We start from the raw sequence: 72,089 nt of genomic DNA, 5'->3' as shown, positions 1-72,089 counted from the left end.
TTCTTCATTAACTTTTCTACAGCCCAGGTATTCACTAAGAAGTTGGTAAGATCTACCAACTTGCACATCATATATATATATATATATATATATATATCTATATATATATAGTATAGTATGTATGGTATGTATGTATGTATCTGGTAAAAAAGTGACCAGTAGATTCCACATACATATGTATTATATATCTAAATTGTTTTTTTTATTGACCTATGGTTGATAGGCGGATGTGATGAGTGATGACATTCTTTGAAACGATAGATATCATCATTTTGACTCCCATGGAAACGGCGAGGTTTTAAAATGTTGACGCATCAATAGGGTGGCACGATGTCGAAGGTTGCTGCCTCAGCAGGAGAGGCCGCAGTTTGTGTTCGGGCATGAGCGGAAGCAAGGATCTGGTTTTGGGTAGATTCTCCTGGGTGTGACAATGAGTTGTATATGACGTCATCACGCATCTGTTCCAGTGCAATGAAGTTGTGACGAATCAGTGACATCATGTTAAGGGGAGTGGCTTGTGAGAAAGTTCGTGCTTGTGTGCGTATGAGCTATTCTCCTACATAATGGGCAGGTAAGATAACTAAGACGGAGAAGCACCCAAGTGGAGAATTTGTATTTAGTTAAGTGCTAGTGCTCACAGCTGAAATGTGTGGCTTTGTCTTTTTGTATTTTAAAACCTTTATTTCAAAGATGTCCTTTTATATATGACTTTTTGATTTATGTCATTTTGGTTTATTTGCAATTTATTCATGTGGGATTCCTTTCCTTTCTTTTTTCTAACAGACGTTTCTGGCAGGTCTGGTAACCTGGAAAACCGGAAGTCTGGAGTTTCCCTTAATGGAGTGGTGTTAATTATAGACAGTTTTATGTCTTTTCTAGTTGCCTATTTTTTTTTACTGATGTCCAATTATTGTAGAGAAAGGGGTGGACGGGTTTTGTCCAATCCTCAGGGTTATTTGGGTTTTCTGTTTGAATAACAGTGGTGCGTTGTTTGGAGTTTTTCTTCGATTTATTTAGTTAATCATTTTATTCTTAAATAAATGTATTTTTGTAGTTCACGAGTCTGATTTAGCTACCTTAGGTAATTGTGATATGTGAGTTAGTTGGATAAGAGAGAGAGAGAGAGAAAGTGGTTCAGTGCCTCGCTCTGGTCCACGTTACCAATAATATGGTCCTGAAAGGGGAAAGTTCAATGCCCCTTTAGGACTCATTAACATATATATATATATATATATACACTATCATCATATATATATATATAATAGATATATATATATATATATATATATATATATATATATATATGTGTGTGTGTGTGTGTGTGTGTGTGTGTGTGTGTGTACGTAATGGCACGTTTTGCATTAAAGATAGCATATTATTGCAAGAACATAATTCGTTTTGAAACAGAATAACCAACGAGGGCAACTCGTCATTTCATGGCTATATTTTCACATAAATTTCAAACGTTTTCGATAGACGTTATACAACTTCAATTACTAAAAAGTAAAGCTACATAAAAGTAACCAGCAAAGAATTTACATAAATCCCATCCTGTATACTTAGCTACGCGGCAGAGAATGTTTGCTGCTGTTTTTTTTTTTTTTTATTCTTTTGGAAAGTTTCTTAATAAAAGCAAAAAAAAAGAACATCAAAGTAAAAGCAATCGATCCTTTTGAAAAACTAGTAAAAAATGAAATTTTAGAAAATAAAGTATTATATTTAGAAAACTCTTAATTTTTTTCTTTTAGGATTCACAAAGATTTTCACAGATACTTTGTATATTTACATTGGTCATTACATTAAGCAAGTTGTGATATGCACTAAGAACAACAAGAAATGCAACTTTTCCGAAACTGAAACTTAGTCAATAATAAAACTGAGCAGGAAATCTAAAGGAAGAGATTGTCGTTACACACACTCTCTCTCTCTCTCTCTCTCTCTCTGGTCAAATTACATTATAATGTACAAGAGTATATTTGCATAGCTGAAGTAGTTACTCTAAAAATGAATAGCTTAAAATGTGGTTTATTTTGTATGAATAGTTCTCTCCTTAATTGATGGAGCCATCATCCAGAACCCGGGTAATTTAGCGTTAGTGAAGATTACTCAGGAAAGCCATCAATTGTCTATTTACGGCATCTTGCACAAATAATGCAGTTTACGTACCATATCCACCTGTAATCTGAAAAGAAATGTATATAAAATCTAAAAATTGACAACAGTGAATAAACTCAGCAAAGCATCTGCGTCTGATTAAGCACTTGTTATTAGCCGTTCGGCTCGATAACGGGGTAAAAGCCTGCAAAGAATTGGTGCCAGTGAGGATTGACCAAGACCTCAAAAAAGAAAAAGAAAAAAAAAAAAAAAAAAAAAAAAAAAAAAAAAAAAGTCCAACCCTTACTGACAAGTGCGTAGGTAGCAAAGATACTATAGAGTACATGTGTGGTAGGTAGACAAAGACCTGTGATGTCATAGGGAGGATTAGTTCCGCCATAAAATAGACATGCGTCGGTCAGATGTTACACCTTTTCAAAGATGAAGACAAGTAACATTCAATGGTTTTTAATAACTGGCTTTATTTTTAAGTGTTTTATTTATTATCTACGGCTTTACTACTAACGAAAGGCCTGAATATCAAGAAAAATGCAAAGCTAGTGTGAATCTCGCAGAAATTAATTTATATATCAGTTTTTGTCTGAGCCATAATTATTTCCGATGTATGTAACAACATAACTTATTTACTGCCAATGTAATCGTTTAATTAAAGTAGTTTTAAGCTTTTATTTGCTTGTATTACAATGTTACATTGATTTTTGTCATATTCTATAATTTCCATTTATCTCTCCTTTCTTGAACCAAATTTTCATTACTCTTCATGTAACAAAAAGGCTTATTACTTCTTCAGACAATGCCAACAAGATAACAGTGTCACCTGCTAAAGTTTTAACTGGAGATATCCCCTTCCTTGGAAAATGTATCTCCATGAGAAGAACTGAATGATTTTTACATGATTCACTTTTTCCCATTAATTCACTAGTTGGTTTCATTGTGCCTCTGCACTACTTACTGATGAATGAATTCAATCTAAATATTATCCCGTTTCTATAATTTGTCCAAGAAATGGATAGTGAGGAAATATGTCTGCCTTTTATCCTTCGAAATGTGCCAGCCATTCTTTTTCTACTTCTGCAAATCTGATTTCCTTCGGTTTCACTAACCTCAGACAGACTTTTTTCTCATCATCTGACAGTGATAACAATGTCGCAGATATAAGGATTATTGCGGTCTGGTATTTCACTTGTACGTAATTCTTGACGTGAAACAAGTCCTATATAAATTGCCGATGAACTTTTTAGTTGAATGTGTAGCACAATTTTCTTTTTCTGTATTGTACTCAGCGACTGCAAGAGAGATATCCCTGCACAATAAGTAGGCTTTTTTTCTTTTTTAACGGTACATTACCTCAGTTGGAGGAAGGATGCTGATAGGTGGCTCCATTTGTCGTAAGTCTGTCTGTAAGCCAATAAGTATGTTATATTGTTTTCCCTTAGACATTTAGTGTAACTTTGACAAGACTTAGATTACACAACCAGACGTTTCTGAAATTGCAACAGATTTTTAAACCCCAGTTTCCATTGAACCTCCGAAACAGTACTTTTTGCAGTACTCCGTTCTTCTAGGTTATATGTAACTCATACACATCCCTTCAGCTTTCTCTCTTCTCTCTCTCTCTCTCTCTCTCCTCTCCGACTTAACCCAGATTTGCATTGACAAATTTAAACCGATTGGAGAGATCTCATCCGACACTGCAACAATGTCTGTAATTTCAAGTTCCGTAAACCGTCTCGTATAGATTTAATTACACCGTTCTGCATCATCATATGTTTACCCATATATCTAGCTATGAAGCTGTCGATATATATATATATATATATATATATATATATATATATATATATATATATATATATATATATATATAAGTCCCGGTGGTGTAGTAGGTAAAGCTCACTGACGTTCCTGGGTTTGAAAGGATCCATAGGTTCGCGCCCTGGTCCAGGCAAATCTATTATCGAGAAAAAATTCCCCTTCGGTTAAGCATATATGAAAATATATTAATTCCGAGGTAGCGGATTAGATATTAAATTGGACATTGTAGCTCGATATATATATATATATATATATATCTATATCTATCTATATATATATATATATATGGTGTGTGTAATAAGTGTACTGTACTGCTTGTATATATGTAAAACAAGAGCGAGAGAGAAGGGATGACTTTCCTTCGACGTCCCTTAAAATAAGCGTCAGGTGTTTTGTCTGCGAAGTAGTACGAATGACAATTTGAAGTGTTGTTAACTAATCCATAACCACGAGAAAGCTTATAAGAAAATCTAGCCAGATCCCCTTAATAAAGGAGATATTATACTATATTTAGATAAAAATAAAAAAAGTAACCATTAATTTCTGAAGCTCTTTGCCATGAAAGATCATTCATTTTGTTGTGATTAAAAGTTAGTTCTATTTGTGTACTGGAAGTCTTCTCGTTTACAACATACACATATCAAATTAATCTAGTTTAAATCTGTTTATGAAGGTTTATAGCTGATTTGCAAAGTAATGGGATTTTTATATGTTATAGTTTTATGTTCAATTTGTCACATTCGTAAAACACACAAACACACACACACATACAGAAAGAGAGAGAGAGAGAGAGAGAGAGAGAGAGAGAGAGAGAGAGAGAGAGATTTTCTCCAAAAGTTGTAACTTCAACACAGTTAACCCGGTTTCCATTACCGTAACAGGTTACTTAGTATGTAGGACAATTTCCATCATACAGGTTTGTCGAGTAAGCTCCACACATCTTCGACAAAGATAGCCAATTAATGACATTATTCTTTGCGTGTGCGTGTATGTTCGTGGATTTACGTTTCCGTGTGTGTGGCGTGAAAGAGATCGAAAGACACTAATCAAAGGAATTAATCGAGGATTTCTGCCCTGGTCAGTAAATGACCAATGAATGATTTTTACTGAAGCGAACGAGTTATTTCGCCCATAGGTAGGTTACTGTTTCTTTGAACTGAAATCCAGAAAGAACCGGTTCTGTATAACCGATATATATATATATATATATATATATATATATATATATATATATATATATATATTGATATATATGTATGTATATATATATATATATATATATATATATATATATATATAAATATATGTATCTATATATATAAAATTGGATTTTTCTTTAGCATGTAATTGTCATAAAAGAACGCAGATAATCATATATGAACAGGCAGGTCTATATACACACATGCACACACATATGTATATATATCTATTATATATATATATATCATATATATATATATATAATCTATATATATATATATATATGTATATATATAATAAAGATTTATATATATATACATATGTGTGCGTGTGTATGTGTGTGTACACGTGTAGGGTATATTCATATGTGCTTATTTGTGTTCTTTGTTGATAATACGGTGACTAAGTAAAAAAAAGAAAAAAAAAACTCAATTTTCTCCTAGAAACTGGCACAGAAGGAAACATCGTAAGGAAAGTGACCTAGATGACGATGATTTAATATTCATGACCGCACTTTCTACGATAAATGAAAGACCTAATTATCTCCGTCACCAGCAGCCAAATTCATTCCGTATAGAGACGACTGTACCGATGACCATAAGGAAACCAGTCACTATCCCCTCCAACGAAAAGGCTGAAATTTCTTTGTCTTTTGCGTGGGTTATGGTGTTGCAGTGAGCAGGTAGTAAGTCCGGATTAGTGACCACACCTACAAAAACCTGTCCGGTTTCTACGTAAATCATACTAGGAGCGACTTCACTCCTTGATAGCTAGCTACCCCGCGTTAACGGTATATCATCCTTTCCTAAATAGAATGTAAATAGATTAACCCTAAACAACATTTTGGAGGCCAGCTTACATTAACAAAAATTGTATGTTCAATTACTCGTAGGTTAAGGACCCAGAGTAAAAGGCTACACGCATATTATTGTATTAGTTGTAATCTTAAAGGAGCTAACATCTTACAGAACTTAAAGACTGATATCCTTTGTCTATGATGGTGACTCCACCATAGATAAAACACCATTTCATAAATGGATTTAGAGGAATATATTCTTTTAACACACCACCATCTGTACATTTCCTTACTGATCCATATTTCACATCAATGAGTTTCATCCTTAGGACTCATGCAACAGTGCATTAAAACAACTTTTATCAGGGAATATATAATGTTCGTCTGTATAAGAAATACCATGCAAAATTAATACAAGTCATATAACATTCAGGATCTGACTGTAAACAGAGTTACATGCATAGTCTTCAGCGTTCTCTTCTGGACTGGGTGATGTCGGAGGTAGGCGGGGTTTGGGTGGGGAATGAAGGGGGCGGGTGTGTCGATGTTGCATGGAATGCAGATCAACATGCCAAATACTGTTTTGGTGGGAGAGGCTTCATTTTATCTCAACATCCTGATCTTGGTCTTAGCCATCCCTAGTGTGACAGATACTGTGTGCGGTATGTTGTGAAGCCTTAGAGGCCTCCAACAGCTCATCCACTTTTTTCAGGAGGTCTATGCTCTCTATATTGGTGAGAGCAGCTTGGATATTGGTAACTACATTCCACTTGCCAAATCTTCTTTCTTTGATTCCAAGGGGGGTATTCAGAAGGTGGAAGACCTTTTAGGAGAGGCAGGTGAGGGTGTAAATATTGGTAATGTAGAATTTTTACTTGATTCTCTCACTCTGAAGGCGTTAGTGTCTAGTTGCTCATCTGTAGACTTCCTGTGCATACCTTTTACCTTAGAGTTTTTTTTTGAAGGTTCATCTTAATAGTAGTAGGCATGGCTCTACTTAGACTGTTAGTAACCAGGGATTTTATATGAGAATTATTCTGATTCAATGATGATGACTTCAGCTTTTGAGGGAGAGAAAACCAGTGTAAACACTGTATTTATTCCATTAATGGCTTCTTATAGTGGTAGGCATGGCTGTACTGAGGCCCATTAATCACCATGGGTTTGTGCAGAAGTCATGCTACGTCTACTGAGCTAGTGAAGGTTGACTTTGAACTCTCAAGGAAGAGTGAAGCCAGAACTTAAGCACCATGACTTGTCTGTTAGTGATTTCATTTCTAGTGTTAGGGCATCATGCTGGTCTACAGGTTCTAGGTCTAGGAGGTCACTATACTCTGTTTTTTCCATCTGTCCATCCGACTGTTGTGTTTGCGCATGGTAACAGGGCGTCCCGGGCTTTAAATAACATCCTATTTCGAATATTAACGGTGTAATTCGCATACAGTAAATTATTAAAACACTTTTCAGTTGCAAATGTACACCAAGATATCCTTTTATTTACCTCAAACTTACACAGAGTAACTATTTAAAAGCCCAAGACGCAGTGTTACCATGCACGACCACCACAGGCGGATGGACAGATGAAAAAAAACAGAGTATAGTGTAAGGAAAGGGACACACAGGATTCTGAGTCAAGACTAACTTTGTTCTTCAAAGTTCACCTGTTTTGTCTCAGCATGCAAAGCAGAAATGTAGTGACATGCAGGTGACTGGTCATGCAGATGGAAAATTATTCCATGAAATATAAGTCACTTGATTGAGATGCCACATAGGCTTACTGCTGAATCTGGCTGCCAAACCTGGATTTGATAAGAAAGTTTCAGTACTTTTTAACACTAGTTACAAAGTACTTATATAGGGCCTTAAATCATTCTTTCAGCCAATTTAGCCATTTTGAACACATACAGCATTGCTAGATTTGTATTCAACTATCACCAAAAGGGCAGAATTTAGAATAAAACACCTAGGCATTTTTAAAATACAGTGAGTGAAACTTAAAGGCCTATTGTCACCAAATGTTTAAATAATCAAGAACTCTATCATATCTCTAGAGCAAGAGGGAAATTTGGTGATACATAACACTAGAAGAAAGTTGGTAAAAAGGGAAATGAGACACCAGAATTGCTTATCTTCAAAATCCCAGCAGAATTTTGAAGGGGGGTTTGGGGGGGCCCAACTTGGTAGACAGTTTTCTGCAAGTAGCTGATAATAGACTACTGATTAATGAAAAATGCAAACATTAGATATGTTCATGCATATAAAGTTAACACAACACAAATGTAGTTCATATATTTCTCTGATAAATTACATCAGGTTTATGAAAGGTATTTCATCACTATTCCTCTCAGTTGTGCAATGATGTGCAAGTCACATATTTTTGTTTGCACATGAAGTTATGAGCAGATAACTCTCTGAGATTAGACCCAAGGCCCATTGACATGAGACTTATGGTTCGTGCTGGATGAGGCATCAGGAATACACACATGTTGCCTGTGGACCCCTATGAGCTCTATGGGCACTGTGTGTCTGGCATTTGGGGTGCACTGTCTGGTCCCCCTTCTAGTGGAAGGGAATTGTGATCCAATTCTTGCTGAATATTTCTGGATAGCAACGCTTATTGTTTCTTTTTTAAAAGATGGGTATAGTTAACCGTTTTACGGATGACCTGGGTAACTGTGATCAATTCTTGTAAGTCTCCAAAATGAAGGAAATCAGAATCACAGCAGGATGCTGTCAGCTAAGACGCTGCCGCTGACTCCAATTTGGGGGGCGAAACTCCAAACTCCAATATCCTCCTTTCAGGTTAAAAATACTCCCTGCAAAGTTCCTTACCTTCGCAGTGCAGATCCTGGCCTCAGAGAAGCAGTACTCTAGTATTGCAGTCCCATACCTTTGCCAAGCATTCCTTTGGCAGCGCCATACCGTATAGGTCATGACGTGTAAGAGTACCCGCGGGCTGAGACTTGGTTCTAGTCCAGAGACCTTCGTATCTAGTCCCAGCTACACACCAACCTCGACTTAGGCTCAAAACCACACTCAACAGAGCCCAGACATGGCCACCGTTCGTGTCAACCTCCACCTATAGTCCCATGTTATACAAGAAGTCTGCACTTCCATAGTTCCACTCGAGTACGCCCCAGACCTCCCACTGCCCTAGCCTCACTCTTGAGAACCTCGCTCTGCTCCAGGACATGAAAAGGGCTATTTACGCTCTCTTGGGTCACCACCAGGCAAGTAGCACACGTCTACCATCACGAGTTGAGCTCCTGCCCAGCTCCTCCTACCTGCTGTCCTATTACATGGTTCCCAGTGGAAGAACCCAGTTTGTCCACGCCCTGTGGGGAAGCCCGGCAGCCAACATACATCCCTAAGGCCTTTACGACAGTCACTCTAAGGAGATAAGGTAAGAAAACAAGTTTGTTGCCAGTATTCACCACTTTATCTTACACTCTAATTTTCCTCACTGTCAGATTCCTAGTGTCCCAATTCCCAGAATTCCTTAAAATCCAATTTAATATATATATATATATATATATATATATATATATATATATATATATATATATATATATATATATATATATATATATATATTGCGTGCATGCGCGGGTATGTGTGTGTCCCTTTGGTACATTTAAATTTATATACTACGTTGGTCGTCTCCCACGTCTCTGGACAGGGAACCATGCTATTTCGCATTATAAGGGGGCTGACTGTGATTGGGTCACAGTAGACATGTAAAAGAAATCCTCTTGTGTAAGATTTGTATATGTATCTGTTGCCATTTTAAAAACTGTATTATCAGATTCGAAGCATGATTAGTACTAGATTTTTTTGTAAGCGGTTCCCTTACAAGGCTTCAGTAATTTTTTTGAAAAGTTCGTTGATTTCTATAGATGGTTTGTCTCTCGAAATTCCGGTTTCTACTCAGTCTAGAACTTATTTGAAAAGATCACAGGGATTAAAGTATAATAAAGTGCTAATGACGCAGATAATCAACATCGAGTACGAGTCTGTAATTTTGTATATTGGACACCGAGCTACTTTAAGAATATTTCGTTTCTTAAAAGTCATAATTTTCCTCGAGGCATCTAACAGCCTTTAATCAAGCGAATAATCTACATTACAAACAATATTATAGGCTTCTTTTCTGATGGGCATATTCCTATAATAATTTGAGTGAAAAGGCTTCCAATCATACAAACGGATTTGATGGGCAAATTTAACATTTTTTAGGTATGATGATAAGCTATTTACTATTAAGAAGTTAATTGGAGGAACAATTTATTTTATACATCTTTGGTTTCAGTAATATAGAGGAATTAACTAACACTAAGATCTAAAAATGCAAAAATAGATTTAGTATCATGCGATCTAAAGTTAGCAAAATTAAACGCAGAACTAACTACATTAAATACACGTTGTATATGAAATTAGATAAGAGTAGTAAATATGCTGGAGAAGTCTTATGATATACACACACACACATACACATATTCTATTCAAGGAAAAGAACTCCAGTACAAAAATAAACAACATCATCTTTATTCTCATTGGCAACGTTTTGGGATTACACTATCCCATCATCAGGCTGATAGAAATATATAAGCAATTATAATAACATAAAACTGTTAAACAATCTTAATTTTGATATATATATATAAACACATTAGAAATACAAAGATAATAGCATGCAAGAAGCATAACATATGGCAAAGATAATTTATTTACAGTAATAGAGAGGACTTAACAAAAAATCAAAGATTAAACCTGTTCATCCAAAATGAGCGGTTAGCGTAGTTGTAATGGCAATATTGACAGTCGAAAACAATATAAAGAAAAGGAAACTATAAAACAACTAAAATACCTGTAACATTTGAAGTTGGTACAATGCTATTTAAGGAACACCTGAATACTTCATGGTTACTGCTTATTCAGTGAATAGACATTATATTACCATCAAGCTCTGGTTTTAGCCTCCTAATGCAGAGATTCTGTAATGAGAAGGTCCAGTTTGTCTAATGCTTTATACAGGATTTTGAAGTCTTAGTGAGTGACAGTGCTCTCTAATAGCTGAGTGTGCTGGTTTTGTTGGTGGAAACCCTGTTTTGATGCTCCACCCCTGTGCTCAGACACTGTGTTTCAGCCAACGGATGCAATTACCAATATACCTAGTACTATATTACAGCCAGGACACGTCAACTGGTAAACAGCACTTGGGGATAAGCCAACAGGCAGTGGTTCGGTTCCTTCTCGCTTAGATGAGAGCCAGTTATAAATTTATTAGTAAAACCAAACCTAAACTGTCTCTGAGGGTATTTCTTAATATACTGAAATGTTCTTTCGTATTTCACAGCTAATGTTTCCCAAGTATGGAGTTTTATATGTCTAATGTCCTTTACTACATAAAAATTTACGACTGATGGGATGAAGTGCTTATTGAGAAAGGATCTAAGAACTTTTTGAAACAAAGTGATTGGAAATGAAATGAATTAGAACAAAATTCACACTAAATGCTGAATTTCCTGATTAAATCAGATGAAACTGGGACTGATATTGTACTATGATTGACAAGGGTCTTGATGCTCTTAATTTTGTAAAGAAGAGGTAAAAAGCTTTAAGAACTTAGGCCTATTCCAGTTTGCGTGGATTTTCTTCGAACTGAGTTCGAAACGTGTTATTATTTCTCTAAAAATGGCGAACTAATGGAATGGAAGTGTGCAGTCATTTTCAGTTCCACAGGTGAATTTCATGTTTGGATGCTGTGCATATCAATATTCAAGGAATCTCTGGATCTGATCGACTTCTTTAGAGATAAAAAAAAATTGCATCTACATACCTTCGACAGAATGATATTTTAAATTCTCTGGGACAGTTGATTAGCCATATAGTCTCCCAGGGGCACAGAAAGATGTGCTATAGCAGCGAGAGCAGGTGAACCCGTTGCTGCTGCATCGGTCTGCGAATATAATTTGTTTCCAAAACTAGCGGTAATTAACGGCAGTTTCGCTCAGGTTTAACGATGGTATGTCATCAACAAAGCTGGTTGAGTTTTCCCGTGAATATTTACTGACTGTCAGAGGTAAAGTAATTTCTGAGGGAAACTCTGGCACCTGGATTGTAATTAAATGGGCCTATAAAGGAAATGACTCATCGAAGGGCTGTTTAGATTGTAAAGTTATGGTAAACCATATAGGAGGTATCCGGGTTTTGATTCAGATGCATAGAGTTTAGCATATACACTATTGCCTATTTTATCCCTGATTTTAGCACTGGTAGAACGTTCTTGTTCCTGAATACAATTAATTTTCCAAAAGGAAGAAGGATTACTGACATTTTCAATATATATATATATATATATATATATATATATATATATTATATATATATATATAGTATATGTATTTTTGTATGTTGTGTATTATGTATTATATTATCTTATATGCAGTATAGTACACTCTCTGACCATACTGTAAATGTGTCTAATGCAAAGTTTCTTTTGGACTATTATGAAATTAATCGTAACTCACACTTTGTTTATATCCTTAATAGGCCAGTAAAAATTGACCGAAGACTCACCCAGGCATTTAGTATAACAAGCATTTTATACGTTCAGTGCGTTCCCGTGGATGACAAATATGTCCCCCACCCAAAAAAAAAAAAAAAATAATTCAACCAAAATCAACAATATGCAACCATATATTTTGGCAATATGGAAAATGGCCGCCACCCGAAATGAGAAAATAAATTTTTTCCGGACTAATATTTCAATTACTTTTTTTTTGCTCTAAATATTATAGTTTAAAGCATAAAGTTTATAATGATACCCATAAAATGGAGGTACTGTTTCAATTAAAGAAAAATGATACATTTTAAATGAAACATAAAAATAAATGCATTATTATTTGAAAAAATCAATATGTTTCCTCATTTCTAGCTATGGATCATCAACACCTGTAATATTAGCAATCTTAATATAGAATAGAACCCTTATTTATACAAAAATAATTAGAGAATATAGTTAGACTGTTTAAAGAAAATTGATACATTTGGAATAAAATGGAAATGAGTATACACCTTTTCATTTTCAATCAATATATGTTTCCTTATTGCTAGCTGCTGATCATCAACACCTGTAATATTAGCAATCATAATATAAAATACATAGAATAGAACCCTTATTTATTAAAAAGATAATAACCGAGAACATAATTAGACTTTTAAAGAAAACTGATACATTTAGAATAAAGTAGAAAAAATAAGTATATCATTTTTATTTTATATCAATTGTATATGTTTTGCCTTAATTATATTATATATGTTTTGCCTTAATCATAGATGCTGATTATCATCACCTGTAATATTAGCAATCCTAATATAGAATATATAGAATAGAACCCTTACTTATAGGAAAACAATAACAGAACATAATTAGACTGTTTAATGAAAATTTATAAATTTGAAATAAAATAGTTTCCCTTAATCATAGATGCTGATCATTAACACCTATTATAATCAACCCTAATATGGTATATAGAAGCATCATTCATACAAAAATAATAACAGAAAATAGTTGCTGTAAACAATACCGAAGGCCCGCTGCTACACATCGTCAAAATCCTCCTCCTCATCCTCCACAGTCATTGCATTCCCCACGAAATGCATAGAGTGAACTGTACAGGGAAGAGGCTTTTTAGAACAGCTACATGAAACACACACGTTTATTTTACAGCTACATTTGATGTTTATTAGTAGTTCTGGAGGAGCTGAAGGCTTAACTATCATTAATTGATCAATTGATCCATCTGCTTTTAGCCTGCACCCATAGTCCTCATATTTGAGGGCTGTTTTCAGGTCGCGCCAGGTACACACTTCAAAATGAACCCTCAGATAATAAAACTGGCACATCCTTTCAGATGGTGGCACCCTTTCTATTGGGACATATTTTGTGGGAGAAATAATGTAGAGGATTCTAAGCTCAGTAAGGGCTTCAGTGCCTGAAAACTACCTCCTTGGTACAGCAGTGATACATATTCAATCCTACATCTAAAATATCATCAGTGTTGGCATTACTATCTTCAAAACCAAGCACATCAGACCTCAGTTTTTGGGATGACATTAAGAGTTTCATGTGTTTTACCTTTCCCAACTCAAAAAAGGCTGACTGCTTGTTGCATCTATTAGAGAGAAACTTTGTTTTGTTAGATGGAATGAGAGAAGTGAGATTTGAGATCATATCCTGTGAAGATTTGTCTAGTTGACACCGCTTCTGTGCTTGATCTTTGGTTGTGCTAACTGTATAGCAATCAAATATAGCATAAACAGGTAGGCCAGGACTTTTCCTCCGCATTACTGGCCACACTTAACTCATAAGTCTATTTTTCCAGTTTTTGGCCAATACTGACTGAGTAGCAAAGCTTACTGATTTCACAGATAATACCAAGATCCATATGTGCGATAAATTGTGAGAGATGTGACTGGTGTATTTCTCATTCCTCCATCATCTATAAAGAGAGAAGGGACAAAGTTAAGTGTATCTTAGTTTAACCAGACCACTGAGCTGATTAACAGCTCTCCTAGGGCTGGCCCGAAGGATTGGATATTTTTACGTGGCTAGGAACCAATTAGTTACCTAGCAACAGCTTCTTGTGGGATCCGAACCATATTATATCGAGAAATGAATTTCTATCACCAGAAATAAATTCCTCTGATTCTGCGTTGGCCGAGGCCAGAATCGAACTTCGGACCACCAGATTAGTAGCCGAGAGCGAAAACCACTCGTCTAACGAAAAACGAAAGAGGGGACAACTGCTGACAGCCATAGAAGATTGCCTCTGTAGGCTGACCTTGGCTGTAGCATATAGCCAGAAGTCTCCTATATAACTCAGTGCATGATATGAACAAATTCTCACCTGCCACTTTCACAGTTTTCTGCATTACCTTAAAAGTTTTTTCTTTTCATGGTTATTTGAGAAAATGTCATTCCTGTTATTTGTTCTTGAATGACCTTCCCAATCTGCAGTGATGTTTCAACATTTCCCGTTCATCTGAAATAATTCCACTCGCAATATTTACCAACTGATGTTCATCCTCAACTCCGAAAGGGTTGTGTTTTCTTAGGAAGTCTAGAAATAATTGGAGGGGCCCATTATCACGTTCATCTCTCTGTCCTGCTCGGACCAGGTGCCAGTGATCTTACTGTTTTTCTGTACTGGACAATAATAAGAGCTGTACTTAACCATTTTGTCCCAACTGCGCAATGTTAATGAGACCACCATGTGTCTTTCTAGACCTCATCAAACTCATATCTGACCAAGTACCGCTCCAGAATAAATGGCTGTCCCTTCTAACTGTGAACTTCCCTTTGTGAAAAGGAATCAGAAGACAATTACATAACCCATCACAGTCCTGTAAATAAAGGCAGCAACACTTTGCATATTTAATGCGACCAGCTACCGCAAAGTAAGGTAACTTACTTTGAATACTGTGGTATGAAGACAAGCAACGGATATACTAACTACAGATATAAAAACTTTGCTATTTGTACATTATTGAAATAATAGTATGGTCTGACAGCTATAGTGGCCTTGAATAAGACTTTTAATAGTCACTGCCGATAAGTCACTCTCCTCACTGATTGAACTAATTATCTTTATATTTCTATTTTCATATAAAATTTCCAGAAAATCTAGTAATTCATATATTTTTTTCAATTAATATCACATTATTTAATGCCTAAGAATGAAAGGAAACTTTCGATAAAAACTGGGACTCTCCTTGAAAGTAAGTCTGCGACTGGGCTCCTTGGATCTACAGACACACAAACAGAAGGATGGCAGGACACACACACACACACACACAAATCTCCCCTCAGATAAGCTAATATGACTAATGCTAGTATAAAACTGAAGAAATTATTCAGATTTGTATAAAGAGGATTCCATGCGTCATGGAATCTTCTTACGGAGGGGCAGAAATTAATCAAAGGAAAAATCGTGTTCCATAAAGTTGATTGGGGTTGTGTTTTTTCTTTACCCTGACATATATTGCAATCATAAAAAACAAAAATTTGCTTGTTATACCAAATGCCAGGGTTTGGCCAAATTCACGTCAGTTTCTGCTACACTCGGCCTTCTCACAGTGCAATCCTTCCCTCTGACAACAGGACTCTCCTGACTTATATTGGATTGCGTGACTATTTCTTCAGCAGTAACAGCCTATATACTGCTTTCTGTGCCTTTTTGCAAATCACTCTTGCACACGCTCCCTTCACCGTCGCATGAAAATGAAGGGTTAATTAAACCCGTCAAACTTTTCTTGGTTTCTGGTGCTCCAACTTCTTGGGCGTCCTTCGAGGAAGCTTCGTGTGCCTGAACATCAATCTCCTTTCCTGGAGTTTGATTATTTTCCACTGTCGTATTGTCCCGTTGTACTGGACCGCTAAAAGTGCGAACGAAACTCCTAAGAGTGACAGCGGTCCCGTTTTTGAACACATCAACATGTTCATTGCCTTTGGAAAGGGTGGGTTCCAGATCCTTGCTGTCGTGTGATGAAGAACCGCAATGGACGGCACTGCAATGCAATCAGATATCATGTTATTCTTTTATGACTTGGATGGTTAGTTGGCAGCGGTCTTGTCATTCGTTTGAAAGACCCAGGTTCGATCCTGGTGTGAGTTACAAATTTATTTCTGTTCCACGCGTGATTGTGTGTTGATTATTTCTGTATATGCATATATATGTATAACGCATGATTAAATAAAGGCAATTGACAGGGAGGAAAAAGTGAAACAACGGAGTAGCTGCAAGACCTTTCGACACAAGGTCCTTTTTCTTTGTGGCATTTGCCTATATATATATATATATATATATATATATATATATATATATATATAATATATATATATATATATATATATATATATATATATATATGATTATAATTACTCTGACACGTGGTTTATATATCTCTCACAAGAGTGTAGACACTGACTGATTTTATCATTATTTCTAAGCCATTGTTGGATATATTTTGGATAAAATCACAAGATAATTGCTAAGTGGACAGTACAAACAAAGATATGAACTGCTGGCACCCACATCCGACAGGCGCCTGGATCATGCAGTACTCTGTTCACAAATCTGATTGCTTCATTTCCATACATATCTACTACCTTCTTTAAAATTTAAACGTTTTGAATATTTCTTTTTATATTAATGGATAAAGTCCACATACGACAGGCGCTTGGGCGTGGAGCCTTACACTCATTTGTGTGTTAGGTCAGGTGCTCTGTTTACAAATCTGATTACCGTTTTTCTGTGTACATCTAGTATCTTCTTTAAAATTTAAACATATACTTGCTAAGGTTTTCTTTTCAAAACTACAATTAGTGAAATTTCTTTCCAGTGCATCATTAGAATATACTGTCTTTTTTGCCCCTGCCCAGTTAAGTTCATGATTGCTTTTATTAACCTGTATAAATATTCCACTGTTCACCTGTGCATATCTTGCTCATTTTTTTATATTGTTCTCCATGCTTTTACAAAGCTGTTATAGTTTGACCATTGTAGGTTATCAAAGGAAATGCATGGAAATTGGTATACATATCCTTTTAATATTGTCGAGAGAGAGAGTTCTTTGTAAGTGCACGTTTTATTGTTTTAATTTTCTTAAGGCTACATTGACTAAAAATTCTCAAATAGAGAAGGATATCTTTCAGATTGATTTTATATGATAGTATACATGCAGCTTTTAATTGTGCTGTAATTTTTTTTTACAGTCTTTCTTGACACTTCTAATACAGATTGTTAATGCAGAGTCAGGATATTTCACATTTTTGCTTGTATTCTTAATGCCATCTGTTCTATCATAAATGAATACAGGAATAAATGCAAGAAACTGAAATATCCTGACTGTATTAGACAATGCGTTGTTAGTGGCAAAAAAGACTATTTAATTGAAACCAAAATGGAACTTTAAAACAAAAAAATTCATTCTTCTGCCTAATCATAAAATCTGGAAGATATTCCCCCATTTACATAAAAATTTAGGAGTTAATGTAGAGATTCAAAAACAATGAAATAAAGAAAAGTATTTATAAAGAACTCTCCAAGCAACATTAAAATAATAGTATATCAAACTCCATTTCAGTTTTGTGATAACTGAAAAACATTGGGAGAATAGGATGGTATAACAAGTTTGTAGGATATGAACAGTTGAACAGTGGAATTTTTTTATTTGTGATTGAAAATTATATATAATCAAGAGACAGGTACAAAAAGATAGTTTATGCCAATAATGCACTGGAAAGAATCCCCACTGAGACAAGTTTTATTAGAGAATACTTTTTTTTTTTTTTTTTTTTTTTTTTAAAATATGGATATCAGGCAAGGCTAGTATAAGATTGATCCTTGAATATCCAAATAAATTTGCAAAATGTTTAAACTTTAAGGAAGGTAGTAGATATGCCCAGAAAAAATAATCGGATTTTTACCCAAGGAGCTAATGAGAATACAACTCTAGCCCTGGCATCCGCCGGGTGTGGATTTTTGGTTTCCAACGCTTTGCCTGTGTGGGTGTTTGTACTGTCCCCCTAGGATATCTATTGTTAATTTCTACCACTCTGCATCAATCCGTCGTTAATTGCTTAGAAATAAAACCAAAACAAGTCTGGTCTTATACCCGGCATGTCTTTCATATAATATATATATAATATATATATATTTATATATATAATATATATATATATATATATATATATATATATATGTATATATATATATATATATATATATATATATATATATATATATATATATATATATATATATATATGGCAATATGTTTGAAAAACTAGATGGAAGTTTATCTATGATAATATTGAATAAAGTCAATAATTCACTACTTACACAAACATTACTATGATTAGGAGATTAAGGCTGGCAGCAATAAAGAATTGTGCTGATGGGAAGGAGTCTACTGTCCTGTAGTACACTGGTGAATAAATAGCATATCCTACCATCGGCATGAAGCTATTTATAGCAGACACGACAGCACTGATACGACCTGATGAGATGAAGAATGATGAATCTTACATTCACTTTATTGAAAAACCCCTAGTATCTGTATATCTTCTTAAGGTTGTTTCTTTTCAAACATGAATAAAATAATTCGTTTTCTTAATCTTAAGAGGATAAAATGAAATAAAATATTTGATTAATCTGAAACATCTGACAACAATGAATATATTCACACACCTTTTTCATTGCTGCCAACCAGCTTCGTAGGCATCGACCCGAAGGCAATGAGGCTGGCGTTGGAAATGAGACCTGCTATAGGTCCCAACCATAACAGAAAAGACAGCGATTTGTTCATTACAAGACCATAACAAACATATTCGTTAACTATTGATAAGGAACCTATGAACACTAATGTTGTGTCTTTGATGTCACATAGTCTTGTTAGTGGAGTAATCAAGAGCAGAGAACCTGAAAATAATAATAGTTTTGACAAACGCCACTTATATCTGAAGCCTCAGACAACAGACCTCATTTTGAACATTTTCATTTGTTGGCCTTATTCACTGGGACAGAGGAAATAATTTGTGATCGGGAGACAATAAGTACTAACTCTTACCCAGTGCAGTCAGAAGGCTTCTGTATGTAAACCAGTATCCATAGTCTGTCGCATTCCAGTGTAGCGCTTGTCTGACAAACATGTACATGAAGAATCCTGAAAATACACTACGTAGAATCACCATGTTTAGAAGGTAAGCGCTAAACAGATTATAATGAACAAAAGCTGATTAGAGTGTAGCTTGAATATTTTTTTTTTCAGAACAATGACAAGCAGAAATGCTAATTACCTCTACCAGCAAAATGGATCATATTAGAACCAATAATGATCAAGAGCACACGAGTGTGTCCTTCCCTCTTCCTGAGCGCTGTTTCAAAGGACTCTACAACTCTTCTCCAGTTGAAGAAATCCTTGACTATACGTGAAATGGTAGCTTGTTCCTTTGAATCCTCACTAATCCCACTATTAAGTGATCCTTTGTTCTGGAGTTCCACTGTAACGAAGGGTCTGTGACTTTCTTTGATAAAGAAAATTACATAGATCACAACTGAAACGTTTGCCAAGAGAACCAGTGACAATGCTATACTGTAGGTAGTGTGTTTGATGATGACGGCTCCAATAAGGGTACCTAGAGGACCACCCAAGTACCACATAGAATTGGCTATGCTGATACGTGACGTGCGGCTTTTCTCAGGACAGATGTCGCTAATGTAGCTGGTGGTCAAACTTAAAAGACCCACGTTACTTCCACCGAATGACTCTAAGAATGTCACTAGATAGATCATTTCCACAGGCCAAGAACTTTGCCAGTTGCTGAGCAGATACCCCGCAGCATACAACACTTGGCACACCAGAGTGAGCAAGAGAGGAATCTGGACAAATAAGTAACCGAAAGTCAGGAAAATGAAGGAATCCATTATATTTTACATAATACTTAGCATTCTGAATATATATTCATGGTTACTAAAGTTGATAGAAAATGGAACAGAATTATCAAAAGCTTGGTTACTAACCTTTCTCCCATATTTATCACTCCATGACCCCATGAAGAGCACAAATATAAGAGTAGTTACAGAAAGGATTATGCTGTTGTAAAAAGAAAATACAGTGAACTCCTTTTGGACCGACACATTCTCCTCTAGATGATCGTCCAAATTTTCACATACCTGATGGGAAATTAAATTGTTTATTTGTAAAGTGAAATTAAAAATGAAAGAGGATATGGTATTACAAAGACATAGTCACACTTATGACCACGAATTTATAACATCTTGATGTTTAGATCCTGTTACACTTACTTTGGCTGAAAAACCGAAGTTGACTGAACATATCTTAATCATCTGCACGTTTTCGGCAAAGAGCCGCATTGCCTGGGTACAAGCACCATTAATGAGCATGACAGGCTCAACTGAAATGCTTTTGAGTGCATTTAGAAGCCATGCCATCCTGTCCTCTGGTGAAGTGCCTTACTGCCAGCTGTGATCTGCTGGGTTTGAAAAGTTAAGATTGAATTATCTATGTATAACATATTTTTGCTACACTGTTCTCCTCACTCATTCTGTGTAAACTTCTCCCAAGGCGTATCGTCTGTGGAGTCTATGCAATCCATCATTTCTTTGTATTAATTAGCTTGTCCAAAGGCTCCAGGTTGTGCTAGAAGTGTTGGTGGTAGTATGAGCAATCCCACTGGTATCCTAATTTGGCTGGAAAAGTTGAAGAGCTTTATATGGCTGAAATAAAATAAAGCTATTGTTCTAAATTATGAACATCTCTAAGTCAAAATAACAAAATATTTATTTAAACCTATAAAACAGTTGCCACTCCATGATTCTTCCTCTACCTCTATGAAAGATCTCTGTGGCTCACAGCTTTCTTTTCCACAAACACTACTGCCGGCCATTTTCTTCGACAGATTACCAAGAAATTTGGAATGCCACAACCTTGACTCACCATCTCTGCAGCAACAGTCTCCTAGGAGAACAGCGCTCTACCCTCTCCCCCTTTCCCCTATCTCTTGGAGACTGCTCCACATGTTCAATTGCTATATCTCTCACTGTGCTTTCCCTCAACGGTGCCACCATTGAAGATGGATGAACCCAGGCTATCATGTAAAGTGCGAAGTTAATGGTCTGAGGCAGTCTTGCCTTCTTACATTTTCAGATTCTTTTATGTTTCATTGCTAAAAGCAATTTATGATCCTTAGTCACTCCCCAAGCATCATTCCCAGCCATTGTAGCATGTAACCTCCTACCCCTTTTGAGTGTGGTGATGCTGTAAGTGTCCTCCCATGGTGTTTTTAAATCATCAAGTGTCCCATAGTGATTAGTTTTGCTATAGTGCCGGGAAGTAACATTCATTTTGTGTAAGCCATTGTCCTACACCCCTGTGGTTAATCAGTAACGTAACTCCCACAAAATGGGTCGTGTTTAGTCCTCAAATATTTTCTGATCCCCTCTACGAGTTTGTAGCCAGTGTATTGATGCCATCATAGCATCTGTTTGGAGATGCCTACCATGTGCCTTGTTGTGGGAAGTGGATTCTTGTGAACGTGTGATCCAGGGATTCATCGTATCTCCACTGTTTTATTTCCACCGGAACCGTATATTCTGGTTCTCCACTCAAGTCTACAGCAGCGAGCCAATCTTGTCTCCTTTAGTTCCCTTAGAGCAATGAAATATATGTAAGCACGTGAAACCTCTGAGTTTACCTAACTTCCTTCACTCTGAAACAAGCCCTAAGCTGTAATCTTTAATTTTTTCCATTTGTGTTCTGGTTCTTTAATTCATCTTGGCCTTATATTACTGCAGCTCAGGAACCACAAACATAACACTATCCATTACTGAAATTGACAGACAATTGAAAAAGAAAGCATAATTAATTCACACAGTCTACAGTTAGCCATGGAAGCATTCATGAAAGGTTTGCTGCTTTGCCCATGAGTGCAAAAGTGAATTCTAAAGTGTGGGATAAAGTGTTGGTAAAAACTGGGAGTGCATTTAGCATAGATGACAAAGAAAAGGGTCCCTATCAGCAGAAACGTTTTATGGCAAAAGGCCTTATTGCTGTGTGAGCAATTTCAGCTAGTAAAAGATGCATACATTGATTTAAGCATTAAAATTACAGGAAAAGCTTCCTCTACTAATAAAGAGGTCACCAACATTTCCAACAGAGCTCAAAAATATAATCAATGGTGGAGACTACAATCTCAGGCAGGTTTTCAACTATGATGCAATTGGACTATTCTGGCAGAAAATACCTAGTTGCACCTATGTCCACCAAAATGCAAAGCAGATGCAAAGCTTTAAGGCATGGAAGGACAAGGTGATTCTGGTGCCATGTAGCATTGTGGCTGGCCACAGGCTGCAGCCTAGTCTTGTTTACCATGTGACAAACCCAAATACAAGAGGCATCTTGCTGTTTACTGGTACCAAAATAGCAAGGCATGGATCACTGCAATATTTTTTATTTAGTGGTTCCATGAATGTTTTACTTCTGAAGTAAAAAGCTATTTAGAGAATGAAGACTTTCCTTTTAAAGTTATTTTCGTAATAGATAATCACTGTTGAACACCCAGATGTGCAGGTCATGTTTCTGCCTCCTAACCCAACCATGCTTCTCCAGCCACTGGCTGAATGCATCATTCACTCTATCAAGGCTGTGTGCTCTTGGTAGGTCTTTGACATGATCCACTCGGCTATCAGTACCAACACTGATGTAAATTCATGGATTTATAGAAGACACTGACCATTGCAGATTCAATAATATTTATCTGGGTAGTAACGGGGGAATTGAAACCAGAAATGCTGAATGCTTGCGGGATGAATTTATGGAGCGAAGCTTTGAATGATTTCAAGGCCTCTTGGCTATTGACAGCAAGGTGCAGAGGATCATCAATTTCGCAAGCCAAGTTAGTGGTGAAGCAATGGGGAATATGATTAACAATAATGATGTCAAGCAGTTCGAAGAGGATATCATGCTAACAAATGACGAGCTGGAAGATCTAATGAAGTCCTCTACATCAAATGATGAAGACGAATGGGAAAGTGAAGCTGAATCTCAGCGGTGGACGCTGGAGAAGATGAGTAATTTGTCCAGCTTACTTCAAACAGTTAAAGATGCAGTGAAGGATTACAATTCTTTCATGGAATGGAGAATCAAAGTTATCCGTATGGTATCTAAGGTAATATTAATGGTACAAAATCTGTACAATTAACTCAAAATGCAAAGGAAACAACTGCCAATGATGATGTTCTTCCAAAGGAAGCATATGACAATCCTCAGCGTCAGACTTGATCATCTGATGTCATGCAACTGTCACAACATCCTCTTCCTTGAGATTTCCTCTGCTTCCTCCAGGGACTGAGGATGACCTTGAATACCCTTCTGCCATTTCGTCAGAAGATCAGACTCTCAAATTCGGTCTTTACAACAAGTCATCTTCATTTCATTTGCATAGGCACTGTACATTCGTCGTCGTCATCATCATAGTCAGAATACTTTATCATAAAGGAGGAAGCACTCACTGAGTACCCAGAGTTTCATTTGCTCTTATCTACAGCCTTTCTATATCACTAATGTGTGTATTAGGCTATCATGAGAGAGAGAGAGAGAGAGAGAGAGAGAGAGAGAGAGAGAGTAGCATTATAATACTAAATTAAGACTCCCCTACAGGCCTTTACCACACAGACACACGCACGCACTTTTCCTCTCTTACCTATAATTTCTCCCTTATTATTCTTTGTTTTTTGTTAAAAACCAATGAAAATGATAATACTAGATCACTTCTTCCAATCCAGGTTAAAGTGCATTTAATGCGCTGCACTATTCATCAAGGTATATAATAATCATAATTATTCCTTTACAACTAGTTTAAAAATCTTTTGTTATTAATACTATATTCTAAATATTATATTCATTATTTTTCCATTATTATTTGCGTTTTATGAAAAATAATGGTTATTACAAGAGGTATATTGTGGTTTATATATGCATAAAAAGCTTTTCTCGATGCTCAGCATGGTACAGTATTGTGGTTTCAGAGTTGCATGGGGGTCCAACTATACTTACATATATATATATATATATATATATATATATATATATATATATATATATATATATATATATATATATATAGTATATAAATACATACACACACACACACACATATATATAGGAATATTTATCAGCCCAGTTGGTAGAGGACTATCACAGAATTCGGAGTTAGATGTCGTCAGTGGGTAGCCTATCTGTTGACTATCACTTATCAATTCAGCTTCGGTAATATTTCCGAGGCAGAGCGAATCGAATAATAAAGAAAATTTCTGGCTTTATGTTTATATATATATATATATAATTATATAAATATATATCTATATATATATATTATAATATATATAGATATATATATATATATATATATAATATATATATATACATATATATATATATATATATATTAAAGGCACTGGTAGAGGGAAAAGTTAGATATGTATATTTAAATAGTGGGGTTGATATCCTTAGATAAAAAACAAATAGAAAATACGCCGTGTGCATAATCGAGGTCGTTGATGCATTCCAGAGACATGAGGTAACCATGGGAAAGATTAAGTAGCATGTGTGTATCCGTACGTCTGTTAGTGGGCGTACATTCGTACATCTGTGAGTCACAGAAAATGACTTATAATCTCTTGTATAAGAATTAAAGGTTTCTCCCTGATACTGTTTGATTGTGTGTGAAATACGCCACAGAAGAGGCGTTCGGAGGTCCGCCGGAAAAGGTAAAATTGAAGTGACATTAAGTTCAGTTCTCGAGAAAGGGGAGTGAGGTGCCACACACATTTTATTGACGAACTTTAATGTTTAATTGTCTGATAATTATCTTCTCATTTTCAGATGGATTTGAAGTCACCATATAGAAAAATGGGATTTCTCTAGACTTGTTTTGACTTTTGATAAACTTTGAATTCTTGGACAGAAAGAGATAAGATGGGGTGCTTACTTAAATATGATATTGGGAAGAATATGGTAGTTTAACGTTATTTTTGGAGACCAATCTTAACATATTTTATTCCATTTTCATGTTAGCTATTTTTTGGAAATAAAAAGTATATTTTTGTAATAGCGGGAGCTTGAATTAGCCTAGACCCTAGAGTTTGATATTTGATTTTCAGCTAGCTTCAGACGGTGGCACTCAAAGGGAAAGATGGAAGGTAGGTCACGTTACCAAGTTAGGAGTTCTCTCCAATTGTTTAAACTAGTGTCATTTTGACCTCGTAGGATATATATATTCTTATATGCTGTTGCTTCCGCAATGCATATCTTCCCCTCGGTGACTGTATGAAATGTAAAAGTGTTTGCAATGTTTTCAGATTCAGTATTATTTTTGCTTAGAGTTAGTATGTTCTAATAATGTCTGTTCAGAATTCACAAAAAATATAATTCAAATATAAGAATAATGTTGAATGTGAAAAGAGAGAAATTAGCATTTTCCGTTCGAAGCAGGAAATTGCTGTCATCACTTGAGGTCACGTGGTTCCAATTTTTTTTTTTTTGTAAACAATCACGTGATGCTGTCCGTCTCGAGCCATGTGAAGATTGTATCATGTTTCGTAAGACCGATCAAGAAGGATTCTGCCTGAAACGTTTCACGTACGTCACATACCTTTCTAGTAATAAGAGATTCTGTTGCATTGAAACTATTTGATATTACTGATAAATTAACTCTTATAGATCTCGATTTGTCAAAAGAGAATTGGTTATCTCGTAAACAGCTTAAATTTTGAAGTAGAAAGACTTGTAACGTCACTCAGGGAAATGACGAAACTTAATTTCATTTGAGAAAATTCTATAATCATATCTTTTATTTTAAGAGACTGTTATTGTCTTTAGTCATGTAATAATAAAAGTTATTCATAGTTGTAATCCCAATTTATCTCTATTTATTGTTTTGAAAGAGAATTATAACCATTTAGCAAAGAGACCTGGCCCCAAAACGTTTTGTTCTGTATTACAGGCATTTTAGACAAGGTCTGCTCCTACGTTACTATACAAGAGAGATTTTGTCATTCTCAGATTGAAACCATGTCGTAAGGATATAACATTCTCTCTCTCTCTCTCTCCCGTAAGAAGAAAATTTTGATTTTCACATTAATAAGAAAATTTTGTACTTTGTGGTTCGTCACTCGTAAATTCTAGATTTGGCGTTTCTAAGATTTATTTAATATTGCTTAGTGCTGATTTGTGGAATCTGAACAGACGTAGTAAAAGTGTGTAACAGGCGCCTCGTGTGTAAGTGTTTATTGGTGATTTCGAAAAAGGCCTTCTAAAATTGGTATACAAATCTAAGAGTTTTTTTAATAAGTTCAGTGCACTAAACTTAAACATAAAAAAGTACTTGAAATACTGAAATTACTTAGGTTATTCCAAGGGAAATTTTTACCATTTTTTCACATTTCGGTGTTGGTGAATTTTTTTTTTTTTTTTTTTTTGCATTTATCCATTTTTCTTATCAAAGTGATTTTCTTTTGCATTTATCCATTTTTCTTATTGACGTGTGTGTTTATTTTATATTTGTGTGATTTGTGCTTTCTTAGTGTTTTTGCAGTTATGATATTTTCCACATTTTTCTGTGTTTGTATTTACAGTCACAATTTGATTAAATTAATAGTTTTCGTTAATTAATTATTACAAATTTAATTGAGTTTAACACGTAAATTAATTTGAATTTACTTAGAATTCTTTTAAAGTGGTATTGTTGTTTAACACTTGTGAATTAATTTTCAAATTATAATTGTTACTTAACACTGAGTTTTGCTTGAGTAATTTAATATCTTGATTTTAAGGATTAATTAATTTTCTTGATATTTGTGATAAATTAATTTTGATTTAATTTTACTTATAAATTAATTCAAGAATTAATTAAACTTTGTGTTGTTTTCAAATAACAATAAATTTCCCTTAGATTGTGAATTTCACTTATAAAGTTTGAATTTAATAATAAATTTTTGTATTCAACATTTTTATGAGTGTTTTTTTTTTTACCAGTATATTTAATTTTGTTTAGGTAGAGATATAGAATGGTGATTGAGCTGTTTTCCTTCAGCTTTGTTGAAGTGAGTTAGAACCAGGGAAATACTTAAATTTTTTAGAACAAGGGAAATGCTTAGACTTTTGAAAGTTGTTGATATAGTCATGCCCTTTAATTGATTTAATTTCATATATGATTACCTCACACCTGTTTTAATGAACTTAGTCTGATTTATAAGCTTTTAAGGGATCACTGTTGCCTTTAGAGTATTCAGTTGTATTTCATCTGTGATGGAGGTTTGGTGTCTTGCTATTGTGAGGTAGATATTTTATGATTGGTAAGTGCAGTAACCAGTTACTTCGTCACAATATATATGTATGTATATGTATATGCATGTGTATATATATATATATATATATATATATAATATATATATATATAATAAATAACATACTATATGTATATAATATATATTATATATATGTATATATATGTATATGTATATATATATATATATATATATATATATATATATATATATATATATATATATACATGCATATACATATACATAAATATATATTGTGACGAAGTAACTGGTTACTGCACTTACCAATCATAAAATAGCTACCTCACAATAGCCAGACACCAAACCTCCATCACAGATGAAATACAACTGAATACTCTAAAGGCAACAGTGATTCCTTAAAAGCTTATAAATCAGACTAAGTTCATTAAAACAGGTGTGAGGTAATCTTATATGAAACTTAAATCAATTAAAGGGCATGACTATATCAACAACTTTCAAAAGTCTAAGCATTTCCCTTGTTCTAAAAAATTTAAGTATTTCCCTGGTTCTAACTCACTTCAACAAAGCTGAAGGAAAACAGCTCAATCACCATTCTATATCTCTACCTAAACAAAATTAAATATACTGGTAAAAAAAAAACACTCATAAAATGTTGAATACAAAAATTTATTAATAAATTCAAACTTTATATATATATATATATATATATATATATAGAATATATATATATATATATATATATATATATATATATATATATATATATATATATGTTTATATATATATATATATATATATATATATCTATATATATATATTATATTATATAGATATATATAATATATATATGTGTATATATATCTATATATATATATATATATATATATATATATATAAATATATATTTAAGGAATATATTATTTATATTATTATTAATATGTATATATTATATATACATATATTAATATTATTGCTACGGGAAAATCCCTTTTCCAAGCAAACTCTCCAGCCATTGTAATTTTAATTTAAAGAAAATAAGAGCATATGAGTTCTCAATTTTTTAGTAAAACTACGGGTACCATTCGCCCTTCCCATTAATGTTTTCCTTTTAAAACTCTTCTCTCTTTTCGAGTGACTGCTGACAGCTTTAATTACAGATACTAATCCAGGACCAATGAAAATCTTCGCCTGAGGCAAGTCAGTTGAGATGGAAGCTTCGGATCAATCACGTGGTGTCGCCGTATTGAATGAGGAATACCATGAAGGTACTCACGCATGCGAAAAGGAGATGGCCAGGGCAGCCCCTGAATCCTCATCCCCTGGAGAAGATTATAAAAGACCTCGGGTTGGCAGATCTGCTCTCAGAACCCTGTCAGACGTTTTCCAGGACACATATGTCTTCTCTTCTTGCTCTCTGGAACTGCCCATCTTAAACTCGTGGCTGTGTGGGCCTAGTATAAATTTGTGGTGCCATTTTATTGCTGGCCCCCCTGAAGTACGAGGAACACCTCTTCTGAACTGTAAAGTACTATGGTTTAAAGTTGTTAGTTAGTCACATCACTTTTATCCTAATACTGTTTTTCCTTTCATTTTACTTATGTGATATACTTGCAGTCAGAACTATAGTGCCCTTTTTATTTGTGCTGCTTCAGATTGCAAAGCATTCAAGTGAAGCGTAAGGCAAACTATTAAATTGTGAATTACCCGAATCTAATTCTATCCCAGGTACCCTCGTGGCAAAACCTCGATTCTTGTGCTCAATATTGGCTTTCCCTCATTACTTTCTTGCGATTCCCCTCGAAGCGGGCTTCCATTGCAGTTCCTTCAAGAAATTACCACATTACTCCTTTACAGTATAGTGAGGGACTAACATGTTTTGTTACATTAATCATCTAACACTAATTTTATTGTAAATATGATTAACTAAGTTATAGACCCAGAGTTCATCCTTAATTGATTTTAATACACTTTTTGCCTGATCTCTAGGCCAGAGAATATTAACCTTTGCGTTTCTTTTAAATCCATTGTGCATATCTTCAGTGTATCCCCGTGATTCTTAAAATCTCCCAGGCAGACGTATCAATATATATATTATTCTGATTTTAGCTCGTTCACTCCTAGGAAATGTAGTTAACACTGAAATATTTGGCCTTAAATGGAGGACGAGGGATCAGAACAAAAGAAAAAAACTACTCAGGCATAAGGCCGATATTACTGAGGAAGGAGGAATTTACATAAAAAATGTACTCTAGTTTTAAATGCACTGTATTTACATGAATTTAGAGGTCCAGGAGACTAAAATAGGGGGTCGCTTTGTCGATCCACCGGAACATGTGGCTGGAGGAATCCAGTCATGGTATTCAGAAATTTTGTGCAAACGGATTGAAAATGCAAGCTTGCTCCAAGAGTTTCCAACTTCTACCACAATCAGACATGGTGTTTGCCTACAAATAGATAGGACACTGGCATAAGGCAGGGGGCACACGAGGGCGAACGTTACACACTACTTTCTTTCAGTCAGAAGGCCACTCATGGGGGGGAATGAAATGACTGGGGATTTACACAAAGAGAACTATTTCGTTACTTGAATTTGCTAGGGGGATTTTCACTAGTATCACAAGGGGAGTAATCACAGAATGAGAAACTAAACAAGTTGCCTTGGAAAAAGGAAATGAAATACAGACAGGTAAAAACAATTCCCTAGCTGAACTGGAATTACTCTCACAGTACCTAGATTCCTAAGGGATTGGTAGTCTTCTCCTTGAAGTTTCCATGCACTATGGACTTTTAAAAAATACTTGGGACTTCCCAGAATAGAGGAGGGGGGAAGCAGAAAAAGAGGGAGAAGGCAGCGTCTGCAGGGCACTACTGAGGAGATCTGACCTATCTTAGGTCTGGTGTTCTTCTGAGAGCGAGCCACTGGCCTCTGATCCTATTAAATCCTTCGTCTCTGCAGGGGGTAATTCTGACAACCAATGGGAGAAGAGATAGCTTTTTCAAGAGAATGGATGCTCAAGTTCAGAGGGGCAACTTGCATATAGACAAAGATGCATGGAACTGGTAAAAAAAACCTTGCTTTCCTTGGTTCTGGCTTAGAATCTTAAACACCTCCCCATTCTAGAGGACATCTCAACCCTAGACGGGTTGGAATGGACGAGACAAACCAGAAACAAGGACCAATTGCAACATAGATTACTGAGCCCTCCATTCTCCCAAGAGTGGACTTATAATATAAGCAATATTCAAACTCTGCCGATGATGATGGGGCACTATGACGCATTCAGGTGTGTTAATGGCCCTACGGTTTCGTTAAGTAACTTTGTCTCATAACAAGACAACGCCTAACAGTATTAATTACATCCTGGCAAACATTAGTGCAACTTAGAAGGGGAAAATTACTGAAGTAATTCTTCGTAGAGATTAGATAAGATAACACAAAAAAGAAAAAAAGATGTAAATTTCACCAAAGACAAGGGCAATTTCACAAAATATAAAGACTAGGGAATAACACTACATCAAAAAAGCTAATCAACCAATGTATAAATGAGCCAAGCTTCGAAATTATCTCTAAAGCTATAGCAACGTCTGCTGGCTAAAATTTTCCCAAGTCAAATGGAATTCTAAGTGCCTAGAATAGGGCACGGTGCCAATTGTGGCACTTTTACGACAGTAGTTCATAAAGAAGTTCTAATTTACACAAGGGCAGAATAACTGGCAGGTTTGGCTCTGCCTAAGCAGAGCATACAATATACAATAAATGCGTAAAGGCGGTAAATAAGAGGAAAGGAAATCAAGGAAGAGAAGATACAGACAGTACAAAAGAGAAAACGAAAGTTACCAAAGGGTTAGAAGGAAGAGGTTACAAATGGGTAAGAAGGGAGTAGAAGTAGCAGAATCTGGCACTCTCCTCTGGATGGAGAAGGTCAGAATTCTCTATAAGAGGGTGGCACTGTGCCAGGCACTAGTGCAGAGAGGCTATTGGCTCTCGTAAGGTTTCGGAAAACCTCAATGTCCTTTTCCCTTCTTCTTTCGACCTCTCCGAGGTCGGTTTGATAATGCTATGGGGGACCTCGAATGATTCAAGCCCTTTGAAGATTCCGTAGGGGCATCGACTCCAGCTACTGCAACAACTGGGGCCTTGGCACTCGTCTCCGTGCCTAATGCTGCGTGGCTTGGTTCCCTGAGCTCTTCGGCCAAATAGGATTCGGCAGAATCATTACTCCGGGACCGGTTAGCTGCTGACGGAGGGGAACCAAATGAGGTAATGGTATTCGGGATGGGCTTACCCGTGGGGAGGACCAACTCTGGGGCGGTCTGCGAGGCTGCACCGTTGGTGGAGTGTCCACTATGGTCATGGGTGTCCTGGAGGATTCCTATTGGAATTGGCTCTTCCTTGACTGCCGGCACGGGTAGTGGGGCCAAGCCAGCGGAGGGAGAGCGACCGGGACTTAGAGCTCAAGGAGGAAGACTCGAGTCTGGCCTTAGCACTGGCACTGAGGCCGTTCTTGGCTTAGTGGAAGGACTCAACATCCATGAGAGATGGAGCCTGGCACTGCCTGGCACCTTCAAGTGGCACTGGGTGTGCAGAGGTAGTTCTTGGAGGCCCGTGGAACGGGTCTGGAGCTATGTGAGGGCTGGGGCCCTGATGCAGTATAAAGGTAGGAGGAGACTTAAAATCTTGTCCTAGCAGTAGCAACCTGGTATACAGGTTGCTACTGCCATGGTACATATCTTAGAACGGTGAGGTTGTGTGACTCTCAACCGGACAGTCCGGACAGTAGGTAGGAACATCTTGACATGGTTGAGGCTCTCTATCGTGATGAACTGTTGCCTATCAACCTGATTTCCGCAGGGAATTTTATCCTCTCGGATGATGGATACTTGTGCACCGGTGTCATCAAAAGTTCGGACCTGGTGTGCAGGATAGCGACCTCTGGGAGGTGTGACAAATATGGGGCCCTGAGGAGGGGGGCCTAGAGCTGACGGATTTGTCATGGCCATAGGAATGGCAGAAACAGGAGCTTTCTTGGGGCATCCCACCCAGGCAGCAGTGTGCCCATGCACTTTGCATGTGTCACAGAAACTCTTGCTAAAATCAGGCCTGGGCCTGTTGTTTCTGTTCCAATGACCATTGCTCTTGTTATTATAATGATTGGGTAGTCCATTCGGAGGAGTGGCGGCAGCTTGCTGAGGAGGATCCACCTTTGAGAGGCACTGCTCCGTGTTGTAACCAGGTTTATTGCAATGCCCACATACAGGTTTCCAAGGAAGGTTATTGGGGTGCTGGGTAGGGTGAGAAGTGGCAGCAGGAGTGAGGGGGAGAGCAGGGCGTATTTTCTTCTTTAAAGAACTCTGCAACGGATGGTGGGTGTCATAGGCATCTGCCCATTTACAGCATTCCAAAATAGTCTCGGGGCCCTTGTCCACCAAGTGGGTGGCAAGATCAGGGGGAGCGTAGGACAGGAAGTCCTCTAATCGAAAGAGTTCTAAGACCTCCTCAATGGACGTTGCGTTGGAGGCCTTCGTCCACCTACAGAGTGCCGGTGTCTTCTTTGCTACCCACTCTGTCCAAGTCTGGTTAGCCTCCTTGGGCATATTCCTCCATTTCTGCCTCCACTGGTCTGTGGTAAACTCATAAGCCCCAAGGATTGCCTCTCGGACGAAGGCGAGATCTTATCACTCATTCAGGGGAAGGGCCTCGAATGCAGTCTGCCCTTTGCCCACGAGATGCTTGCCAAGGAGGAGGGCCACTTCCTGAGGGGTTGGATTGAAGTTCTCGAATACCTGCTCGACATGATCGAGCCAGGTGTCAGGTTCACTATCGTCCCAAGTCCTAATGAGGTCACCCATGATAAGGAGGTGAGAGTGTGAAGGAGGGGGTGCAGGGGGTGTGGCACTCAGAGGTGCCAGAGTGGCACTCTGGACTGCCATAGCCAGTTGATGGGCTCTTTCTTTCTTCCTTTCGGCTGCTTGGAATGCTCTTTCAGCTGCTTCTCTTTTCTCTTGCGCTTCTCTTTCCTTCTCCCTTTTGGCTACCTGGTAGGCTCTCTCTGCAGCTTCTCTCTCTTTCTCCCTTTCGACTGCTCTCTCTTGGGCTGCTTCTTTTAGCTTATCATTCACCCAATTGATCAGTTTTGTGCCCTCCAGCCCCCAGAGCTTTTCTGACTTCTGTGAAGGCCTTAGCCTCCTGCAGTGCTGCGTTACTGGCCATCTCCTCAGCAGTAAAATGCTAGTAGACTAGCCTGAGAATAATAGGATGGAAGGCAGTTGCAAAACTGCAAATGTCACGAGAGGTATGCGGAAATACTCGACGCAACCTTGGCAAGATGACCGTCAAATCCCTGCAAATACAGTTATTACTGGTGCGTAGTGTGGCAGAAACCTCACGCCATAGAATCTCTGCAATTTACAGTTCTGCAGAGAACTCGACGCCGGTAATGGATTTGGCAATAAAGTTTGTAAAATAAAACTAAAGGATCTGGTCACGAAATTTACGGAAACTCAACGTGAGGACATGACAAATAAATATTATAAATGAGGACCCTCAATGCAAATACGGCTTTGTAAATAAAGGAGAAAGAAAAAAAATCTGGTCACGAATTCCATGCAACTTCAACATGAAAAGAACGTGGCAAATAAATGTCATAAATGAGGAACTACACGCAAATACAGCTTTGTAAATAAAAAGAAAAAATCTGGTCACGAATTCCATGGAACTTCAACATGAAAAGAACGTGGCAAATAAATGTTGTAAATGCGGAACCACACGCAAATACGGTTTTGTAAATAAAAGGAAAAAATCTGGTCACGAATTCCACAGAATTTCAACGTGAAAATGTGACAAATAAATGTCGTAAATGAGGAACCAAATGCAAATACGGCTTTGTAAATAAAAGGAAACCATCTGGTCCAGAATTCCACGGAACTTCAACGTGAAAAAAACGTGGCAAATAAATGTCGTAAATGCAGACCCACACGCAAATACGGCTTTGTAAATGAAAGGAAAAAATCTGGTCACAAATTCCACGGAACTTCAACGTGAAAAACGTGACAAATAAATGTCGTAAATGCAGAACCACACGCAAATACGGCTTTGTAAATAAAAGGAAAAATCTGGTCACGAATTCCACGGAACTTCAATGTGAAAACGTGGCAAATGCAGTTGATGATAAAAAATATATATGGGATCTCCCTTTTGTTTTGTTTTTTATATATATCGTCTCGGGAACGGAGACGGGAAGTGGATAAAATTTATTTCTCCCTTTCTACCAATGCAAATCCCTAGTCTATCTTACCCTTGAACCTAGCTTTGCTCAGAGTTTGTAATGCTAGCTCGTACACATTAAATGGTAAGAGTTTGTAATGCTAGCTCGTACACATTAAAAGGTAAGAGGAAAAACCAGGATAAAGATCTCTCACCCCATATAAATATACCGCCTCCTTACAACCCCTTTTTTACCCCAGCTCTCGCGAACCTAAGACCGTCAGGTCCGCGAATTTAAAACTCCGGAGAAATTAGGCCCGCACATGGGTCGTCTAGCCAGAATTAATGAATCACAAATGTTTTCAAGGTCGTGAAGCTAAGCTAAGGGTAACAAATGCCCTCATTTGAAACACAAAAATATTTGCCCATTAGTATTACTCTCTGCACAGAAAATAACAGAAAAGAAAAACATTTACGTTTGATTTTGCTTATCCTGACGTTAAGAATATTTTCTCTAACACTTTGTTTTTTCTTTTCTTACTTATTGAATCATCTATTCCTTTGTTAATGAACAGGGCAATGGATAGGTTTGAGCCACTTGGCTGGGGGATTTAAAATCCTATCCTGTTTAGACCTGTGAGCAGCCGCTAGCACGAGAGAGAGAGAGAGAGAGAGAGAGAGAGAGAGAGAGAGAGAGAGAGAGAGAGAGAGAGAGAGAGAGAGAGAGAGAGTGTTGATTCACATAAAAAAACACAAAATATCTTTACAACGCGGGATTCGCGATTAACTTGCAATTCACAAAATATTTTCATTTTGAATCTTACTCCCTAACCTCTATTCTTTATGCAATGGCACATAACATTAAAATTTCTCTCTCGAGCCGTAGTCTATCGGCCTACACATGGTCTATTTCCTGTCGCTATGAAGGCAGTCAGATTTTATAAATCCCTAACTAGAATACCTAGTTCTACACAAATAACTAGAAATTAAAATAAAATTTACCTTATTCCTGTTGTGGAGAATTTGGAAACCTTGCTTTCGCTTGCTCATAAGGAATTCAGATTCGTTTCTTTAGTGATATCAGCTTAACGATCGCTGTTACGAAATTCTGGTTTTTAGGTCACCGCTATTCTGATTTTAACTCGTTCACCCTTAGGTAATGTCGTTAACACTGAAAAATTTGGCCTTGAATGGAGGACGAGGGATCAGAACAAAAGAAAAAAAAACTACTCAGGCATAAGGCCGATATTACTGAGGAAGGAGGAATTTACATAAAATCACTGTATTTACCTGAATTTACAGAGGTCCAGGAGACCAAAAAAGGGGGGTCGCTTTGTTGATCCACCGGAACATGTGGCTGGAGCAATCCAGTCACGGCTTTCAGAAATTTTGCGCAAACGGATTGAAAATGCAAGCTTGCTCCAAGGGTTTCCAACTTCTACCACAATCAGGCACGGTGTTTGTCTGCAAATTGATAGGACACTGGCATAAGGCGGGGAGCACACGTTGGCGAACATTACACACTACTTTCTTTCAGTCAAAATGCCACTCATGGGGGGGAATGAAATGACTGAGGATTTACACAAAGAGAACTATTTTGTTGCTTGAATTTGCTAGGGGGATTTTCACTAGTATCACAAGGGGAGTAATCACAGAATGAGAAACTAAACAAGTCGCCTTGGAAAAAGGGAATGAAATACAGACAAAGGTAAAAACAATTCCCTGGCTGAACTGGAATTACTCTCACAGTACCTGGATTCCTGAGGGATTGGTAGTCTTCTCCTTGAAGTTTCCATGCACTATGGACTTTTAAAAAATACTTGGGACTTCCCAGAATAGAGGAGGGGGGAAGCAGAAAAAGGGGGAGAAGGCAGCGTTTGCAGGGCACTACTGAGGAAATCTGACCTGTCTTAGGTCTGGTGTTCTTATGAGAGCGAGCCGCTGACCTCTGATCCTTTTAGATCCTTCGTCTCTGTAGCGGGTAATTCCGAAAACCGATGGGAGAAGAGATAGCTTTTTCGAGAGAATGGATGCTCAAGTTCAGAGGGGCAACTTGCATATAGACAAAGATGCACTGAACTGGTAAAAAAAACCTTACTTTCCTTGGTTCTGGCTTAAAATCTTGAACAATATATATATATATATATATATATATATATATAGATATATATATATATATATATATATAATATATTAGATATATGTGTGTGTGATGTGTGTGTGTGTGTGTGTGTGATGTGTGTGTATATATGCATACATACATACAATACATGTATATATATATATATATATATCTATATATAGATATATATATATAATATATATGTATATATATATATACTTATGAATCATAAAAATATGGTATGTGATGAATATATTAAGACAGAATCTACGAAGGAAAGTGAAATGATGGAGTTCTGCAAGGCCTTTCGACTTCTTGATCTTTACTTACCGGGCTGAAGAAGTATAAAAGTAAGTTTACAAAAAAGGCACGTATAAATGACAGACGGGGATTACAAAGGAAAATATATGTACCTGGAATCCAACACAATTGGAGAATTAGTAGACCTATCAAAACAGTATTAAGAGGTTTTACAAAAGATTAGGCCCAACAGCTCAGAAGCAGGGACAAGGCAATTAAAAGATTATACAAAAAAGGTGATAGACCATAAAAAAAATTCATATTTTTGCAAGGTGAACATTTTTACCAAAAAAATATTAAGCATACAAATGCATAAAAAATATATATAAGGAAACTAATTTGTCTTCAAGTTAGTGATTTTATCTTTTATGTGCTCTTGCTGCAGCTCAGAGTTCCTGGAGAGTTCTGCCAGCATCCTGGGGTGGAGAATCTTCCTCAGAGGTGACATCGCTGACAGTTATAATACTCCTAAGCAGCATCAGCACAAGTGACTTCATCCTCTGGAGTGGGATGACTGACTGGGGCCCATGATAAAGCATCAGGAATGCAGAGCTGCTTGCCAGCCCGCCACACTGCTGTGTAGAGGTACACTGAAATCTTTTCCTTTAGACGTTGAAGGCTGGGATCTCAACTGCATTGAGTGAATAGTGGTTAAGAATTGGGATGAGTGGTCAGAAGAGAGTAAAATGTGGAGGCCTGTGAGGTATAACTGACACTTAGACATAGCCCAGGCTAGAGCTAACATCTCCAGTTCAATGGTGACATAGCGAGACTCAGCATCTGAGAGGAAGCATGAGCCACACTGCACTAGACGAAGTCTGCCGTTACCATGGTCCTGTGGGAGGGCGTATCCAATCCCGTAGAGGTGGGAGGCATCAGTCTGGAGAACCACTGGCAGGGCTGGGTCGAAGGAGGCAAGGACTGGTGGGCTGACAAGGGCAGCCTTAACTCGACGAAATGACTCATCGTGGTCTGGAGTCCAAATAAATACTCTCTTAGGGCTCATCAGATGGGCGTAGAGGTTGAGCTGCAGCAGCAATATCTGCGGTGAAGTCGGCTAACTGATTCACCAACACCATGAATGATCAGAGGTCAGTCAAGTTAGTCGGAGTGGGAAAGCCGTGGATTGCACTGACCTCACCCAAATCAGCTGGTATGCCCTCTCCTGAGAGCTGGTATCCACAGAATGACACGCAGGGTGCAGCGATTACGAACTTGTCCCTGTTAAGGTTAATCTTGAACTTGCACCATCTGTAATCATTTCCTGGATTTGCTAAGATGGGTAAAGTAATCTTCATCAGAAAGAAGTATGTCGTCCACCACCTTAATGAAGGGCCATGTCACCGCCAAGGAAGAAGGCGTTACCTGTAGCTGCGAAACCCATTGGTCTTCTACAGTGTTTGAATCGGCCGTATGGTGTGATGAATGTCGTCAAATGTTGATCATCTTCGGTGAGTTCCATCTGCCACTATCCACATATGGCATCTGCTGTTGTAAAATACCTTGCCTTTGAGTCAACACTGAGGATAGCGGCGAATGGAGTTGGAGAAGGGTGTGTTGGTCAGGAGACTTGGTTGTTGAGCTTGGTGAGATCAACGATGAAGCGCACACCTGAGGCTTTAGCTACCACGACGAGGGAGTGGCACCATTCTGAAGGTTCCTTACCAGCAGGCTTGATGATCCCTTGGGCGACCATGGAGTCGAGTTCATCCTTGACTTTGCTTCAGAAAGCAAAGGGGATCTGACATGGTGTGTGAACAGCAAAGGGCACTGCACCATCCTTAAAGTGAATCCTAATAGGAGGACCTGTCATTGGCTGAAGTGGTGCTGTCTTGAGATCCTCTGTGGAGACCAGCAGGCCCTAGAATTCTCATTGAAAGTATTCTCTGGCCTCAGCAGGGGTCATGGTGGCAAAAAGGGGAAGTTCCTTGCACCTGTTCACATGTCTGACTTCAATAATTGGCTTGGGGAAGTCAGGTGGGATGATGGCTAGTTCCAGACAGTGACAGTAAGACAATAGTGGCATTGGGATGCCATCGTGAACCTGTATCACATCAGAGCAAGATTGCTTGTTAAGAGTAAGGGTGGCCTGGGACAGTGACTTCGGCGCCTGTATCAGGTAACATCTGAATCCGAGATATAACACCGTCATGAGAAAGGGGTACACAGATGGGTTTGGGTGATCTTCCAGCAGCTTCCACGTGTCGACAGCTGGACTTCTTTGAGGCCTGTGCTACCCCACCTAAAGCAGAAAGGGTAGCACTGCGTTAGCCTTCTTTGACTTGCAGTACTTATCATAATGACCCATATGATAGCTGATAGCAAACTTGACACTGAACAGTGTTGGTAGGGCATTTCGGAGTCCTGGCCCAATAACCTTGACGACAACAGTTCATGCAATTACTATCAGCTGCTGATGACTTATCCAAAGAACTGTGTGCACGTGTGCAACTCTCGCAGGGAACAACAGATTTGGAAGCTGGAGCTGAAGCAGAAGTTTTTGCGTGTCCTTTCTCTTCCTTGTACATAGAGATGGCACACAGTTGAGAAGTTGGGGAACGAATAGCAGAAGTTGCCTTCCTGGCAGCCTCATATGAGCGGCAAGTATTAACAACCTCCTGTAGTGAGGCTGTGGCATTGAGGGAGATGAGTTTCTGCATTAATTCCCTATCTTTAATTTCCATGAGGATTATCATCTTGAGTTGAATCTCTTCACACACTGAAGAATTCCCAGGGCAAATGTTCACTTCCTCGGCGACATGTTCAAGTCGAACATAAAAATCTGAGAATGTTTCTCCCTCTAATTGCTTACAGCTTAAAAGTTCTCTTCTGCAAAAGGCTTCTTTTCATAGGCTCTTCTCATGAGCCTGTAGCACATCCAAGACCTCCTCTACAGTCTTATCTGTATTGGGAGGAATATCCAGGGTGTGTTCCAAGATCCTCTGTGTCTCGAGAGTAAGACACATTCTAAGCTGAATGAGTTGCTTCTCTCTAGGAAGCTAGGATAAATTGACCATGACCGAGTAATCAACCCATCAATGTCTCCATTCACAAAAGACTTAGAAACTGGCATCTGCTTGGAGGGGAGGTGGGTTCTGGGTGAAGGCTTTTTGAGGTGGGGCCACTGAAGAGCTTGTAGATGGTGTAGTAGGCACTGATGAAGTAGGTGACATTATCTGAAGAAGCAGCAGGAATCAGCCTCTGTAGCAATGCTGTGAAATGGGCATTTTCCTCCTGTCGACGTCTGCCGTCCTCCTTCAATTGTAGTTCATCTTCCTGGGGTCTTCTGGCATCCTCTTGTATCCCTGTTTGCTCCAAATACTTAATTAAATGAAGAAAATCGGCTCCTGTAGCTGATTGGGGATGAGTCTAATGTGGGGAGGGAGGCAGTGGCAACATATATCCACTTTGTACTCCTCCACTTGAAGTAAATTGTCCTCCCACTTGGATTAAATTTTCGTCCACTATGAATAAATTATTCTCCCCTTGTGCTTGTGGGGTATCTTTAGATTCCTCTTGAAATAGCGAATGATCCATGATGTATTATAACATGAAAACACTCCAATGCATAAAAAAGAAAGAAAGAAAAAAAGAAATGTTCCTTCTTTAAAATAAAAGTTTTTACAGTATAAAAGCATATCTATTCTGGCAGTGTGGGGATAGTGGTATGATTCCCAGGTGTGGGGGAGGTAACTGGACAGTTGGTGACCGGTGGGTCATCAGACTCAGTCAGTCGTCATGCATTTCAAATTCAGTTACCCAGAAAAGTTGGAAGTGGCAGGATGTTCATGTGCTGGGCTTATCATGCATAGCCCTATTCTCCTTATTTGTATCGTAAGAAATACAGCACACACCACTGGGAAACTACTTAAAAACGCTTTAGGGCAACACTGAGAGCACTGCACATTGAAGCACAAGTTATCACTGTAAATCCATGGGTATCCAAATGTAATGGCAGCGTCGCTGTCGTCTTCTTGCATTACTTGTAAACTCAAATATCACTGCACCATGTTGGGGGCTCCTTATTGAGCCATAATATGGCTTACTACCTCCTGTGACTGTTTCTCTTGAAGGGAGGATACACTATGCAGAAGCAAGCAGGTTCATTAGAGCAGTATATACAAGTAGACGGAGAGACATCCGTCTCGGGAGAAGACAGGATGATACACTGATATGCAATGGCCAGAGGAGGGGGAAAATACAATGTTACCATGTCCTCGGGTCGCCATATTCATAATAAAATATTGTAATGTGAATTAAAGTACATAGGAGGTGCATCTATTATACATTAGACATCAACAATATTCATAACAGAAGGGTACATGATAATGAATATAAGCATCATAGTAAAATAATAGTAAATGTGCAGTCTCGCATTTCATTTATCTACACTAATCACTTCTAACAAGGGAATGGGATTACTCTATACACTTCTAGAAAGGGACACACACTAGCACTGATAAGTACACTGTTTGAGTTAAAGTGACAAGAATTTGCTAAGGCAATGGAATGCGTGAGAGAGAGAATAAATGAGTCGAAAAAAAATATATTGGCCAACCAATTTCCCTTCCAGGGGACATTGCCATTCTTTGCTTCCTGGGTTATACTTGTACATACAACCTTAAGTCGATGTGATCCAAGTCGTCAGCATGAGAAAGTCTGAGAAGGTGTGAGTTCACCTCCAGCCAGCGACTTTGTCCATTGGGCAAACTGAGAAAACTACGTGGTAAGCAGACTAAGTGTGAGAGAGAGGGTTGAGTCCCCCACTTGCGATATGGTTTCAGCAGTCAGGCAGACAGTGAGTTCGTCATGATAGCAAGTAGATTTGTAACTGAACTGATTTTGGCAGTTACCCTGACCTTATAAGGAATTCGGTTGTTTCTGGGGATGTCGCTCCAGGCTGGAGGCCTAGCCTGTACCTGCCAGAATAGGAAAAAGGTAGCGCTAGGGAATGGAACAAGACAGTGGAGGTTAATTAGGTTTGGGGCTTAGCTAGACGGAAGCAGTGGTCTTTTCCAGGTGTTTTCCCTGGAGACTCATTAAGTCCAAACCTTTGGAAGGAGTCAGCCAAACACTCCCTGCTTATACCAGCTCACTCCAAACTGTGGGTCTACCTATCCCTTACTCAAATGGAAGAACTTTCTGAATTATTAAAGAACTAAGCAATACAGTAGCATACATTAGTAATATATATATATATATATAATATGTATTATATATAATTATATATATAACATATATACTATATATATATATAATATATATATATATATATATATATATATATCTATATATATAATAATATATTACTATAATATATATTATATATATATAATATAATAATATATAATATTAATATATAATATATAAATTATATATATTATAAATATACTATTATAATATTAAATAGGATGGAGAAAAGCCAGCGTAGCATCATACATGTATTTTACAAATTTTCGAGACTTTGGGTCTCATCATCAGGGCTGTAAAATATACAAAATATACAAATTAAAAAAAAGACTCAGTATTAATATTAATAAAAATGGAATAACATAAAAGTTAAATATAATAATTTAAAACATGAAGTAAAAAAATATATATAAAAAATTAAAATTGAAGAATGCTTAAGTTAGTACCTATCTCTATGGAGTTAAAACACTGAGTGACGTTGTCTGGTTTGGAAAGGAGGACGTCAACTATGCTATATATAGAACTGTGGAAGAAGTCTGACCATTTAATGGGGGCACAAGCTGTTTGATTGTTAACGACTCCAAAACAGAGAGAGAATAGTCATTGGGCGCTTGGGTGACAATGCGAAAATCCTTATATGAAAATGATGTTTTACATTTATTACAATGTTCTCGTATGTTGGAAAATTCTTTCGTTTTCAAAGTACATCCCGTACGGTGACACTCACTTTATTTTTAATAATACAGTTTTTAAACAAGTTGATGGTGTTTCGATGGGGTCGCCACTTGGCCCAGTTATGGCTAACGCCTTTATGTGCTCTTTTGAGGAACAAATGCTGTATGGTTGTCCCTTATCATATCGCCCTCTCTTTTATAAGCGATATGTGGTTGACACTATTGCTCTATTTAGGTCCCGAGAAGCAGCTGAAGCTTTCTTGCAATATATCAATGGCCTACATCCAAATATAAATTTCTCAATTGAGCATGAACAAGACAACCAACTTGCTTTTTTAGATGTTTTAATTACTAGGACAGAAAATGGTTTTAATACGAGCGTCTTTAGAAAAAAGACGTTCACAGGTCAAGGTACTAACTTCTATAGCAGTTGTTCCATGACATTTAAATTAAATAGTATTTTCACGCTGTTACACCGTGCTTATACGTTATCTTCCAGCTGGCATAACTTCCATAGCGAAATCCAATTTTTACTTCAGTTTTTTAAAAACAATTCGTATCCTCCAGCCTTATTCTTGAAATATGTCAATAACTTTTTAAAAGATAAATTTCAGCCACGTCAGCTTGTACCGAACGTGCCTAAATTATTAATATATGCCTCTATACCTTTCATTCAGTCCAACGTATTTAAGGTGCAAATACAAAAAGTCATTCAGAAAACTTTTCCTGCTGTGAATCTTAAGTTGATAGCAAAAAAATCCAAAAACTCTGGGTTCTTTGTTCTCCCACAAAGATAAACTTCCGACTTTGATGCGGTCTTTGGTGGTATATTGCTTTACTTGCCCAAATGTAAGATCGGGAAATACATGGGAGCCACCAAAAGATTGCTCAAAGTCAGAATCGATTCTCATCTAGGAGTCAGTCACCGTACGGGATGTACTTTGAAAACGAAAGAATTTTCTAACATACGAGAACATTGTAATAAATGTAAAACATCATTTTCATATAAGGATTTTCGCATTGTCACCCAAGCGCCCAATGACTATTCTCTCTCTGTGTTGGAGTCGTTAACAATCAAACAGCTTGTGCCCCCATTAAATGGTCAGACTTCTTCCACAGTTTTATATATGGCATAGTTGACGTCCTCCTTTCAAAAACCAGACAACGTCACTCAGTGTTTTAACTCCATAGAGATAGGTACTAAATTAAGCATTCTTCACTTTTTAATTAATATATATATATATATATATATATATATATATATATTTTACCTCATGTTTTAAATTATTATATTTACCTTTTATGTTATTCCATTTTTATTTATATTAATACTGAGTCTTTTTTTTAATTTGTATATTTTGTATATTTTACAGCCCTGATGATGAGACCCAAAGTCTCGAAAATTTGTAAAATACATGTATGATGCTACGCTGGCTTTTCTCCATCCTATTTATATTAAATCTACGGCGTTCCAGATGCCCCAACTTCCTGCATATATATATATATATATATATATATATATATATATATATATATATATATATATATATATACCTAACCAGTTAGTATACCCAACTTTCTAGCAGTGCTAATAATGAAAAACAGCACCATCCCTTTGGACAGAAGGAAATATGTACGAATGTAGTGTATAAATTCAAATGCCTAGAGATGTATAAATCTTGCAACAAGAACAACATCACTCACACTACTATGAGCCTTTGGAAATTTATAATGACCTATCGAAACTAAGGGACTATACATTAACATTTTATAGACACTCACAATGGGAGGACACCTCCGTAAAAATTGATCACATGTATACAGGTCTTCCATGAAGAAATTAACTCTGGACACCTTTGAATAGCAGAATTTGAAAGCATTGTCATCCATAAAACTAAATCTAAATATTTAAGAAGAGCTGAATCACAAATTCCCTTTAACTAGAAAGAGGAATTGACAAGCGAACTAGACAAATTATAATGATTTACTGTACTAATTGGCTTTGTTCTTTTAATAGTTATTGGTTTATCAAACAGGTTAGTCTGATATCTTTATAAGTCTATTTACTTCTGAAGTTTAATCTTTTCACCATATTCTTGAATACGTTTCAATCATGCAACTGATGCAATATCATACCAACAATTCTTATCATTATTATTCTGGAGATGAAGCCTCGTCATATGGAACAAGCCCACAAGGGCCATTAACTTGAAAATTCAAGAATCCAAAGGATATGGGGCTCATTAGGAAGTAAGGGAATGTAAAGGGAAATACAGAGAGAATGGATCTCACTTGAAAAAGAAAAGAAAAAATTAATTAATAAATCGATAAATGGATAAAAATGTATTAAAATGCAAGAATAACATTAGGGTAGTAATGCATTGCATCTTCTCTAAAACTATTGAAGCTCCAATTGCGTGACATTCTCTGGGAGGCTGTTGCACTGTCCACCGGTGTGAGGAATAAAGAACCTCAGGAACTGCTGCTGTTCAGCGAATCTGATTACTCTCGACAGGAAAAGGGGATCAGGGATCAGATGTAAATATGGAATGTTTCTATTAAAAAATAACTAATGAAAAAGTGACAAACTAGAGATCATCCGTCGATGGTCGAAGTCATACCTGCTTATATTACGAAATAGAAACCTACCACCACGAACAAATCTGTCTGAAAGAGATAAATCTCTGGTAGGAGCAGACATCCACACTGGAGAACAGCACTCTAGTAAAGGAAGTACAGATGACCTAAAACAGGTTGCACTGATGTTATCACCATTGTGAATATATAAGGCCTTACGAAAAATGTCTAACTTTCGTCTGGCATTTCCTGAAACTTTCATTATATGTTTATCAAAAGTAAAATGTGAGTAGAAAGTTACACCTAGAATAGTTAAAGCTTCAGACTCATGCAGCAAAGTCCCATCCATCTGAATGGGAGGATGGGGTGGAAAACCTGTATGAGATCTGCTAATCAACAGTGATTTTATTTTACTAAAGTTCAGCTTCATATCCCACCGACTACACCATTTACTGATCCAGTCCAAGGCCCAGTTGAGGCTAATAGTGGACCAAGAACACTACTCTGCAGAACTCCGGACACAATAGGTTTAGGTTCACCAAAGATTCCATCAACTACAACTCGCTGCTGTGTACTTGTAGGGAAATCTTGAAGTACTAATCTTAAAACAAATCCACCCACTCCAAGATTCTGAAGTTTATGAATAAGTAGCTTATGATGCACTAAAACAGTAGCACCACTAAAATCTATTTGAATTAGTCTGCATTCAAAATCCTTATCAATGTTCTCTGGTAAATAGCATGTCAATCTAAAAGAGCATCACAGGTACCTAACTGCTTCCTATATGCATATTGACTATCAGCTAACAATCTTTTAGATTTCACATACTTATATAGTGGCTTAAAAATAAGCATTTTAGTAACTTGGAGAGTAAAGGGAGAAAAGAAATTGGCCTGTAGTTATTGTGGGGCAGATAAGAGTAATTTTTTAGAAGAATCGTGCAAATGATGATACAAGCATCAAATTTGGCACAATTATTCTCCAAAGGATATTAATCAAATCTGCCTAATTGGCCAATTGAAAATCCAACATGGCTACCATTTTTCAAGATGGCCGCCAAAATATCCACCTGAGGTGGTTCAGTGTCAGCTAATAGGAAATTTATGTTGGCATCATACTGCAACAACTTACTAGTATCCCAAATGCTGCTTAATTAACCCCAAATCAGTTAGCCAGCCGCACCTGAATGGGCAGTGCTGGAGAGCTGAACCAAGGATAACAGGCTTTTAGTTATCTGGATGGTGAACAGACTGGACCAAGTGTTGCCTATGTCAGGAGGTTAAGAAAGAAGATCTAAAATCTCCCCAGGCCAATCCTGCCAGAAGAGGGGATGATGGATATACGAATCTGGCATAGAATATTCCTCTGTTTCACTCACTCAATGCACTACCAATCAAGTTAAACCTTGCAAGACTTGACAAAGGTTCTTGGGTAGAGGAAACGTTGTGAAAAAATAAGGCACAATATTCACCCTCATCTGCTCATTCAGAGAAGGAGACTTCAACGTGTACTGTGAAGCACTTTCAGAACTGTTCCCTTACTTCTTTGCAAATAACAATGTTAACTATGCTCAGTGGATCACTATTTGCCTCCTAGATATGATGTCACTCAAACAACAACATCCAGACGTGGCCAAGGAGTTTCACAATGGTAACTTTGTCATCCACAAGTCAAGAAGAGAATTCTCTGGCATGGCGATTGATCAAGCGCATGAGCACAATAATGCTGTGATCAAAGTTGACGGAGAAGCAATTGGGCTGACAGAAGACCTGTCAGCACTTCGTAGCTGGATGGTCACTGGACCTGATGCTAGTCGTCTACTAGCTGGATACGAGGCCATGTGTGATATGAAGGATGCGACATACAGCAGCCAACACCATGAGCAGACACCGAGTGCCCAGCCAGAAATCTTCCTTTGAAAAGGTGAAATCACTCTCTGCAGTGATGCAGGAGATGGGTAACCCATTCCAAGAAGAATCAGCAGACCTGATGGTGTTAGATACAAAGAACATTGCAGACCCAACTCTAGCTGAAATGAAAGCTACACATCACCGGCAAGGCAAAGAGCAGTTCCTATCATTTATGAAAGGGCTAGAGGATGAAGCTAAAAGTCGTTTCTATCATCCAATCAAGAAGAACCCTGTTTCATTCTTCAAACAAGAACAGGCTGAGGGAATTTCTTAGGAGACAGTCATAAAAGATGACTGTCAGTTATTCTCGCGACTGTTCATCTCAAGCCAGAACAGACAGTGTGACTTGCAAGAATTCTTCAAGCACAAGAATCAGTCATGCCCTGCATCTCTCAGTGACAGCAGCAAGCTTCATACGCGTCAGAAGTCACAGCTGGTTGAAATTCTTGAAGGGCAAGTGAATGTCCCAGTGGGAGAACCAAAGGGAGATACAATCATCATTGATGGCTCAGCAATTATCAATGCCTCACCTTCACGTAATTCAAAGACATTTAATGACTATTCAAAAAAAGACATCATCCCAAAGATGGAATCCTATGGTGCTCAGTACAAGCAGGTGGACATAGTCTTTGATGTATACAAGAAATCAAGTTTGAAATCAGAGATGAGGTCAAAAAGGGGGAAAGGAATCAGAAGAAGAGTGACAGGAACAAGCAAGACACCAGGAAACTGGCAAAGCTTCCTTCGTGACCCCAGCAACAAGACTGAACTGTTTCACTTCCTGGCTGAAAAGATGTGTGAAGCAGAAACGACAAGCACAGTCATTGTCACAAAAGGAGTGGATGCTGTTAGCAACACAGTGAAGTCTCTGGATGCTGTGTCCCCGTGTTGTCATGAAGAAGCTGAGAGTCGAATGTTTGTTCACGCTAGGGATGCAATGACTGACGGGAGCAAGTCTATAATCATGTGCTAGTCATAGCAATATCTGTACTGCCATCCTTCCAGAAACTAAGGTCTTCAGGAAATGTGGATTGCCTTTGGCCAAGGAGCCCATATGCAATGGCTAGTCCATGAGACAGTTTCTGCAATTGGGCTTGAGAAAGCTAGAGGGATCCCCTACTTTCACACATTCACTAGATGTGACATTGTGTCTGCCTTCCGTGGGAAAGTGAAGAAATCTGCATGGCAGACTTGGAATGTATTTGATGATCCACTGAAACATTCATCACTCTCAGCCAGCACCAAACATTGATTTGTGATCTTGACATACAGAGGTAGGAAAGATTCGTTGTCTTCATGTATGACAGATCAAGCGCAGCCACTGGTGTGGACGAAGCAAGACTAGATCTGTTTGCCTGCAAGCAGAGGCCATACAACTCAATTCCACCAACACAGGCAGCCCTCAGAGAACATGCAAAGTGTGCAGCCTACCAGGCTGGGATCATCTGGAACTAGGCAACTCACTGTAATCCACACATGAGCAGTCCAGCTGAATGGGGGTGGACACAGAAAGGAGAAGCATGGCAGATACCTTGGATAACACTATTACCGATTGTAGCAAGCTGTCAAGAATTGACAAAGTGCTCCTGTAAGAAGGTTTGCAAAGGAAGATGCAAGTGCTCCCAGGCAGAGCTTCCCTGTACATCACTCTGCAGCTGCATATGTGAACAGTAGCAGATCGAGAAACAGCAGCACGTTATGCATAACTTTAAAAATGTACTAGCCGCGACTAAACTTATGTAAAGAATGACAAACATCTTGGTGGCCATCTTGAGAAATATGCCTCAGAGTGCTTTTTAAACAGGAAAATAGAGTTCAGCAGGCTTCAGAACATAGGAATCCACACTTAGATCATGCAAATCAGACAACTACAAATATTTTTAAGCAAAACATCTACTTCGGTTGGTTATTTTGGTGGCCATCTTGGATTTTCAATTGGCCAATCGGGCATATTTGATTATTATACGTTGGAGGACACTTGTGCCAAATTTGATGCTTGTATCATCATATGCATGATTATTCTGTTACCTGCCCCACTATTACTACAGTATGCAAATATGCCACTCTTTGGAACAGGCACTGTATTACTAAGCTTGTGCTCATCCGAAAAGATACTACGTCAACATAAAAATCTATAGAATCTACTAATCTTGAGAGAACGCACTCAGTAAATCTACTATCATCTGTCAGTAGTTGTGGGATGGAAGGCGAGCTTGACCCAAAGATAGATAATGCTAGTTTGGTCCACCAAAGATGAAGCTGAGTAATTCCTTCAAATTTCCTCTACAAGGAATCATTGTAATTTCTCTTTGCTGCATGGAAAGTTCTATTTGTAGCACGGCAAAACTCAACAAAAATAGTGTAATTTTCATTTACCTTGTCAGCTTGAAAACATAAATAATGTTGATATCCTTCCCACTCAGTACTATAATGAGATTATTACAGTATTACGCAAAGTGATAAAATATAGAAACTATCCTACAGTAAGCAGAAAGATTCCAATGAATGATGGATATAAAACGAAAATTGAAGAGAATTATCCATATTCATTGGGATAATATAAGGGAAAATGTAAATAATAAATTCAGAAATACATTCAACAGGAAAATAGTGTTCAAATAAGTATACGAAGTCCATGCAACAAAAGGCAAGGCAGGCTCTTCCAGATGAATATGTCTGATTCTAGACTGTGTGCATCGTGTGAACAAACCGGGAGTATAATGTATTTTACTTATTTTTGTAAGTGCATTGATTGAGTCTACAAATGCTATTTGTCACTGCTGGGTGATCTATGTAGAGTAATATGAAGCAACTATTAAAGATTTTAGAATTAGATTTTAAGGCTTATTAAAAAAAGATTGAAATACAGCAGTGATGTTAATTGCAGATTATAAAAATGGAATGTCGTGAGAATAGAAATTAGGTATTTATGGCATGACAGAAAAATGATTGAACTTATCAAAAGCCTAATGTTCAATAACAGATAGATAGATACTGATGAAAACTTACGGATGTAAACTTACTTTTCCGATAGCTACTTAAATATGTGATGTTCTGTTTATAAAAGTAGGAGGACCTTGTAAGAAGAAAAGATATCATTGTAAAGTAATGTAAATACTATGGATTAAGAGTAAAACGGCAATAATGCATTTTTTAATAAACGCTAAAAATAAATTTGTGTTACCTTCATATTAATGTAGAATCCAATTTCAGGGGAATAACGTTGTGTTTAATGTAAATGGAAATGTAAATTGTGTTTTTGTTGTTCATATTTTACTTACTTTGATGCTAAGCCCAGTGTTCACGACTGGGGTTGTTTCACTATGTGGCTCAACCCTATTGCGCACTCTACATACGTATACTAAGAAGGCCTCCCACGGAATGAGAAGACTTGTTCAGTAAAGTAGCCTTTCACAAAACACAATTTCATTTTCTGGTGGTAGAAAGCAGCATCAGACTCCCTCCGTCAAAGTAGATTCAGTGATTGTAGCTGAGGATGTTAAAGTCCACTCTAAAATAACAGATCGTACAGTGATATTTGTTGATCTATAATATCTTATGTTATTCAAACCTTAGCAACTTTGCCTGAGGTCATCCGAGTCACCAGATAAATTAGTTGGTGCTATTTCAGTCGGTAAGCTCTGCCATTCAGGTGCATGTTTAATGATGCAATCAAAATGCCTTCCATTTTTAAGGATGTAAAGAACGTGAGAAATTTAGATTCTGCTTCCGTACAGAAGATATTTTTAATCTAAAAGAGGCCACCAGATCTTTTTCTATCAAGTTCTCAAGGTTGGGTTCTGCTCAGAAAATTGGTAGACTTACTTCTTCTCTCTGTAATTTGCACGTTTTTATACATAAACTTTGTGTACTATACTGTTCTTATGATACAACAGCTTAAACCTGATGTAGAGCGTTAGAGAAACATGTGGAACATCTTTGTTCCTTATTAGGTGAAGAAAGGCCTGGTCTGATATGCATATCTGAGCGATAATTAGCAGTAAGATTTAGTTTTAGTTGAAAAGTAAGTCTACAAATTAGCTAACCTGGCAACCTTGAGAACTTGAAAAACCAACAATTTTTTGACACCTTTTAGAGGCAGAGTAGGGAAAAAGACCCTATTTCGGCTAAACCTTAACACCCGACCCCCAATTTGGCTCACAGGTGATAAACCCCATAAGGTCGCCTTTATCTTAACCTCACGTATGTTAACCATTAACGATTCCACGGGAAAACCACCAAATATTTCGCTCTAGTTCAGAAAAGAACCCCAAAATGGCTAATGAAGAACCCTTAGGATAGGAGAACCATGGTTTTGCTCGACCCCTTGAAAATACCCAACCCCATTTTGGCTCAAGATATACTCTACGGATGAATAAACCACCATTTCACGACTCCTTGAAATTACCCAACCCCATTTTGCAGGTAGGTGGTGTGTGTACATTATGCATGCCATTGGTTGTGGGTCCAATGTCCTTCGAATGCCAATTTCTCAGTTTTTTTTTTTTTTTTTTTTTTTTTTTTTTTTTTTTTTTTTTGCATTTTTCATCAACAATGGCCAGCAGGTTTTATCTCCCGCTTGTCCACTTAGTATAATGGTGTTATACAGCGACAGATTGTATGTCTTTTCTTACGACTGTTATTCGTAAGCATTGTGGGTTCTACTTCTCTTCTCGTATATGTGATATCTAGTTGGTTCTTCTTTAGAATAAGGGAGATGACTCAAACGGATGATGTTTAAACTTAACAGCTTTATTTCTTAGCTCCATCACTGGAGTAGAGAGATAGTTTGGTCGGACAACCGATCCGTTGAGTAACTAGAAGAGAACTAACAATATATGAGCATCGTGTCGATAGCGGAACACTAGCTATCTCAGCGATTTACATATAAAATGAATACGTAGTCCGCCGGCTCGGAAGTCATGAGTTTCCGCTGCGGGTTAACATGTCAACCGCTTCCCATGGAAGGTGTTGTGAGCTGTTTACAAACTACATAAAATGATGATATGTCCAAATGCAAACCAGGCTACTGCAAGCATTGCACAGCGTGGTCCAGTTTCACATGGTCACGTAGGACGCTCCTAATTCACCAATGACCCTTTAGGTCGTGGGTTTTATTTACAGATATGGAATTTATCTATATAATTAAATGTAATTATTACATTAGGCTCGGACAGCTACCATTCAAGCCTTGAATAACAAAAGCTACGTTAAACATGGTTTTTTAGGAGTGTGCCCGTAACATATATTTAGTCATAATCATAAACAAGTGATTAAGTGCATAAAAGGTTTTTAACATATATTTTTTGGACATATTCATAAATAAAGAAAAATGCATGGAAAATATAGATCCATGTTTGATATATATATGGTATAATGTAAATAATGATTATTAGGTACCAAAAAATTAAAAGGTTAACATGTATACATGAAGATTATAGTAATAGGTAACCCGATTAAGAATAGTTGTTACCCTGTAGAGATACATAACTAATACATGATCATGGATAACTGTTCAAGAGTATTTGTTACCCTTTGTAAAGATATAAAGATAACATATGATTGTGCACAAGATATAGATTCCTGGTACGTACACGCACCAACAGTTTAATATATAGGGCTTCAATATTTTATTAGGTGCCCGAAAGATACTTTTAACTGTTCATATATTAAAAAAAATATAAATGCAAAGGCTTGGAGTCTCTTGTCCTACATATTGCCAGTGTACAGACAGCTTTTCACACATAACACAATTCCAGACAATTTTCCTCTGAGTCAGGTGAAATGGCCAGTTTCAGATGGCTCTGAACGTAAAAGCTTTTAACGCAATAGGAGTGTCATCTGGACTCGGCAGAACGTTCCTCTGAAGATCCATCTGTGTTCGCCTCAACCAACGCCGAGCAAAGATGTTAACGGCGATAATAATCATTACCATAACACAAAACACGGCTAGCAGCACGTAGAAACGAAGATTTTCAACTCCTGCATAAGTCGGTGACGTGTGGTCCATCTCAGCCAGTTGCGTCAAACGATGAGCCACCTTCGCGTTGTATGGGAGAGGTAGTGATGGGATAACTGTAGTCGCCCACGTAAAGTTGGCGAAAACTGCACGTTCACGGATTATAGTGTTAACCCCTCGGACCGTGTAGTTCGTAGACGTCCCGGTACAACCGTCGGCTGCAACAAAGATCTGGGAGTGGGCCGTGGTCCCGTCCGGACATGCCACCTCAAAGCTTTCCTTGTCGTATCGGATCCACGAGCCGTTGTTCAGTCTGTAATTGAACTTATTACTGTCAAAAGGATAAAGTTTTTTCAGACAACCTTCGTGTGTATAGGAGAGAGAACCGTTTAGCACTATGCCTAACTCACATGAATCTATTGATATAGGATGGAATTCAAAAGAGTCAGCCGTACAAACTTTATTATTCATGGCTTAAGTCTTTAATGACTGTATATGATTCCCTATCAGGGGAAATCAATACGTGTCCCGTCAAATTGGAAATTACTGGACTTGAGTTATTCGTCATGAAAGTTGGGAACGGTGCTATTTTGTATGCTTGCCAGGCATCAGAAGAATCAAAGGGAATGGTAATCATGATCCTGTAATTTTCAACGCTTACCGATATTAAGCTATAATAAAACTCTATCTTATGGGCATCTAACAAAGGAATATAACCTAGTTTCTCCCGTCCGTTCTCCAAAATTAAAGTCAGATCTTTAATAGGCATAAGATGAGGGGGATAAAACACCCTTTGTTGCTAGCGTAATAGCTTCTACATAGTCCTTTGATTTCTCAATAAAATGTGATATTTTGGTACGGATATGATCTTTTTTCGAACTATAATAAGCTAACGTAGCCAGCAAGTGTTGTACTTCCATAATCTGATCGATATTACTAGAATGTTTGTTCACCAAACTCATTATTTGATTGATTGAGGATAACTGGCTACGCAGTTCGGACAAAGCTAATTCGGTTTTATGTTGCAAAAACTCAATTCTCTTATTTTGATCATTTATTTTAAGGTGATTTGAAATTCCTAAGCCTAAACTTGCAACAGATCCAAAGATGTTTAATCCAGCAAAGATAAGCGGGTTGCGACGTTCGAGATTATTGTGCCGCACTGTCCACATCAGCAGATCTCGAGCCAGATCTTCTGCCTCGGTGGTTTTATTCTGCAAGTCGTATGATAACATTTCTGCAACGCTGATTATTTGAGCTAGCGAACCCTCTGAGTTAGCATGAAAATGACGTTGGTGCATTTCATTCAACGAAACAGCAAACCTCAACAGGTCACTCTTTAGGTTAATGACGTCATCCTCAGGAAGAAAGATCGCCTGCATATCTACTTCTATGACTATATGGCTTGCGGTAATGAAAACGTCTTCTGTTCTTTCTACAATAGTGCCATGAATAAAATCTAATTTTTTTGTTTTAGCGTTCTTCCCACACGACAAAGATGTCTGAACGAACAATATCACCCCTAACAATAACAGATTCATTTTGGAAACCTGCAATGAGTAAAATATATGTAATAACTCATGTTAAAGAAAAATGTTTACATACAAATATTATATATATATAAGTTATTATACAAGTTTCATATATACAAAAATTTCCCTCACTTCCTTCTACCCTTCTTTTTAATTTCTGATGTGCGCCAATGGAACGATTCTCATATCAGTGGGTTGGGATACGTTTTGAACTCTAAATCTATTGGCCGTTAATATTTCTAAAATGTTAAACGGGCCTTCAAACTTAGGTGTCAGTTTGTAGTTGATTCCTTTGCGTACGTATACTTGTATGTATACCTTATTGCACACGGCATATGTTTTAGTTGGCTTAGCTATTTTATCATGATTTCTTTTCATTATGATTTGTGATTCTTCTAGATTCTTACGAAGTATATTATATCCACTTATGCTTGCATCCATAACATCCTTTAGAGGATTTGATAAATTGGTTGTAGGCGTTAATACATGGAAAGGCGTTCTGGCTGGGGTACCGTACAGTGCCTCGTGCGGCGACATTTTAATAGATACATGATATGAGTGATTAAGAGTGCTTAGTACCGCAGGTATGGCAATGTCCCAGTTGGGGTCCATCCCCCCTAAGGTGACCCTTAAAATGTTTAAAACCTTACGATTTGCTCTTTCCACTAGCCAGTTAGACTCTGGGTGGTAGATCATGGTATTGATTTTCTTTATGCAAAGGAATTCACACAATGAGTTAAGGAAGTGATTATTGAACTCTCTGCCAGAGTCGGAGATGATCATGTGTGGAATTCCATGTTTACAAATGTAGCACTCGTAAAACTTCCTAGCGCACTCGACTGCGGTTTTAGTTTTAAGCGCTATCAGTTCGGTATATCGAGTCAAGGCATCTATGATTACTAGGAGGTGCTTATTTCCTCTGTCTGACTCGTAAAACCCTGTTAATAAATCTAAGTGTATTCTTTCAAAGGGTTGATTGGGCACGGGATAAGCCCCTAGGCTGACAGGTGTCTTCGTGTGCCCTTTGTGTTCCTGACAAGTGCGACAATTAGCTATGTGCTTTTTTATATCTGTAAGTATTGTATGCCAATAAAATAAGGATTTGGCTTTCTGTGACATGATGGAGAAACCCGGGTGGCCATGCAATGGATTTGCATGCAACCAATTTAAGACAGTGGGTATAAGTGAAATCGGTATCACCACCTGGTCGTTATTCAGCTGTGGTGTGTTGCGGGTTTTCCTTGTCACGGATCTACACAGGATATTATCCTTGATTATATAATTCTGCTGCTTATACTTTATATATTCCTTTTCCTTAGGATTTCCGTTTAAAGCGTTTATGATTTTTTCTAATTGCTGATCTTTTCTTTGCTCCGTCTGTAATAGTTCAGCACTCCAGCCCAGATCTTCCTGTTCAGATATGGTTTTAACAATGGGCGTGGAGGTTGATATATCTATTATTTCAGCTAATGGTTCCGTACAAAATGACGCGGGGTTGCGTGATAATGCGTCAGCAATGATATTTGCTTTCCCAGGTAAATAGCCGATCCTCGCGCCAAAGTCCTGGATGATCATATGCCACCGAGTTCGTTTGGGGCTGTGACTAAAGCCTTTAAAGAAGTTGGTTAGGGGCTTATGATCAGTGAGAACCTTGACGGGATAACCGTATATTATGAACTTAAAATGCACTAGTGAATTAACAATAGCGAGCCCATCCTTGTCTATTACTGCATATTTACTTTCGGAAGGTCTCAATTTACGTGAATAAAAAGCTATAGGGAAAAACTGTTTATCATATTGCTGAAGCAATACCCCACCTACTCCTAGGTCTGAGGCATCTGTTTCAATAAAGAATTCCTTACCAAAGTCAGGAAATTTTAAGATAGGGGAACTACACAGTTCATCTTTCAAGGTATCAAACGCCTGTTGATGTTTCTCAGACCATATGAAATCTACGCCCTTCTTTATAAGATCGGTTAGGGGAGCGGCTATGATTGAGTAGTTGCGTATGAAACGCCTATAATATCCACTACATCCTAGAAATTGCTGTATTCCCTTGACGTTAGTAGGTATCGGAAAGTTACGGATAGCCGATACCTTATCGTGGACTACTTTAAGACCTTGACTAGACACCGTGAAACCTAAATAGACTAGTTCTGTTTTGAAAAATTCACACTTACTTATCTTTACCCTTAGGTTATGCTGTCTTAGTCTTTGTAGCACTAGGTCTAATTTACGTAGATGTTCTTCTAAGGTATTAGAAAAGATTACAAGGTCGTCCATATAGGCATGTAGGATATCCCCTAACAAGTCTCCAAACACTATGTTGATCATTCTAGTAAAAGTTATGGGAGCACAACGTAAACCAAAAGGCATACGCAAAAATTCATAATGTCCCCTGGCTGTGCTGAAGGCAGTGTATGGGATACTCTCTTTTTCCAACGGTACCTGGTGGAAATCCTTGAGTAAGTCCAAACTGGTAAAATATTTGTTCTGACCTAGTAAAGATAGAATATCGTCAGTACATGGTACTGGGAATCGGTCAGGGATCGTTTCCTCATTTAAGCGACGGAAGTCTACGCAGATACGCCAAGTTCGATCTTTTTTCGGTACAACTATTAACGGAAAATTATAAGGGCTGTTTGATTTCCTAATGACTCCTTCCTTTAGCATTTTACCTACTTCCTCATTTATCTCATTCTGGAATTTCATAGGGAGTCTGTACGAAGGTACATAGATAACTTTCTGCTTGTCTTTTAACCTTATTTGGTGTTCTATGACATCTGTTTTTCCTAAGGATTCATCCGTAGTGGAAAAAACATCATGATATTTAGTTAAAAGATCAAGAAATTTCTGCTGAATTTCTTCTTCTTGAATGTCTTTATTGATTTTATTTTTTATAGATTGCAAAAGGAATTCATCCGCAACTGATTGAGCGTGATTGATCTCAGCTACGGTAAGAATGCGATGTTTATAAACTTCCACATCCAAGATATGTTGATTTTTGTGAATTACTAAAGTGGTATTCAAATGATTACAGACTTTGATGTTACATTGTTGTTGTGAGCCGACTGTATAAATGGCTTGTGTGACGGATAATCCGTGAGTTTTCAGAGTGTCGGAAAGGATTAACATTTCAGATCCCGGCAAGGTTTTCTTTACACGCACTAATATGTTCGAAGTTACGTTCGGCTCGAGAGTTTGCGTGCAAGCTGATATTATGGATGAGCGAGAATTCTGTTGGGTCGCATGTATTATTTCTTGATTCATGAGACAAGTGACTGGTTCTTCAACGTACGTTACTATTCTATTTGTTGTCTCCTTGTTATCTAAAACTGATTTTAAGGTGTTAGAAGACTTATAGAATTTTCCTTTGATATACACGCTGTGTTTTGCAGGGGTTAAGGTAATGTATTGAGTGCCCATAGACGGGTATCCTATAATTACAGCGGGATACATATCAATGTTTTGTACAACGATAAAGGTATCGGAAAACGTGCGCTTACTGACCTTGTACTGAACATGAGTTATTCCTACCACATTTAATTCATTATTTCCTATACCCGAGAGTCTTACTCCAGACTTCTCTATAGGGAAGTTTGAAAATAATAAATGGTGAGTCCGCAAATCTATGATATTACGTGGACTACCAGAATAAAAAATAATGTAAATGACTTGTGATCTAAATTTACTGCGTGTAAGGTTGGGCGTAACTCATCTTGACTTATTATTGCGTGAATTTGTTGCAAATCTACGGGAACCTGCATTGATTTTTTGGATTCGGTCGTGTGTTTCATAGGAAAATCGATTGCCTCACAATGATCTGGTAAATGATTAAATTGATTATTTGATACAAAAGATGTTGATATGAATGACCCAACATCGTCCTCAATCAATCCCCCCCCCCCCCCCCCCCCCCCCCCCCCCCCCACCCCCCCCCCCCCCCCCCCCCCCCCCCCCCCCCCCCCCGGAGCTTACTACATGGTATGTGCTTTGTTTTGCACACTCGGAAAATTCACCTGACCTTGCGAGTTCTGGCTAGACGGCCCAGGAACAGAGTTACTTGAAGCACGATTTGTTTGTTTCTGCTGTTGAACAGCATTACTGTTCGCCTGCTTCCTTTTAAAGTACTGAGGACTCTTCTTTTTGTTTTCATTGGCAACTGTTTGCGTGTTTTTAGGATTCTGCTGTTGATTCCGCGAGAAGCATCGATTATATGAATGAGTGGAACTGTTATGAATTGAACAAAAACGCGTCCAACAGTCTGAAATCATGTGACCTGGTCTTTTACAGTTATAACAAATCATCCCTGCAGCTTGATTATTATTGACCACGTTTACTTGTTGTGGTTTATTCTCATTTTTTGCAAAAACTTGAGTAAACAAGGGATCAAGGTCAGTACATTTAGACATGTGTTTTTTGATCTGTTTATACACATCTAGTTCCGTACTGCTGGGCTGCAGCTTTTTGTCAAAACACCGCACTAAAGCTTCAGGCAACATGACTGTCATACATGTGAGATAAATCAAACATATGAAATCTTTCACGGCGATACTGGATCTTGTAACCCATGCGGAGTTACTTAAATTAACTTGATATTCATTTAGCCGGTCGGCAATTACCGCCGCCCGTTCTACAACATTAAGCTGAGTCATAGAGGCTTGGTTAAGGATGTTCCTTAAAGCCAGCACTACGTCTAAAGCCTCTTCACCGCCATATACAGCACGTAACCTAACTTTGAAATCGTCCCATGTAACCGCCTCTTGGAAAGAGACTCCTCTAAGATATGCACTTGCATCTCCTTTAGCAAAGTCTATGAAGCTTTTGGCTTCCTGTAATTGTACAGATGGGTCTGTGATACATTTTGCATTTAAATGAGCGTCTACAGATGAGATCCATGACTCAACGTTTTGAGGCAGGAACCCATTGACCTGACCTTGAAAAGGGACTATTGCTGACCTAGCACTGATGAGAGTGACTACTTTGGGGTTACCCGGTGCGGAAGAACCAGCCACAGTAGTTGCTATGTTAACTTTTACTTTTTTCTTATCACTACGATTCCTTGCGACCCTATCAAAATATCTATAAGAGCACACACGACCACTACGTAAACACATATGCAATATAAAATAAAAATGTGTTGCAAATAATAGGAAAATCCCCCAAAAAAGATAATATTAATACAGATAATGTGATAAAGATATTTTCCGGAGAACTCCTGGAATAAAAAGCGATTAGCAACAACGAAAAAAAAAAGAATCTGCGGGCGAGAACTCGTAGTTGAAGATTGATTCCTGTAATGAATTCAGATTAAGATTGCGGATAACTCACCCCAGGAATACTGGACGATCGACTCTTGATGTACAACACTTCACTGAAAAAACCTGAATGGATAAAGAATGTACTTAGCTTTGGTATATATGTGGAAAGAATGTTGACGTTCCGATGACGTCACAGCCTCTCTCTCTCTCTCTCGTTGCAGTTGGAAGTGGTGGTGTCGTGATGATGTCACAGCTTCTCTCTCTCTCTCTTGCGTTGCTTCCTCTTGACCTAATCTCTTCGTCCTTGCTTGTGATCGCGCGTTGTTTTCTATGATGGTTGCTTCCTTCCCGTTGAATGTCCGATGCTGCTTTGTGTCCGGTTTTGATTCTTGGAGATATGTGATGACAGTCGTTCACTTAAACGTCGATGTTGATGCTCGAATTCGTCTCGATGAAGGACATATCTTCGTATTCATAGGATGTTTACAGTTGCATGTTGATTGAAGATCCCGTTTCCTCAGTTTATTATTGATTTATAGCTGGGATTCGATTATTCGTTTCTTCGGTAGACGTATATGGTTCTTGTGTAATTGTAGATTTGAGCTGCCACCATTTTCTTATCTCCCGCTTGTCACTTAGCATAATGGTGTCAGACAGCGATAGATTGTATGTCTTTTCTTACGACTGTTATTCGTAAGCATTGTGGGTTCTACTTCTCTTCTCGTATACGTGATATCTAGTTGGTTCTTCTTTAGAATAAGGGAGATGACTCAAACGGATGATGTTTAAACTTAACAGCTTTATTTCTTAGCTCCATCACTGGAGTAGAGAGATAGTTTGGTCGGACAACCGATCCGTTGAGTAACTAGAAGAGAACTAACAATATATGAATGAACATCGTGTCGATAGCGGAACACTAGCTATCTCAGCGATTTACATATAAAATGAATACGTAGTCCGCCGGCTCGGAAGTCATGAGTTTCCGCTGCGGGTTAACAGGTCAACTGCTTCCCATGGAAGGTGTTGTGAGCTGTTTACAAACTACATAAAATGATGATATGTCCAAATGCAAACCAGGCTACTGCAAGCATTGCACAGCGTGGTCCAGTTTCACATGGTCACGTAGGACGCTCCTAATTCACCAATGACCCCTTAGGTCGTGGGTTTTATTTACAGATATGGAATTTATCTGTATAATTAAATGTAATTATTACACAGGCAGTATTCTCTGGGCATGGATGTCAATTTACTTCTAATGGAATTATAAACTGATTTTGATAATAATTTAGAGGTTGCTGACACCTCTATGACAAAAACCTCAAGTTTGTGTAACAAAGCGTTGGAGGCAAGGGTGATTACCTTGAAATGAATACGACACAAGAGGGGGAGAGAGGGAGTGGGAAGTAGTGGGTCTGTGTCTTTTCTGGTGACAGATTACATGAACTTATGTCAATAAATCATGACACACTGTAGAGAGAGAGAGAGAGAGAGAGAGAGAGAGAGAGAGAGAGAGAGAGAGAGAGAGAGAGAGAGTGAATAACATTTCTGATATGACAATAAATTACATCTTAGTGCGGATCTTTTTACATAATTCCATTCTAGGCGAATATGAGTTTATTCTATAAAAAAAATTAGCCACTTCCTATTTCATTTAGGTACCAAAAAAATTTGTGAAATTTTGGCTGTTTTTTTTTTTTTTTTGCCAAAAAAACTTACCCTTTTTTTCTCTTTCCAGATTTTGACCTCTATGGGTCTGATACCTTTTATGGCAGTCACATATTGTAAATAATAGTTTTAGGAAGGATTCCCTCAATTTTGTTTTGTGTATATAGCGTATTTTGTATTTTTTGTAAATATTTTCGTAAATTATTTTTTTGTATATGTATACTTATTTTTTAAAGATATATGTACTAAATATTTAATTTGTAACTGGGTATGATTTATCTTCTCAGTAGTGTTCAGCTAGTGAAATTTATTTTAGAAATTAAAATGTACAGCATAACTACAGTTTTTGAATTTTCACAAATTTCCCTGGGGGCTCAGGTTGAGCTCGACCCCACAAACCTTTAAAGGGGTACCAAAATAGCGAAACCTATCCAGGGTTAACCTGACTTTCTTCATGATTCACTGCCAGGTGTGCAACATGTCATATCACGTGATAGTATGAATGCGAAAAGTTTTCTAAACTCCATTCAAATTTAGATAAGCAACTGATAAGCACCCACAACAGTCACCTTTTTCTCCATGACTCACTGCCAGGTGCACAACATGTTCATATCATGTGACAGCATGAATGTGAAAAGATTTCTAAACTCCATTCAAATTCAGATAAGCAACTGATAAGCACCCACAACAATGACTGTTTCTCAGTGACTCACTGCCAGGTGTACAACACGTCATATCATGATGGTGCGCATTCACACGAGGCACACGACACGACTATCACAGCTCGATAATCTGTCTCCATGCCCAGTGTCATACACATAACACACACACACAAGACCCGATATACCGCTTTAGTGAAACCTCATGAGAGGGTGATAAAAAGACGATTGTAAGCACCTGCACACACATGCTCTGATAATTCTGCAGGTTTCTCTGATGCGAGTTAATCCCCGAAGACATGACGTGAAAAGACATTTCCGATTGCTACTGCCGGTATATGAGCTCAAACAGCAGCAGCAAGACCCACATCAGTACACCAACAGGCTGCTCTACTCCACAACATCTCCACAAGCAGACATGGGTAATTCCACCAGCAACTATGGCGATGAAACTACGAGTGACAGCTCCATTGAAATTCCTTTGGCGTGGCATATATATACGGCACCGAAGGCTCGGACTACCCAAAGGACTGCTGAGTCTGCTGTCAACATTGAAAGAAGAAGAGCGAACAGGGGTGGGAACAGACCCGACCCGGGACGATCCTTAACAGGAGGTATAGCAAGGAGCGCCACTCCGCAGGATGGTGAGAATAATTCTTTTTATTTAGAAGTTTGTTAAGATGTGACTTGGTGTCAAAAAAAAAATGCACATCATCACTGCCACATTTACATATAAAATAACCAGTTTATCTTTGTTAAAATCTCTACTTGTTATTCCTATTTTTCTGCAGGTTCCACCGTAAACGCTGTCACAGCTACACCGAATGGGGAAAATGCAAGGGAAACATTGTCGAGAGGAGTTTACTGTCAAGTAGGAGGTGCCAAACAACAGCAGACACTGCTTTACAGGGAAGGAGAGGAGGCCAGCCGAATTGTGAGTACTATCACTTATTCAATTGTAGTAGGAACGTCCATTGACGTGACAACGGCACTCAGAATTAACAGAACACAGCTCGCCGAGGACGTCTTGCGAACACTCTGGGAGAGAAGTATGAATTCTGTCATGTTATACCTGTGCATCATCATCACCAGTCAGAGAATAGTGGGTGGCAGTGGTACCACCTGTGAAATGGGTTCTTTTTATGTTAATACACCACCTGTGCTAACATTAGTGGACACGGTGAACGAATTGCTAGATGAAGCTATTGAATATGTGGTGAGCAACCTTGAAGACAGGCTCAACTTGAGCGAGGGTTCGAGTTGGCACATCACGTCGCTACACAGCATACAAAGCAACATCTCGCAGTGAGAAATGGTGAACAAAGCAAACTTTAAAGAGTATCCCGCGGGAATCAGGGGTGGCAGCCAAGTCGTCAACATTGAATCCGGGTACAACTGTGTCATTACAGCACTAGAAGCGTATGTGCTACTCAGGAAAAACCACAACACACCAGGTAAAAACCTCACCAGGGATGTGAAAAACCGGATAAGGATGAATTAGACCAGCATTAAACACACCCCAACATGCCACTGAACAGTGACTCCTTCAAGACATTGGAAAAAGACAACAACCTTAACATCTATGTGTCTAATACCCCCACCATCTGTGACGCCCACACCTGAAGTTGTTCAACCCGAACCATGGTTTTATACCCAGAGCCCGACCAATTTAAACAGTTTGAAAAAGCGAAAGCACTGAATAAAACCTCACACATCGCCTTCTTAGATTTTGAAGCGTACAACAGACAGCCTGACACGGATGAAGACCAGAGAGTTGTAGGTGTAGGTGAATGTTGCATCGACGATTTTCTGGTAAAAATAGCCAAAGACTGGGCCAGGATACGTGAGACGATGGTGGCACACAATATCAGCATGACCTCTGAAATAACCTACCAGTCTGAACAGGCTACACGCTGCAAAAGTTGCAACAATAAGTTCACCAATAACACTATCAAAGTGCAGCATCATGCGCACCACATACCGACGGACAACTATGTGTGCGCATTATGCAGGAAGTGCAATTTTAATTTGAAATATGCAGACAGTCTTACCAGTGTTAGTAAACAATTTGTCTTACTTGTTTGTTTGTTTGTATGGATGTTTTTTGCATGGAACCAGTGGTTATTCAGCAACAGGACCAACGGCTTTATGTGACTTCCAAACCACGTCGAGAGTGAACTTCTATCACCAGAAGTACACATCTCTCACTCCTCAATGGAACGGCCGAGAATCAAACTGGCGACCACCGAGGTGGGACGCTAATACCATACCAACCACGTTGCTGAGGCTCTACAATTTGTCTTACAATGCTGTAGTCATCTTAAAAGAAGCTGCTGCCAAGCATAACTTTGAAATCTTGAAACGTGACGGAGGCACATTTTATTCGCTTAAAACTGGCAACATCAGATTGATAGACAATGCCCACATGATCAGAGGATCACTTTCCAGTCTCATATCGAGTCAGATGAAGCAGACAGGAGCTTTGGAAATCACAAGCTGGATATTATCTGAATATCCACATGAGTGCACCAAACTAGTTTTGAGCACAGGTAAACAGTACTACCCTTACGACTATGTCATAGGTTTTGAAGTGTTGCAAAAACCCAGCATCTCTCCCAAAGTGTGTTTCAATTCCTCGCTGACAGGGGAAAGCATACCCTCTGAAGGATATGAACACGTCTGCAAAGTGTGGAACGCTGCAAACTGTTTTGACTTACTGGATTATTGGGTGATGTTTACTTAGCTTGGAGGAAGGCAGCTTATACACAGTTTGGACTAGACCCAGGTTACCTCCCTATCATTAAACGCTTTTCTTCACACTTCGCGAACATGCCTCCCCCTTATTTCTGATGGGTAAACTTATCAACAGATCGCTAACAACATCAGAGGCAGTTTCTGCAGTCTAGTCCAAAGGCACACCATAGTGAACAACCCCGAGTTAAACCCAGAATTTAAAGCTGGTGACCGACAATCATATACTGTACATTGATTTTACCAGTCTTATCCTACGGTGATGAGCAGATATAAAATGGCTTTGGATGAAATAATGTAGCTCTCCCCCACAGAACTAGAGAGGTTTACTGCCAGTGAAATCACATCCATCAATTCGCAGGGAGAACACGGTTATTTCATCCTCCTCAATACTAATTATGTTAGGGATGATGTCGCTCTCAGGACGGATGAGTTCCCTCTAGCTATACATCACATGAACGAAACCCTCCAGGATCTATCCCCTTACACTGAAAGCCTATTATATAAGTTTAATGTGAAGCTCCCTTAAAAAATATCAAACTGGTAGGCACATACTTGCCAATGTAAAACAATTAATTTGCCTTCCCCTATTGCAAACATTAATGAGACTGTCTAGAAGTCGACATGATAAGAAAAGTTTACAAGTTCAAACAAGGATTTTATTTATTTAAGGGAATACATCAAAGAGAATGCAGAGAGGAGTGAAAGAATCAGACCCTGATAAAAGGAACAGTCTTTTTGGCATGACCTTTAAAAACCTCTTGAACTATTCCACCAGGACAATTGTCACCACTGATGAACCCTCACTACTTAGAAATGTGTCTAAGCACACATACAAGTCTTTCGAAAGGTTGAACAATCAACAATACATTGTGAACCACTGCAGAGAGACCATTACAGCAGAATCCGCGATCTATGTCGGGTTCAGCATACTGGACCTGGCTAAGGACATGATGTACAAGTTCTGTTATTACATCCTTCAAAAACTGTATGGTGATAGATTAAGTTCCTGTACACTGACACTGACAGTTTGATCTTCTCCCTGGAGACTGACAACCTCGCATGCAAATTTAAGGATGTACTTAAACCATATTTGGATTTGAGCAACTTTCCCAAAACAAACGAAGTGAATGACGACACGCGCAAGGGGGAACTTAGACTTGTCAAAGTTGAAGCAGGCATCAAACTTATCAGAGAGTGCATCGGTGTAAAACTCAAAGTTTATTTATATGAAATGCAAAACTGTCAGTGTAACACTTTAAAGGGAATTGAAAGATGTCGTCGAAAGACTATTAGTCATAGCCAATACCGAGATGTAATTGAGAATAATGAGATCACTTACACTACGGTTCACAATTTGCAGATGGTGGGAGGAACAATGTGTCACACCTGACAGAGGAAGGTAGCTCTATGTCCTTTAGAAGATAAGAGGTATTACATCACCCCTTATAAATCCCTCGCTTACGGTCACCCTCAGATCCCAGTGAATGAACGAGCAGGGGGAGCGGAAGGAGTTGATGAAGAAGATGAGATCCTGGCAACCCTGCCGCTGCCACCCCCATCAGCCGTGGCAAGCACATCCAAAGCCTCCGCCCCACCTTAGTGTTGTGCGTATTTGTAAGGTAGAGTGTTCGAGTGTATGTTCGCTCACCTGCTTCTTTCTTCTTGATGATTAGTTCTGCAGTCTGGTTCTATGTTTATCTTTATGCTTCTTCTTAATGTTAGTTCTGGATTAGTAATATTATAGTCTTAATCTCTCAGGAGAAGTTTGAAGCTGAGTAAGTCTGGTGCGAGGTCACAGGTCAAAGATTTTATGACGGTCTTAAGATTTTAATTGCGATGATGTTATGGTCCAACTTCCTGTGACTAAAGTTTTGGTACGTCTAGGCTTGTTGGTCAAATTCTGGTTCACACGCCAAAGCTCAATTTTTTTTCTCTCTCTCTTTCTCTTTCTCGTCATTTTCACTGTACATACTCTGATTATTCTCTCTCCTTCTCTTTCTCATTATTTTCACTGTACTTTGATTATTCTCTCTTTCTCTGTTTTTATGCTACCCTGTCTACTATTATTTCTTATAGCTATCATTACATTATGACTTTCAACCACCCCACTCCTTCACACTGCTTCCCCAAAAGACGGAGAGTGGACAGCAAATTGGAGGTTAAGCAGCGGCAGCAGCAGCGTCCGATAACTGCCCTCGCAAATTCTTGGGCGAAGTTGATGTTTCCTCCCCTTGTTAAGAAAAGTCAGCTCGGACTGAGTAGACGTGTCGCTCGCTAAAATGTGTGCCTGTATATACAAATTTATCTATGAATTTATGATTTAAATTATTATGAATATATGTAAAAAATTATAACGCATAAAATCATCACACAATCAAATTCATTTCCCTACAACCCCCACCTGTTTATAAAAAAATTGTGATGAATACAAACATTGCACAATCGAATTCATTTCTCTACAACCCTCATCTGTACATAACACTCGGATAAACGTTACATCTGCTCAGTAGCGTTTTAACTATAACCAGGGAGAACTCTTAAACTGTTTCGCTATTCCTGCACGAATTCTCATAGCAGGCTTCAGCAACAGTGGAAAATCGATCCTGTGTCAGAACATCATTGAAATGTATGAGGTCTACTTTCACTGTATTTTATATTGTGAGGTGAGTGAACACCCTCTGGAAAGACATCACACCATAAGTGCTAAATTCTAAGTATACGAAGAGATACTGAACCCATTCGATTACACAGAAAGAGGAATGGAGGATGTTAAAGGTCTATTATTTGTACTGGACGACTGTTTTCCCAAAGCCAGTGACAATAAATTCGTCACCCAGGCATTCATTGCAGGACGGCATTCGGGCATATCAGTGATTTTCATAACCCAGAACATGTTCCACTCAGGTAAATTCAGCAGGAACATCAGTCTCAAGTGCTTCCATTACATCCTCATGAAGAACCATGACATTGGACAGATTGAAACTTCTGTAGACAGTTGTTCGGCCGGAGTTTTCGGACATATACAAAAGAACTTTAACACATAATCGGTAAAGTTATCTATTAGTGGGCTTCGCTCCATCAACCCTCGAACTGTTACAGCTCAGAACGAATATCCTTAGAGAGACTGAATACCAAATCACATACAAATATGACTGAAGAACAGTTCTAACTGCTCAGGAATTTATATGAAAATGTAATGCAACCTAGCTGTTTTAGCAGTGTGAATGCGCTACATAAAACCACACGCAAACGTTTCCTTAGGAGGAAAATCATATCTTCCAAACCTCGAACAGTGGCCAGCACAGATCTAGCCGACATGTCAAAACTAACTCCACACAATGAAGGTTACAAATATCTGCTATTGTTCATCGACCAATTTTCGAGGTATTTACATGTCCTCCCTCTGAAAAAGAAAGACAGTGTTACAGTGTGCGATGCTCTAAAAGTGTTTCTAGAATCAAGTGATTTTTCAGGACTGTCCCGTCTGAACAGCGATGAAGGTTGGGAATATTATAGCAAACATGTGAGGAAATATCTAAAAAGTAGGAGCATGTTGTTATATATAGCATCTACTTGCAGGAAATTAAAGCTATTATAGCTGAAAGGGTAATAACAACCATTAAATACAGAATATATAGATACCTTATACACAAGAACACATTGAAATATATCGACGTTCTGCAGGACATAGTCGAAAGCTATAACAACTCACCGCACAAGAGTTTAGGGAATGAGCAGATGCCTAAGGAGGTGCATGCGATGAAGACTAAAGCGGACATTAAAAGTCAGTTATCGAGAATGTATAAGAATGTCTTTCCAACAACGGGCCGCATCATTTCAACCTTGAACGTTGGAGACACCGTACACATAGCTGACGAAAACCGGAACGCTGCTTTCAGGAGAGGATACACAGTTCAAAACATTCTAGAAATTTTTAAACTCAAGAAGCTCGTCACTTTGCAAAATCCTAGTTTACATCTTAGAAGATTTAGTGGGAGAAGAAATAAAAGGTACATTCTACAGAGAAGAAATAATACCTACCAAATTGCCTGAAACCTACAACATTGCCATCTTAGGGAATAGGAGGAGAGGCAACAGAACGCAATATTATGTTAATTGGAATGGTTATCCTGCTCAATTTAATTTGTGGGTTGATGTATGCAGACATGAGTTGTAAAAAGGAAGCTTCAATACATAAAAACAAAGATTTTATTTTATTCATCTCCAGTTTGTCCCCCTCAGAGAGGAGTTGAGTAATTCCCACATTAACCAGAGCAGTTATCATAGCCATATCTGAAATATTTTGAAATTTTCTTCACGGTAATCTGACCAGAGAAACAACCCTCATCAAAAAGCTCAGAAGGTGTAAGAGGGAAATCCATCAAGTATCCTTGAAAACGACAATGTTAGTGAGGAAGAAAAACATATTGAAGAGTCGCAAAGACGATGCTATCTCTCCGTATTACTTCCTTTAGCAGCCAGTTTGATATGAAGTCTTTTTAAACAGGAAAATAAAAAAATGGAGTTCTACATTGTACCAGCCATCATGTATGAGAGGTTAACAAAAGGTCAGGAAACTTGTGGTAACAGTGTCGGCAATAACAACAACAACGTTAATAACCATAGCGTCAATAGCGATTACAATAATAATAATAATAATAATAACAATAATAATAATAATGTTAACAGCATCAATGCAGGCAGTGAAGACAGCAGTGGGGGAGGTAGGGTAAACACAGGTGGGGTGACGCAGACATTCCTCTTAACGTGCAGAGAAGCGCACAAATTTTCCCATGAATGCTAAAACATTTACACCTCACCCTTCTTTACCTCCCGTTGGGGATGACCATGTGAAGAAGAAGAAGGGAGAGCCGCTAATTTTGAATGTGCTCAACCACGAAGTTACCCGCAAAAGAGTAAATCCCGACCTGACTAGTGTTATTCCTATATTATTCAAAGATCATCAGATACCATACGCAACAGCCTTAGTTATTCATCCGCAAAATTTAGACACAATTGAATGGAATGAGGAAGGAGACCTGTCCCACCCACTTAACTGATATAACAATTAAGATGTGGCTAGAGAATTTCAAGTGAATAAGAGGACGGATAATGCAACATACCCAGTTATAATTATTTAATCGAACATGGAGGTATTAGTGAACGGATGGTGAGAAATACTGCTATAAAAAGACAGATGGAAGCATGGCACAGTTCAGTTAAGAAAGTAAATAGTAGAACAATGAAGAACAGGGTAGCAAAGAAAAAGGTGGATGTTTGGCTGCCATATTGATGAATCTCGAAATTATCAGAGGTGGTCACGTTCAATCCTGCGGGTGTGATAAACTTTCGAAGGGAGCAGTTGTATCGGAGTATCGCAAAATTATCAGATATGAACTTGGCCAATTGTGCAGGTGCAATAAAGTTTCGAAGGGGGTGGAGCTTAGCATGAATCACGGCTGTAGAGAGGAGAGGATGTGGAAACCCTGGTAAGTTTAAGAGTGCATTAGCATAATTAGGCTCGCCGAGTGTTGATGTGCACACTCCCATTCACTGTTTGAGATGGCTTCTTCACCATGCAAGCTGGTTTTGGGGAGTTTATCCAAGACCAAGTTCAAGAAGGAGTGTTGTCTGGCTGTACCACTAACTGTGTAACATGTCGAAATTATGTATTAGTTGAAGACATCATGAGGGTTTACCCCTACACTGAAATCGCGGGTCACCATTACAGCAGAGCTGGGACTAGTTACGCTTCACTCCATCACTGTGGGACAGAATGTGCCACCGTTCTGACAGTACCCGAGGGAGAGAATACGTTTGATGCTGAAGAACCCGACCTTCCCATCATCTTCACGTTGTTAACCCAATATGGAATTGGCGCACCCGTGGAAGACAATGAATTTGCCAAATCTAGTATAATGTATTCTAAGGATGAAGACCATGTGGAATGGTTGCGGAACGATACAAGAGAAATGAGATACAATCCCTTCTATTCAGTGTTGAAGAGTTTGAAAATTCAATTAAAAAAAGTATCATGTGAAGATGTGAAATATATCCTATTCCCCGCAGGGATAGGACAAAGTGGTAGCGTGAACTGTGTCTGGTTAAACCAAAACCTACCAGTGATTATCTCCTTTGGCGAGATGAAACGTTATGGAAAGGTCACAGGTATAGCTGTCAAGGAGTCAATTTTATCCTTCATGGAAGAGAAGTGTGTGGGAGATGTGCAGTTTAAGGATTCATTTTCCTGAGACGTTTGGAAGAGATGGACACGGAGAAATTAAGCCTCAGGGTTGTGAGCGTAGCTGTGTGACTCGCATATATAAAAAAAAATGTTGTCCAACCTGTATATGTACATGTGTATGTGTGTATGTTCCATTATTTAGTATAATAGATACATCTATTTTTTTTATACTTCTTATTCATCCCTTCTAAGCTGTGT

General features: G+C 38.1%; 1 protein-coding gene across 1 annotated transcript; it reads right to left on the bottom strand.

Moving 5' to 3' along the window:
- Positions 1-12,369: 12,369 nt before the first annotated feature.
- LOC135197622 (lysosomal proton-coupled steroid conjugate and bile acid symporter SLC46A3-like) lies at positions 12,370-21,139 on the bottom strand. Its single transcript, XM_064224643.1, has 7 exons — positions 20,800-21,139; positions 20,515-20,667; positions 19,791-20,373; positions 19,562-19,657; positions 19,183-19,413; positions 18,835-18,991; positions 12,370-16,498 (listed from the first exon to the last, which is right to left on the bottom strand). Exons 1-7 carry the CDS (start codon positions 20,944-20,946, stop codon positions 16,144-16,146), a joined length of 1,722 nt encoding a protein of 573 aa, XP_064080713.1. The 5' UTR covers positions 20,947-21,139; the 3' UTR covers positions 12,370-16,143.
- Positions 21,140-72,089: the final 50,950 nt, after the last annotated feature.

The sequence above is a fragment of the Macrobrachium nipponense genome, chromosome 21, assembly GCF_015104395.2.
Source record: "Macrobrachium nipponense isolate FS-2020 chromosome 21, ASM1510439v2, whole genome shotgun sequence".
Classification (NCBI taxonomy): domain Eukaryota; kingdom Metazoa; phylum Arthropoda; class Malacostraca; order Decapoda; family Palaemonidae; genus Macrobrachium; species Macrobrachium nipponense.
The sequence above is the reverse complement of the archived record's forward strand: the minus strand, read 5'-3'. Positions and strand labels throughout refer to the sequence as shown.

Excerpts from the sequence above, each read along its gene's own strand:
- LOC135197622 (XM_064224643.1), bottom strand. The coding sequence starts at position 20,946 with ATGGCATGGCTTCTAAATGCACTCAAAAGCATTTCAGTTGAGCCTGTC. Across the intron at positions 19,658-19,790 it reads GATCCATTTTGCTGGTAGAG|GATTCTTCATGTACATGTTT; the intron begins GTAATTAGCATT and ends GTGTATTTTCAG. Across the intron at positions 19,414-19,561 it reads AAGCCTTCTGACTGCACTGG|GTTCTCTGCTCTTGATTACT; the intron begins GTAAGAGTTAGT and ends TATTATTTTCAG.